The 72,089-nt window shown below is 37.4% G+C and overlaps 3 protein-coding genes across 7 annotated transcripts; 2 read left to right on the forward strand and 1 right to left on the reverse strand.

The window, feature by feature from the left end:
* The first annotated feature begins 25,364 nt into the window (after window positions 1-25,364).
* Window positions 25,365-26,814, forward strand: LOC145044989 (reactive Intermediate Deaminase A, chloroplastic-like). The gene is made up of 6 exons (XM_078993344.1): window positions 25,365-25,678; window positions 25,958-26,073; window positions 26,191-26,235; window positions 26,307-26,380; window positions 26,462-26,511; window positions 26,640-26,814. Exons 1-6 carry the CDS (start codon window positions 25,480-25,482, stop codon window positions 26,732-26,734), a joined length of 579 nt encoding a protein of 192 aa, XP_078849470.1. The 5' UTR covers window positions 25,365-25,479; the 3' UTR covers window positions 26,735-26,814.
* Window positions 26,815-30,236: 3,422 nt separating this feature from the next.
* On the forward strand, window positions 30,237-33,958 carry LOC144997808 (OTU-like cysteine protease family protein). 5 transcript variants are annotated; one of them, XM_078957673.1, is made up of 10 exons: window positions 30,237-30,441; window positions 30,533-30,648; window positions 30,919-31,006; window positions 31,094-31,139; window positions 31,250-31,358; window positions 32,075-32,166; window positions 32,305-32,367; window positions 33,335-33,456; window positions 33,554-33,629; window positions 33,722-33,958. In XM_078957673.1, the coding sequence occupies exons 3-10, from the start codon at window positions 30,942-30,944 to the stop codon at window positions 33,776-33,778; spliced, it is 630 nt and encodes a 209-aa protein (XP_078813799.1). In that variant the 5' UTR covers window positions 30,237-30,441; window positions 30,533-30,648; window positions 30,919-30,941; the 3' UTR covers window positions 33,779-33,958. The 5 variants fall into 5 exon arrangements, with proteins under 5 accessions (XP_078813799.1, XP_078813800.1, XP_078813796.1 ...); XM_078957670.1 differs by having other exon boundaries at window positions 30,238-30,441; window positions 30,891-31,006; XM_078957674.1 differs by lacking the exon at window positions 30,533-30,648.
* Window positions 33,959-62,526: 28,568 nt separating this feature from the next.
* Window positions 62,527-66,074, reverse strand: LOC145047719 (actin cytoskeleton-regulatory complex pan-like protein). The gene is made up of 3 exons (XM_078996057.1): window positions 65,434-66,074; window positions 65,003-65,131; window positions 62,527-64,318 (listed from the first exon to the last, which is right to left on the reverse strand). Exons 1-3 carry the CDS (start codon window positions 65,878-65,880, stop codon window positions 62,828-62,830), a joined length of 2,067 nt encoding a protein of 688 aa, XP_078852183.1. The 5' UTR covers window positions 65,881-66,074; the 3' UTR covers window positions 62,527-62,827.
* Between the last annotated feature and the right edge of the window lie 6,015 nt (window positions 66,075-72,089).

The raw sequence follows: 72,089 nt of genomic DNA on the forward strand, positions 1-72,089 counted from the left end.
CTCGTCGAGTCAAGGTCCCAACTCATCGAGTCCCTAATTAAAAATTTGTGTACGGAAAGGACTTATAGAGCTTCGCGAATCTTCAATCCGACTCGTCGAGTCAGCGGTTGACTCGCTGAGTCATTCTTGTTTTTGGCATTGTTTCTTCTTTGTTTCAACTCCCAAACTTCCAACTGCTTATCCTGCTTCCTTTTGCTTTTGAGCTTCTCTTTTGGCCCGAAAATACAATTCAAACACTATTAAGTACCTTTTGTCCGTAATATGCAAATATTAAGTTAATAAATAAGAAAAATTTACACTAAATATATAGCTAAATATGCACATATCAAAATACCCCACACTTGACCTTTGCTTGCCCCCAAGCAAAACTGAATTTTAGCACACTAATTTTTCATAAGACAATCCTAATCAAACCCAGCCATTATGCCAAGACCGCAACGCATGGATTTGTGTCTAAAAAATTTCCTAAGGGCCCCTCCCCCCTAATTCTAAATACTCACAATCCTCATAAACACTCGCCCACTTCTTTCGAACAATGCTCATTTTATGCATTCCTCCGAATCCATCCGCAGAAGACTTTCTTAACCTGAAGGTATTTTTGGTCAAGTAACCCAAACATACATAATCTAGAAAATTACAATTTTTCGATACCACTATAGAACTATTTTGGAATTCTTAACTTCTTTGATATTCGACTTTGATTTCTTTGAATCACCAACTTTTTTGTTTTTGGTATCTTCGACTTTAAACTTCTTTGGAATTTTGATCTTTTATTCTTCATACTTTAATTGCTCCAAAACTCTTCAAACTTTTCTTTTAATTTTCTCTCTCTCTCTCTCTCTCTCTCTCTCTCTCTCTTTTTAACATGTAACTCACTTTTTTCACTCAGTAACGCCTCATTTCTGGTAAGTAATTTAAATATTTTTTTTTTTCCAGTTTTCAAAGGGAACTCGGCGAGTCAGTAGGCCGACTCGTCGAGTAGAGACGGGATTTCGAGCACGTTTAAGTAGGCAACTCGACGAGTCCACCATTCTGGGTGGAACCCTAATTTCAAGGTTTACACCCTATTTAAACAACTTTTTGGGCCTCAAGTCACCCCCAACACTTCCAGAACACTCCTCTCGAAAACCCTTGCATTCCTTTTGGCTTTTTGAGTGTATTTTGTGATTCTTTGAAGATTTGGAGAGAAGAAGGAGGGTAGATCCAAAGGAGGAGAAGAAGATCCAAGATCTTGAGTCCATTTATGAGCTTTGTGAGGTACAACTTGAACATTTACTGTTTCCATGTTTGAATCTCCATTAAAACCCCAATAAAGTCATTTTTGGGATATTCCTTGGCTTGTTTGTGAATAGAGAGCTTATAAGAGCGAAAGGACATCATAATCTAGGAATGATCAAGCTCTAGAAGCTCAGATCCATTGCCTTTATTGAGTCAAATTCATATGCAAGCCTAGATATACACTTTTAGTCCATTTAGAGCCCTTTAAACTCTTGGATATGCATGCATGCACGTAAAGTTGGAAACTTTACGTGTAAAAACCACCCTAGGAACCCAGATCTATGAGTTGCATGCGTTGGAATCGATCAAAATCGTTTGTATGGTGTTTGCATGCAAGCGACTCGACGAGTTGTTCTTCAACTCGATGAGTTGTTCTTCAGACTCGACGAGTTGTTCATCGGACTCGACGAGTCACAGTATGAACGGGTTCATATGTTGAAATAGGACTCGACGAGTTGTTCATACAACTCGGTGAGTCGGATGAAGTTGGAATTGATGTTAGCATCGAAGAAGAACTCGTCGAGTCTTTGCTAAACTCGACGAGTAGAAGCGGGTAGAGGAATAGATTGGATGATAGGGACTCGGCGAGTTGACGGCCTAACTCGGCGAGTCCAGTCAACTGAAAGTTGATTTTAACCAGGGGTAATTAGTCATTTTACCCTGAGGGTGTTTATCAGTACCCGGCCTAGTGTTTGTGGGATTTGTAGCCGAACAATCCCGGAGCAGCAGCCAGCCAGCGTTAGAGTTATCATCTCAGCAGCCAGTGTTACGAGGTGAGTTTCCTTCTAGTAGGAACGAGTCTACGACCATAATGCCAACCCGTTTAGTTAGCAGTAGTTTCGTACCTCGGTCCGATGCAGTAGTTAGATTGCTTGATGTCTTTGTGATTCAAGCATGTTTTGTGTTATGTGTTACGGACGCTGGTCCGATGCAGTATGCAGTATCTTTATTCATGCTGGTTGATATATTTATGCTATGTTATGATTCAGTCAGTTCCGGAATTCGGTCTGATGCAGTCAGTTTTGGACTTCGGTTCGATGCAATTAGTTCCGGACTTTGGTCTGATGCAGGGGACAAGGTCCCAGTCAGTTCCGGACTTCAGTATGATGCAGCCAGTTTCGGACTTTGGTCCGATGCAGTTTCCAGACTTCAGTCAGATCACAGATGTAGAGGGCAAGGCCCTGGTTAGTTTTCGGACTTTGGTCCGACGTAGTTTTCGGACTTCGGTCCGATGCAGTGGACAAGGCCTAATATGTGCTTTATATGTTATTGTATGGTATGTGGTAGTTTGGGGGGGGGGGGGGGCTCACTAAGCTTCATGCTTACGGTTTTCAGTTTTGGTTTCAGGTACTTCAGCTAGCAAAGGGAAGAGCTCGGGTTGATGGTATCGCACACGCCACAGCTTCAATTTATCTTGGGATGTTTATGCTCTGATAGTTTGAAAATTGTCACGATATTTTGAGATACAATGTCTATGATTTTTATATGATGTTCGATGACTATGGTTTATTATTAAATTAAAACAAAATTTTTAGACCTTATTTTTGGGATGTTTCAAGTTGGTATCAGAGCCTTGGTTTGAGGGATTCAGGCACACTTATGGGTGTGACTGAACTCAAACTAAGGGAATAGTAAAAGATTTTCAAAAGAGAAACATATTCGAAAAGAATTTTGAAAAAGATTAGAAAGAAAAGGAGTTTTCTTAAAAGAAAAGGGTGTGGTGCATGCGATCAGCCGAGCTCAAGTAAGAACTCCCAAATTACCCATATAAGTTTATATTATGATTATCTGTTTCAGTTTCAGTAGAACAGCATGCTAGAATAGGACTAAGGATCTAGGAGGATGCCTTATGTGTCTGCTATATGTGTTTTAGCTTTATGAGAATTGCATGCTAGTATTGAGTAGACAACAGTAGGATAGCCTGATTAGGTTATGTCTGATATTGTGAGCTTAGCATTGTATGCTAGTACAATTTCTTGTTACGAGAATAGAGTTTGTTGATTAGTTCCTATGTCCGAATGATGGTTGCTTTGTGCTTTGTGGGACAACAAGTGATAGGAGTTAGCCATTAGGTGAATACGTCACATCACATGTGACCAGAGTTGGATAATCTCAGAGTGTTGGATTTGGACCTACTGCGCAGCTCTTGTTTGCATCCAACCGTTGTAGGAATGAGTCTTTTACTCGAAAGATTATCTGAGCCTCATCACATGCGGTGGTATTCAGGTGATGACTAATTGGCATTACAAGGAGGCCTTCATCAGCTGAGGACTGGTTTTTGGTTAACTCATAGATTTCCCTAGGGCGAGCCTAGGATGAGAGTAGCTAAGATCAGTAGCAGTATCAATGACTTGTTGGATTCGAGTCAGTTCTTGAGGAAAGTACGGATAGATGTGGAAGGTAGTAGGGGCCCATACTATTAGAAGTAGAGGATTTGTACTCGAATCAAGGAAGGCCAAGGCGAGACCAGGAAACATGTAGTAGTAGCGATCCCTCGAGATATATCAGTGTTTTTGAAGTTTATCATGATGTGTTTGCAGAATGGTGGTTCTACGTCCTAGACCAGTAGGCGGCAGTTCAGGTGCCGAGGAGGGATCAGGATCTGGCTTGGGGGTCAAGCATTTGTATGAGCAGTCTAGGGAGTTTTTCACTTCAAAGGTTACCTGTATCATACTTGAGCAGACTCCTATGTTATTTGGTTCGATCAAGGAGGGTATTTTGGAGTTGATGGAGGAGAAGTTGACCATGTTTCGTGCTGAGGTGGCGATTATGATAGGGTCGCGCACACTAAGCTTCAGGGAGTTGAAAGCTTGTGGAGCTCCAGACTCCCATGGGGCGCGAAACCCTATTGCGAGTACTAGGTGGTTGGCAGATGTTGCTAACATGTTCCGCACCAGCAGATGTCCCGAGGGGGACAAGGTCGGATTAGCATCATATCTTCTGAAGGACAGGGTACGAGATTGGTGGGAGGAGGTTGGGCATGTCATCGGTGATGACGCATCACTTGATGCTATGGCTTGGACTGATTTTACTACCAGGTTCAGAGCCGAGTTTGCACCGGTTATCGAGGTGCAACAATTAGCCAGAGAGTTTCAGGATCTTACTCAAACTACAGAGACAGTGGAGTAGATTACCGCTAAGTTCAGGGAGAGGGCTCTTCTCTTTCCTTTATATGCAACTGATGAGGAAATGAAGAAGGTCCGTTATCATGAGATGTTGCGGAGTGATATCCGCCAGTTTATGAGCCGATCCAGCTGTAAGATGCTGGATGATATGATTGCGAGGGCTCGAGAGAGATAGAGAGATTGATCTCGAGATGGAGAGGAAGAGGAAGCCGGAGATGGATTCGGGTACACGGAGTTCGGGCAAGAAGCCCAAGGTTTCGGATCATGGGTCCAGAGGTCAGAAAAGCCATAGTCAGTGTGGCAAATGTGGAAGATTGCACGATGGGGCGTGCAAGACAGGGAGTTCCGACTGCTACAAGTGCGGTCGGACGGGGAATATGAGCAGAGATTGTACAGCTTCTCCCACTGCCACCACAACATCAGACCTGATTTGCTTCCATTGCAATAAGAGGGGACACAAAAAGTTCCAGTGTCCGAGCTTAGCCGCAGTGCGAAAGGTGTTGGCACCTGCTCCTGCTACATTGAGGATTACAGACGGTCAGCAGGGCCAAACCGAGATGCTAGTGGCGAATAGAGCTTTTCAGATGACAACGGATGACGCAAAGATTGGTGGGAGTTAATTGATGATTCGTTGGGAGCCCCAACCATCGAGGCTATCACTTGGTCAGATTTCGTAACCCGATTTAGGATTGAATTTGCACCAGATGTGGAGCTTCAGCAGCTGGCCAGATAGTTTTCAGATTTGAGACAGACTACGAATATTGTGGCAGAGATCACTGCCAAGTTACGGGAGAGGTCTTTATTGGTACCCCAGTATGCGGGGGATGAGGAGATGCGGAAGGCCCGCTATCATGATATGTTGAGAGCCGATATTCGGGAGCATGTCAGGTATTTGGCCTGCCCGACCCTGGAGTCCATGATTCCCAGGGTGCAGGAGAGAGAGAGAGAGAGAGAGAGAGAGAGAGAGAGAGATTGATTTAGAGCACCTCAGGAAGAAGAAGTCAGAGACTTCGCAGGTTGCAGGGGTTTCAGGGAATAAACCCAAGGGATTTGATGTGAGGTCGAAGGGCCAGCAGGGGCGGGACCGCTGTGGGAAATGCGGTCAGTCACATGAGGGAGTTTGTCGTACTGGGTCGGTTTCGGATGCTATAAGTGCGAAAGACTAGGCATTTTCGTAGGGATTGTACTGCCCCTGCTCCCACAGTAGAATATCAGAACTGATTTGCTTTCATTGCAATCAGAGGGGCCATAAAAAGGCTAACTGCCCTAGATTGACAGCAGCAGCAGCGCCGGTGGTGGCGCCGACTCCGGTGACAGCACGAGTTGCGGATGGCCGAAAGATCAAGGTAGAGGCTCCGGTGGTGTGGAGCCAAGCATTTCAGTTGAGAACCGAGGAGGCACGCACCACACCCGATGTGGTGACGGGGTCGTTCAATGTGAACGGTATCCCAGTTCAGGTATTGTTTGATTCGGGTGCTACCCGATCGTTTGTCTCTCTTGCGCTTAGCAAGATGTTTCCGGAGTCTACTTGCATGTTGGATTGCCCTCTAGAGGCCGAGATTACGGATGACCAGTCAGTACGAGCATTAGAGTTCTACCGAGATTGTGTTTTGAGGCTGTTCGAGGAGCGTTACCTGGTAGACTTGGTTCCCATACCTTTGCGGGGGAACAAGGTTATTATTGGAATGGATTGGGTAAGCCCAATGTGTAGTGATTGATTGCGCGCAACATTTGGTGCGGATCAAGACCCTAAGTGCGGGAGAGCTGGTGATTCAGGGCGAGAGGCCACAACGAGGACCAATTTTTTGTTCGGCAGCGAGGGCTAGGTGCTACCTTCAGCAGGGTTGCGCATAATTTGTCGCATATGTTATGGATACCCGGGAGGCGGGTAACGCGACGGTGGGTGATGTGCTAGTAGTGAGAGAGTTCGCAGATGTATTCCCCGAGGAGCTGCCTAGGATACCTTCGGAGAGGCAGGTAGAGTTTAGGATTGATCTAGTCCTTGGTGCGGCTCCGATAGCCAAGCAACCATAGCGATTGGCTCCTCTTGAGATGCAGGAGTAGTTTACACAGCTACAGGAGTTGTTAGACAAGGGATTCATTAGAACGAGCACTTCACCCTGCAAAGCCCTGATTCTGTTCATGAAAAAGAAGGACGGTCGCATTGGATGTGTATAGACTATAGAGAGCTGAATAAGGTAGCCGTGAAGAACCGTTACCCACTCCCGAGGATTGATGACCTCTTTGAACAACTACAAAGAGCATCTTGGTTCTCTAAGATTGATATGCATTCAGGATATAATCAGATGAGGGTTAGAGAGGAGAATGTGCAGATGACTGCGTTTCAGATGTCTTATGGTCACTATGAGTTTGTGGTGATGCCTTTCGGGCTTACCAATGCTCCTGCCGCATTCATGGATCTCATGAACCGCGTGTGCAGACCAATGTTGGATTGGTTTGTGATAGTTTTCATTGACGACATCTTGGTTTATTCCAAGACACGAGAGCAACACGAGGAGCACTTGCGGGAGGTTCTGGATACATTAAGGAGGGAGAGCTTGTATGATAAGTTCTCCAAGTGTGAGTTCTGGTTGCACGAGGTGCAATTTCTTGGGCATCTTGTCAACCAGAACGACATTTCGGTTGACCCGGCCAAGGTGGAGGTTGTGATGAGATGGGAGGTTCCGAGGTCTCCATCTGAGATTCGGAGCTTTCTAGGACTGGCGGGCTACTATCGAAGATTTATTCAGGATTTCACCAAGATAGCCATGCCACTGACCCGGTTGACGAGGAAAGTCGTGGTCTTTCGCTGGGGGGCTGAGCAGCAGGCCGCATTTGAGACGTTGAGACATAGATTGTGCGAGACACCAATCTTAGCCCTGCCAGAGGGCATGGAGGACTTTTTAGTATATTGTGATGCGTCCATCTTTGGCTTGGGGGCGATATTGATGCAGAGGGGGGCATGTTATTGCTTACGCTTCGAGGCAGCTGAAGCCTCACGAGGCGAATTATTCGACGCATGATTTGGAACTGACGGATGTTGTTTTCGCCCTCCAGATTTAACGCCATTACCTCTATGGGGTTCGTTGTACCATTTACACAGACCACAAGAGCCTGAGGTATTTCATGGATCAACCAAATTTGAATATGAGGCAGTGTTGGTGGCTTGATGTGGTAAAGGATTACGATTGAGAGATCCTCTACAATCCGGGGAAAGCCAATGTCGTTGCCGATGCGCTTAGCCGCAAGGCAGTGTCGATCATGGATATCTGTATGAGTATGATAGTTGTGACTCCGTTGTTGGAGCAGATTCGGGAGGCCCATCAAGAGGCCATGAAGGAGGAACATCGGAAGAATGAGCGAATCGTGGGTCAGGTTTCCTCCTTCAAATATGATAGCGAGGATTGTTGACCCTTCACCGCAGGATATGGGTCCCATATCATGGAGGTGTGCACCAGGTATTGATGGAGGAGGCACACAATCTAGGTTCTTTATCCATCTTGGGGGCGACCTGACGTGTAGGAAAGAGATGTAGCTTGGTTCGTGGAGAGGTTCCTGACCTGTAGGAAGGTCAAGACTGAGCACCAAAGACCTCACGGCAAGGTCTAATTCTTGGATATTCTGTTGTGGAAATGGGAGGATATCACTATGAATTTCATCACGAAGCTTCCTAGGACCGCACGAGGAGTGGATTCGATTTGGGTCATCGTTGATCGATTGAACAAGAGTGCCCATTTTATTCCTATTCAGGAGATCATTTCGGCCGAAAATTTAGCCGACATTTATATCAGGGAGGTAGTGGCGCGGCACGGGGTGCCAGTTTTAGTGATTTCCGACAGGGTGTATGGTTCACTTCCAGGTTTTGGAAGAAGTTCCATGACGAGCTGGGTACTTGTCTGCATTTTAGCACCGCCTTCCACCCACAAACAGATGGTCAAAGCAAGCAGACCGTCTAGACTCTAGAGGATATGCTGTGGGCGTGTTTTTTAGACTTTGGAGGTAGTTGGGATACTTACTTTCCTTTGGCAGAGTTCTCTTACAATAACAACTATCATGAGAGTATCGACTGTCCTCCTTTCGAGATGTTGTATGGGAGGAAGTGCAGGACCCTGATATGTTGGGGTGAGGTGGGTCATAAGATCATAGGGAGTACAGATGTGGTACTCAAGACTACGGAGAGGATCAAACAGGTTCGGAGCAGGCTTTAGACTGCTCAGAGTCGGCAGAAAAGTTATGCCGACATGCATCGATTTAACCTGGATTTTCAGGTCGGGGATATGGTGCTCCTGAAGGTGTCGCCTTGGAAGGGTGTCATTCGATTCAGGAAGCAGGGCAAGCTAAGCCCCAGGTATATTGGAACCTTTAGTCTTACAGCCCGGTTGGGCAAGGTGACATATAGGATGGATTTGCCAGCTGAACTCATTCAGATTCATAGCATTTTTCATGTCTACAAATTGCGGAAGTGTCTGGTGGATGATTCAGCAGTGGTGCCTTTAGAGGATATTCAGGTTGATGACAACCTGAACTACATCGAGCGGCCAGTGGAAATCCTTGACAGAAAGTCAAAAGATCTGAGGAACAAGAGGGTGGAGTTGGTAAAGGTTCAGTGGCAACACCAAAAGGGCTTGGAATGGACTTGGGAGCCGGAGGGCGAAATGAGGGAGCACTACCCCAAGTTTTTTCAGGACCGGGCAGTAGACTTCGAGGATGAAGTCTAAAATAAGTGGGGGAGATTTGTAACACCTGATTCCCAGTATGTATTTAATTCAAGGTTTCTTGTATTTGTTATGGGACTCGACGAGTTGATGGTCCAACTCGTCGAGTAGGGTCGTGACCGCGGGAGAGTTTAAGTGGCCTACTCGACGAGTTGGGAGCCTGACTCAACGAGTAGGTGTTGTTTGAGTGAAACCCTAAATCTGATGGTTTGCACCCTATTTAAACAACTTATCCCATCCTCCTTCATCCCTATCACTTCCATAAGACAGTATATCGAAACCCTAGCCTTGGTTGTGTGCTCTAAGGCCATTTTTGTGTATTTTGGTGGGTTGTGAAGCTTGAGAATAAGAAAGGAGCTTGAGAGTGTAAGTTGGGGCTTAGAGATCTAGGAGATTTGCTCCATTTCCAGTTCATTCAAGGTAAAAATCTCTTGTCTTGGTCTTCTATGTGATTATTCATCTTTGGAGTTGGGATTTTAGGGGCCTTCTAAGCCATTTTCGGATTATGAAGGGATGAATAGAGTTAGACTTTAGATCTGGGCCTTAGGAGGGGTCTCATGGCATAAAGGTGCCAACTTTATGGCCATGAGAGCCCCATGCCTCTTGTAGGTCACTTCTTATGGCTTTTTGAGCCAAAAACCCCTTGCATGTGCATCAAGTTCGGGACTTTACATGTAAAATGGGCATCGGAAGGCCATATCTATGGTTTTGGGGTGTTAAGACCCCTTTAGATTGACTGTATGGTGGTGGTCAACAGTGAACTCGATGAGTCCTTCTTGGGACTCGACGAGTCAGAGCGTAATGACCATTAAATTCTTCTGTTGAAGGACAAAATGAGAGCAAGGAAGGTCCCTTAGTTGTTCAAGCTCATTAGGGGGCATGGGAGTCATGGGACTCAACGAGTGCTTAGAGCAGGCTCAGCGAGTCCAAGGGAATCTCCCAAGGACTCGACGGGTTGTTCATACAAATTAGTGAGTTGTAGCCTGGACATGTTCTTAAGAGGGAGGCGGGCTCGACGAGTTCAAGGTGAACTCGACGAGTCATATGAAGTTGTCACTGAGGGTAAGATCGAAGGAGAATCCGTCGAGTTCTTGCCAGACTCGAAGAGTAGAGATGGGGATTGCATCGAGTTGAACGGTATGGACTCAGCGAGTCAGGTTAACTGGAAGTTGACTTTGACCAATGACTTTGACTAGATTGGTATGACCCCGGTTAGGGTTGCATACTCAAATGAATAACTTTGAAGTGTTGTCGTGTAGGGATCGAGGAGTCGAGAGTAGTCGACTTGTACTCCGAATATAGGTCAGACATTGCACGACATCGAGGTGAGTTACTTTCCAGTAGGGGTGGGTCTAAGGCCACAATGCCAGCCCACCATCAGGGGTATTTGGTGGATAATCGTCTCTGTGATAATTATATCGGTATGTTTATGTGATATGGTCATGAGATGTGCCTGTATGATATGCAATGTGTATGTTGGTGGTAGTAGGAGGGAATAGTTTTTCCCTAACATCAGTCGTTAGGATCGAAGGGTAGGTCAGTATCCCAGATATGCCTGACTGTATGATTATATCTTGATATTTTATGATAGCAGTAGGTGTGAAATAGTCCCTGATTACCGGTTGAAAGATACCGATGGCGGTTACCGGTTGAAAGATACCGATGGCAGTTATCGGTTGAAAGATACCAATGATATGATATTGGATGTGGTATGATCGGGCAACTTACTAAGCTTTGTGCTTACAGTTTTGGTTTTGGTTTCAGGTACGTCTTCGTCGAAGGGGGAGGAGTCGGCGGTGTAGCAACGCATCACACACACACACATGGTTTCAACATTGGGTTTCTGGGATTGTACTCTGATTTTCATTACTTTTGATGTCATGGTTTGGGACACAACATTATGATTTTGTAATGTGTTGCTTTATTGACAATGTTATGGTAAAATGTTTTATAAATTATTAATTCAAAAATGAAATTTTTGGTCTCGAAATTTGGGATGTTACATAACATCCCTTTAATAACAGGTCAATTTTGAATTTATACCTTTAGAAGGAACAAAAAATAGTTTACGGACCTTTTAAAACCAAACAAAAAAACTTTATTGGGCTATTATGACAATAATCCGGTTACTTATTAGCCTAAGTAATCAAAACAAACCTCTAAAGATACAGTGTCATCTCTGACATCACAGTTACCAATAAACCAATATACATAGTCATTTGCTGCATTTTCCATTTCTGGCTATAAATGCAGTAAATATCACTATACTTTCAATTTACAACTTTTTTTTTTTCATTTTCTTTTCAATTTGTTTTGAGTTTTTTACCAAAAAAAACACTAAATACCAATGTTTTTTCACATTTAGGTGGTATATGTACTTAATAGCAATGCATGTTGACCTTACATCTTTTTGTTTTTGTTTATCGCAATTTATTATTTTTTTTTTATCAAAAACCAAAATACATTGTATTTTTTGCATTTTTCATACTTAGCCGGTAAGTGCAATAAACATCAATTCAATTTTACTTTAGACCTTTTTTTCTGTTTTTTTTTTTCAATTTCTTAATTTTGTTTTTTTTAACAAAAACAATGTACTTCGAATTTACACATTTTGTTTGATTTTTTTTTTTACCAAAAACCAAAGCACATTGCTCTTTGTTGCATATTTTCATATTTAGATGGTATATATACTAAATAAAAATGTACTTTGACCTTAAATCTTTTTGTTTATTTTATTTTTGCGATGTATTTAATTTTTTTTACCAAAAACCAAAATACATTGTATTCGTTGCATTTTTTTCATAATTACCTAGTAAATACAATAAATAGCAATGCACTTTTACTTTACATTTTTTTCCTGTTTTTTTCTAATTTCTTTTCATTTCTTTACCAAAAAACTAATTACATTTCCTTTAGGTTCATTTTGCAGTTTTGTTGGAAGCATCTCACACAAACTTCAAGAATGCTTCACCATAAAAGACAATTCTCACAACACTGTCTTCATACAACCATAATACCCGAATTACAAAATCCTAAAAAACATCATTGGAGACATGAAAGCCAAAAACCTCTCCATGGAAGACAACACCCCCTTCATCCTTGACATGATTGCATCAATCCATAAAAGGATTACGTTACATTTATGTTCTACATACGTCTTTTTCCACTAAAACCATGTTCAACTTTTAATGGATTTAATGACCTCCACATCAATGCATAAATTAATAAAATATTTGTATTAACATCCCTTTGCATACACTCGATGGTTTCCAACCCCCACAAAGTGGTGGATTCTTCACTAGTTATATATTATAATTGTCTTTTATCTAATTAATTTGTTTTTGTCAATTGAATTATAACCTTCCGAAGATAAACGTTGAGTAGTCGATTTAAATTACATGTTAATTTATATAACAATAGATTCAAACTTAACAATACAAACCCATCTGATAAGGATCAAAAGATCTACGACCTGTGTATTATTCTCTTCCCAAACGACATATAAAGTTCAACTCAATGATTGTTGCAAGTTGGTTCTTTGGTTCTCTACTTTATTGCATTAAATTCTATAACTAAAAAATATAAAGGACACTACATGCATTGAGGGTAGACAATATATAAAACCAAATAAACAAAACTTTAGAAATATATAGACAATAGTGAGCACATTTAAGAATTCCCTATCATGCATCTTGTCTAACAATGATATCAGAAATTTATACTTTTTGATAGTAGCATTAGTATAATTACATGCCAAGAATCCAACACTATAAACTAAATATTCAAGCCCATGTGCAACCAAAGTACCAAACTTAAGGAACCTATATAATTAACTAGTTGCACACAACTTTTACAATTAAAAGAGGTTGATAGTGACAATACCTATATACACTTAATTAGTATCTAATACTATTTTAATTTAGTCAACAAATTTGTTCTCTTGAAAGTTGAAACTAATCTAAAAGACCCTTAAACTAGTGGAATCTTATCAAAAACTATTCTAAACTCCCCACCATTTTAGTGAAATGGAATAATGGTCACTTTTCACACACCAAATTATTTTCTGTGATAAAAGATATTACTTGGTTTGATTAATTGATTACAATTTTGTTTTTATAACTATTTTAATTGTCATATTTATGATTTATTTAATTTGTTAGATTAATTGTATTTTTTCTTGGTAATGTAAATATTAAACAAGTAGTGTAATGTTATTTCAAAAAGTATAGTCTTGGTCTCACCATTTTTGTAATTTACAAATAGGCAACTTAACCTTAAGGTATTAATGAAAAATATCGTTGGATGTCTTAAAAAAGTAAAATGTAAAAATTAACGGAATGTTGCAATTGCTATAGTATATCCCTATTCTAATAAAAGAATAAGTTTAATCTCCTATTGATAAGTGTCATACAATTAGAACTCCTCATTAATGTTATATATCACCTATCATCCCACTTGTCAATCTATTAATTATCTATTTTAAATTTCAAAATTTAAATTTCCACTCTAAATACATTAAATTAATAATTGATTCCTTATTTTAAATTTCAAAATTTTAATTTTATCACTTAAATTATATTAAATTAATAATATTAGATTGAAAAATAAAATAAAATTAATATAGATTATAAGGTGATATAACTTCACACATTTATTTAAATCATTGATTATAATTCCCTTTATATAAGTAAAAAATATTTCTTAAGTAATAATTTATAATTGATTAATAAATTTGATTTTTTAATATAAAAATTTAATTAGTTTTATAACAGTGGTTCTCACGGGTTATAAACTAGTGATTATACTAAATGAAAACGTTACCCTCGTGTCACATGGAGAAAATTTAAACATAAACACTATTCCATATTATTAAACCGTGCTTAAATTAAGAAGCAAACCAAGGTGCTACTCTTTTGTTTCAAATATATTGTTACTTACTTTGACTTACTATCCCTATTCACTCGGTGTTGATCGATTGCTTTCAAAATAAACTAATCACTTGCAATTTAAAGTTCAATATCAATCATTTTAATGGAAAACAACTACATATTCAACATCTAATAGTAATTAAATTTTGTTGTGTGTTCATTTCAAGGCAATTACTTCACATAGATAGGACATTAGTATATTATGGTCATAAGATATATCTACTCTACTAATAAAACAGTACCAATACAGCCACGTGTAACCTCCTTGCGTCCAACTCCTTTCATTTTCCCGCTCAATAGTGTTAACTGAAATTACCACTTTGCCCTTCCGTTGAAACAATACTGCAAATCCACCAAAAACAACAAATTTGATTTTCAAAATTCTAATTATCAATTATACCATATTAATCTGCAACAAATTAGGAATAAAATATAAGCTAAAGTTTATCTCTATCCCAAATAATGAGTCAATCAAATAACAATCCCAAAAAATCAGGCAAAGTCTTCCTAATTTGAATTTAAATATATGTATATACACAAACACCTACGTTCCTCTTTACGTTCCTCTTTCAGTACGAATAAGTCGATTATTCATCGTCTGGTAAGGGATACTACATTGTTTTGATTTTGTTCTTCATATATCGATCTTATACTCATCGATCTTATACTCATTTGTTTTGTTTTTGTTCTTCATATATCGATCGTATACCAATCGCCTTCTTTTTCTGGACTGCATAATCAACCAGGTTTACCTTTCTTACGTATATTTATTCTGTCTTTCTATGTTATATAATTTCTGCTTCTATATATATTTTACTATTTTACTCTTTCCCTTGCATTCCTGTTTCTCTATAATTATAGTATCAAATACAACAAATAGAATTAGTAAAATACTATTTGGTTTTTTCTGTTTATGTATTCAGAATAATAAAACTTCTGTTATAGTCTATGATATAGGTTTCGATTTTTTTTCTCATTATATTATTTTACTTTCAATGCTTTATACATATGTTATATATAACTATACTTTCTAAACCTCACAACTGTTATACAGATTTTTAAACGATAATTAAACCATAATGTGACCTCATTATCAACTTCGTTTACTATAGAAAATACCATAATGCCCTTAATTTAAAAACAAAAAACTGAATGTATATTGCTATTTATGTATTCTGAATAATAAAATCTGCTACTTATGTATTATGAATAATAAAATGTGCTATATCAATCAATCTATGCCCTTGATTTGAAAACAAATAACTGAATTTATATTGCTATTTCTACTTTTTTTTATTTTTTTTATGTATTCTGAATAAAAAAATTTCTACTATAGTCTATGATATAGTTTTTTATTGCTTATAACTGTCATCTTACTCTTTTTTACTTTTTTTACTTCAAAATGACCATATTGCCCCTAACTTGATAAGTATTTCATATATCGCAATTAACAATTAAGACAAATAAATAAATCAATCAATTTGTATAATAAAAATACTGCTATATATGTAAAGACCATATTGCCCCTAACTTGATAAGTATTTGATATATCGCAGTTAACAATTAAGACAGATAAATCAATCAATCAATTTGTATAATAAAAATTCTACTATATATGTATTCTGAATAATAAAATCTGCTATTTATGTATTCTGAATAATAAATCTGCTATATCAATCAATCTACGCCCTTAATTTCAAAACAAATAACTGAATGTATATTGCTATTTCTACTTTTTTTTTGTTTTTTATGTATTCTGAATAAAAAATTTTCTACTATACTGTATGATATACTTTTTTATTTTTTATAACTGTCATCTTACCCTTTTCCATTTCTTTTACTTCAAAAAGACCATATTACCCTTAACTTGGTAAGTATTTGATATATCGCAGTTAACAATTAAGACAAATAAATCAATCAATCAATTTGTATAATAAAATTCTGCTATTTATGTATTATGAATAATAAAATCTGCTATTTATGTATTCTGAATAATAAAATCTGACCTATAACAATCAATCAATCTATTTGGTTTTTTATGTATTCTGCTATTTATGTATTCTGAATAACAAAAAATTCAATGTGTATTGCTATTTCTACTTTTTTTTTTTTGTTTTTTATGTATTTTGAATAATAAAACTTCTACTATAGTCTATGATATAGTTTTTTATTTTTTATAACTGTCATGTTACCCTTTTCCACTTCGTTTACTCCAAAACGACCATATTACCCCTAAGTTGAAAATGTTTTTATAAACGACCATAATCCTCTATTCTAATAAAATAGTACCTTTTTGCCACGTGGCAATTCCTGAGCCCTCCCAACGAATTTTTCCCGCTCAAATTTTCTATGTGAAGTTCCAAAAATACCCTTTCTGCCTCTTAATACCCATCCGCCTTCATTATAGCTCAGCTTTCCAACTTCTATGCTATAAATCAGCCCTACATTCCAGAAATCTGGGTTTAATCCCATATAGAGATTCGATTTTCCAATTTCAACCCTAAAGGATCGCCTCTCTCTCTCTTTCTCTCTCTCTCTCTCTCTCTCTCTCATTTGACGATTTCTTTAGCCACCAAGTCTCAACCATCTATGTTGTGTAATTCCACCGCTTATGTGCGGAAAGGAAGTTCAAACTGGCGGGATCGATTCTGATGGTTTCCCATCCACACTTTGTTGATCGTAGTTGTTTCTGATAGCACGTTATCCGTTTGGTTTAGAAATCCATGGAGGTTTCATCTGAATCGTTTCAATTCCTTTTTTTTTGTTTTAATTATTTGGCTGGCGAATCAAGTTCCAATTTGGGAATAATCAGTATCCAATATCTCTTTTCCTGATGTGAAGTAGGGATCATGGTTTCTCCATTATGTGTGTTGTGTGTTGTAGACAGATGTCCGGGGCAACTAAGTTGACGGTTACCTCTTCCAAGCTGCTTGCCACCTTCTCCTAATCAAATATAATTTCTTCGTACCCTTCTTTTTTCATAGTATTGAGAACGTCAAGACTTTTGTGTTAATAGATTTTTAATTTTTGAAAATCGTCATCAGCTTCTCAGGAAATTTAAGTTTGATTTGATCTGTACTCATGTTACCGCCATGTTTATGCTCTGATTCAAGCAAGCCTACTTCGGTTTTCCTGTTTACATGGTAACACTTGCTGATATTTCTATATGATTATATATGGTGAGGTTTTTTAATTGCAGTCATTGAGTTCTCTTTTCATTTGGAAAGAAAAGAATTTGTATCTAGCTTCCATCTGTTGCTGTTATTTTCAGAAAAAATAAGACGTCAATAAAGGAGTGTCAAAAATTTAGATATTATCTTTTATAGAAGAAATTTAGATGTATTTTAGCTCTGGTCAGCCTTCTTTGAGGTATATCTTATAAAATGTGGTAACATTAGTACAACACTACATCCCCGATTCAGAAGAAATTCAAAATGACATAAATGTATATTCCTCTTTTATCCTTTGATAATTTTACTTTTCTTTTGCTAGATACTCAAAAAAAATTCAGTCCATTACTTTTTATCTATTTGATTTATTCGTATGCTAAGACCAACAAAATAGCATCTTCATCCAAATAAGGGATTAGAGTGGGCAAAAGGAATTAATTTAGGCTAGGTAAAAGCAACATGATGTTTATCTTTCACTCTAAGAATTTTCAAAGGTGGCTGGTCTTTCAGGCAGACCTTTCCTGTGCCCAATTCCAATGGAAGACATTTTTACCCTTATTTGGGAAATAGGTTTTAGTGGTTACCTAGGTATTACTATTGTATCTTTTAGCAACTACAATAGCTACTACTACTATAATGACTAAGGGCTTATATTGATAGGATCATTTTAGTCATTTTTTTATGGTGGCCATCTAGAACCTATTGGCCATCAATCTGGTTTGGTTTATCATCACAAACCATGTGTTTCCTGTTAAACTGTTTTATTCTATTCATAAACTGTGAGTTTATCATCTAACCTTTATTTCATTCTAACCAAATATAACATTGTACTCCTTTTGTTTTTATTATTTGATTCAAAGAAAAACTAAACCAAATCCTTGGAACACAACTATCGAAGAAAGATCCATAATATAAGGCATGGGAAGAAGATGATTCATAATTTTATGACCATGTATATGGCAGGCAAAGCTATTCGGAATTGGTAAATTTTACTTGGGTTTTTTTTCATTATAATAATACATTTGATTCAATGATTTAACCCTCTTATATTTAATGTCATTTAACAGCAACCGTAAGGAGAAGATATTGCATAAGCCCCACTGGCAGAAGAATAGTTAATGTGCTACTGTTGTGTTGAGGCTAATTGCGTTAGGAGTTTTGATGGAATTAATGTTAAAGTTTGATGTTTTGTTGTGTCGATGCTAATTTGACTCTTTTTTCAATGGGACAATTTTTGTAATTTACTCTTCATTTCTTAAATCTAACAATTTTATTAAATTTTCCAATTTTTAAAAATCTAACTATAGATAAATAACAAAATTGAATGTGGCAGTAATATATAAGAAATATAAGGTTATAGACTTTTAATTTGAAGTGCAAATGATATTTTATTCGTATAAATTGAATTTCCCAATATTATTTTTAGTATTATTTATTAAAAAAATACAATATTACAATTCATAAGTTTTTCTAAATTAATGATATATTATTTTATTACATAATCAATTTTTTTAATTCTATTTAAAATTAACACCCGTGGATTCCACGGGTTTTAACCTAGTTGTGTTAATATGTAAAAGAGAAATATGACTAGATTTGACAACATGATTTTGATAAGAAACCAAACATTTCACTAATCCAAGTGATTTCTCATCGTAATTCATCATCGTCATCAATTGCTTCGAGGCCATTGATTCCATGATTGATTAAAATTCTTTCAACAGTGTTGTGTGTGCAGGGGCGGAGCTTGAATAATTAATTTGGGGGGCCGAAAGTATAATTTTCTTTTTCCAGCAAATAAACACCAAAAAATACCTAGAAGAAGAATTACAAACTTTGAATCAATCTTTTTAGTAATTTCTCTTATCTATTTATATCACAAGACGAAAAAGTCATCCAAACTTCCATTTTCCAATTCTTTTATATTTATTAGAATAATAACATTTTTGCCAACTCAAAAAATTAATCAATTTGTTTATTGGAAGGAGGAAAATAGGAGAGTATTTGGTCACAAACAAATAATGAGACCAGTCAATATGAAGCCAAGAGTATGTTGCATATTGCAACACATAAACACCACAACAGGTCAAAAATTACCGTATCTCACAAGTCACAACTCTCAGTGATTTGAACTGTAGATTATCATCAGGTGGCATATGTTCATTATAAAAGTTCATAGTTAAAGCTAAAACAGTTAGATTGGGGCGGTGCTGGAGAACTTTAAGAGTCGTTGAGAGGTCATTGAGGCTACAATTGGAAAGTGAAAGGTAAGAAAGAGAAGGAAAATTCTTGAAAGTTTGTGGGACTTGGCCTTTGAGTTTGTGATTCCTGGCAAGATGCAAGAGTATCAAGTATTCGAAGCAAATATAAGAACATGAATTCTGGTGGAGTTAACACATAAACCAGATGGAAGTGAATCCCCAAAGGCATTATCATATATGTCTAATACTTGAAGTGCAGACAGATTTATGATAAGTGGTAAAACCCCATTGAATCAATTACCACTTAAATCAACTACTTCCAAAATGAAGGAAAAGAAATTAGGAAACGGGAAGAGGGCCTTTAAGAAAATTGTGTGAAAGATTCAGTGTCTGAAGATGATTTAAATTAGAAAATGAATCGGAGACACTATCCGTCAATATGTGATTCGGGTGTTCTAATCTAACAATCCTACCAGAAGAGGAATTCCAATTGGTACCAGTTGCAACAACTAGAAGATGAAAAAGCTGATGAATTTATAGGCCACCAACCATCAATTGGCAATTTGAATCCATTCATGAACCCCCTTAATCCTCTCTCTGGTCATCAGAATTACATGTCAGATTTTGTGAACTCAAGTTATGGGTTTTGTGTTTCCATTTGAAGCAAGTAATGGAGTATAGCACGAAAAATCAGATATTCATTATGAGGAATTAAAATTAAAAATCAGTTAAACTTAATTTGGGCCGAAGGAATGGGAATGATGATCCGATAGAGAAGAGAGAAGAGATAAATAAAGAGAACATTGAACATACCTTATTGATTCCAGCGCTGAGGTGAGAGGTGGAGCTGTCAGCGGTGATTGCAGATTGTGGATTGGAAGGTGCCGAGTTAGACAGGTGCTCCAGCGAACAACGTTGAAGTGAATGACTTTGGTTCAGAGTTTGGACCATCCGAGAGCAGGGGGGCCGCGCCAAACTTTTTATTTATGGGCCTCAAATTTGTGTAAAATTTATTGGGCTAGACTACTTCTAAGAAAAAAATCAGGGGGGGCACTGCCCCTCCTAGCCCTAAAGATGCTCTGCCCCTCTCTCTCTCTCTCTCTCTCTATATATATATATATATATATATATATATATATATATATATATATATATATATATATATATATATATATACACACACACACACACACACTAGCCGTTTACCCGCGTAAAGCGGCAGGCGACAAATAGTTTGTTTCGACAATTAATTTCTTTTCGATGGAGAATGATTATTTTCAATTCAATCATTAGTTTGTTTTAGGAAACATGTCATATTAAAAATAAAGAAAATTCATGAAATGATCAAATTATAGGGTGTTGAGTATTTATTTGGAAGAGAAGATTAATAGGAGTTTGTTTAAATTTTAATATTATTTTATTAATGATTAGTTGTACAATTAGCTTAATGATTTGGATGTCTTAAAAATATTATTATTTTATTCAATCTATTTTTAGAAATAATGAGATTTGTTTTATAAGATAGTGAAGATATATATATATATATATATATATATATATATATATATATATATATATATATATATATATATATAGAGAGAGAGAGAGAGAGAGAGAGGAGGGTTCAATTGAGAAAAAAAAAGGTTTAGAATTGGGGAATCATTCTCAGCCAATCATTTAATTAGCACCTTAACATAAAATACACGGTGACAAACTTGTAAATATGATATGATATCCTTCAATCATAGATACGTAACTGTGGATAATTTGATAACAATTCAAATTCATTACTACTCGATTGTTTATCATCTAAATTTCTTCTCCAAACTTCAACGATCATCCATATTTCTTCAATTAAATCCTCGATCAACATCATCTAGTGTTAATCAATCATCCATCTTCGTCAAAAACACGTTCATCAACGTCATTCAATAGTAGACAAAAAAATTTTCGTTTTTGGTTCTTTCAATCCAACCTTCAATTTTGCTTGAATACGAGCATATCTTCAACATCTACGATTAATTATACTCACAGTGTCATTAGATCAACATCATCGATAATTAACAACAACTTCACTTCATATCATTCATTCAACATCGATCATCAAACAAAGTTTCGAAATTAAGGTTAGAAAAACGTCAAATCATTTTTTTTTTGAAAAATTTCATATAATTCTCTATCAATCTACTATTTTGTAAGTTTTAAATAGTCAAAGTATCATGTTTTTAGCATTTTTGAAAAAGCTTACTTGTATGCACTCCAACTGTTTGATGAAATGGATAAACTAAATTAACACATTATATTCACATATGAATATGTTTTCGCACATTAATCAGTATATGATTATTAAAACACAAAACAAATATATAATTTTATATGTTATTCATATGTGAATAACATATAAAAATTATATATATTTGTTTATTCATATGTGAATAAACTGTGTAATATTCACATATGAATATATCATCTAATATTCATAAGTGAATATATTATCTAATACTTACAATTGATAATACTATGTAATATTCACAAGTGAATGCATCGTTTAATATTTAAATATGAATATATTATATCATATTCACAAGTGTATATACTATATATTATTCATATGTGAATATACTGTATAATATTCATGAATGAATATACCATGCAATATTTAGATATGACTAGAATGTGTAATATTCACAAGTAAATATACTATATAATATTCACATGTAAATCTACCATATAATATTCATATGTGAATATACTATGTAATATTCATTTGTGAATATACCATGTAATATCACATGTAAATATACAATATAAGCAACATGTATCGTATAATATTCATATATGATTATACATTCATGCGTGAATATATCATGTGATAAATCGCTATTATTATGAACTAAAGGTATATTTTTAGCATTTTTTATGTCTATTCATATGTTTTTCAGGTATCGTTATAACTCAATAAAAGAATAACATTTCAATCAATGGTTTGTTCATATCCTGGTGGTTGACGATTGGTTGACGTAATTGAGAATATATCATTGACGAAGACAATATGTTTTTATATTCACGTGTAAATGTTATACAATTTAATATATTCTTCATTTTGATCGTGTTAAATTCAAATGCAAATGATATTCATTAACCAATACAATGTTGTTTGTCTTAGTATAATGTTGATTTTACATGTAAAATAATACTGTTACAATATACAAAAAAAACTATTCACAAACCAATTCTTATAGTGTATTGTTTATTTTTATATATAAAGGTTGTATTCACAAAATAAATAAATATACATGTATAGTTTATTCACATAAATACAAATAACAGATTACAATGATGTTTTTACTAGTGAGATGGAAGTTAGTAACATCAACAATAAATATGTCGTAATGATTTCTAAACTTTATTCATATATGAATACATAGCATGTCATGATGATGTCCTCACTAGTAGGAATGAAAATTTAGTGACATCATCAAAACAGTTTGCCGCAATGAAGTTTAGTCTCAGAATTGGACGAAATTCGCATATTTGATGTAAAATAGTGCGATTTACAAAACTTACAGCTTTGTCGTGATGTACGGTGTTTTTCGGCCATTCGGGACTGTTTAGGGCCTCAAAATGATGTTTTTCTATTTTTATAATTTTTCGAAAAAAAAGTTATCATTTATTCACAAATGAATATAACATTAATAAAAATATATATGCTTATATAATTATTTTATTAACCTAAAAAGATTAGTTGTATGTGAATAAATATATATTCTTATTAAATAATTTTTTTTATCTTTAACTTTATATATTTTGTAGTCCTCGGTTTTATTGACATATTTATTCATTTGTGAATAATACATATATATTCACATTTGATTATTACATGTATATTCATTTGTGAATATTACATATCTTCACACGCAGATATAATTTTTATATGCTATTCACATATGAATTACAAACTTGCTTAGGACCTCAAAACAATGTTTTTTTTTTTTCGAAAAAAATACATTATCATTTATGAATATTACTTGTATTCATTTGTGAATATTACATGTATTTGCATGTAAAAATAATTTTTATATGTTATTCACATATGAATTACATAGTTACTCTGTATTTTTAAAAGACATACATTGATTCTCGTGTAAAAACATATTCACTTGTGAATATTACGTGATATATTTAGTTTATGCATTTCATCGAACAGTTGGCGTGCAAATAAATTAACTTATATAATTATGGTAAAAAAATTAACAATTGAAGCCAATAATTACAACACAAATCAAATCCTATCAAAATTGATCAACAATCAGTAGGTTTAGATCAAAAATTGTGAAATTTTTTATGAAAAACTTCGTTTTTCAAACCTGAAAATCGATTTAAAAAAAAATCTTCAAATATATGGTTATCTTGATGCACTTTCGATTGCTATCTGTTTTTTGATATTGGTGAAGATTCGATTGATGAAGTTTCGTTGACTGGTGATCGCAAAATGATGTGACATCGATAAATATGGATTATGTTTATCGATTTTGTTTGACATCAATGAAACTGGACATGATTGAATCATGACTTACACTTAATAGTACGAATAAATGTTTTTGATGATGAATCACAACATTTTGATGAAATAATGAAGATATTTGATGAAGAATTGATGTTTTATGAAGTGTCGATGTTTTTTTTATGATGAACAGGTGACGTTGATGTTTTTTTTATGAATAACAGATGACGTTGATGAAGAACAGATGATGTTGATGGAGAAGATATGATGTTGATGAAGAATAGAGAAATGATCCAGATGAATGAATAACAGATGTTGTTGATGAAGAACGAATGAACGATTCAGAAAAACAGCGTGTCTTTAATGACTTAATCTAAATGTGTTTTACATATATAAAATGATTGGCTGAGAATGATTCCTCCATTCTTAACCTTTTATTTTTTCTCAATTGATCTTATATATATATATATATATATATATATATATATATATATATATATATATATATATATATATATATATATATATATATATGTAGGGTTAGGTTCATTTGAGACCACCTATATTTTGTGAGACCGTGAGACGCATTTTTTTATTTTATTTATTTATTTTTTATTTTTTTTAGTTAATTCATGTTCCGAAAATAATATTTAAAAAAAGAATTTTTTGATTTTTCCATTTATTTTGCATTTTAAAATTATTTTTAAAATATGTACAGTGTAATATTATATTTAGAATATTTCACGTATTTTTAAAAAAAAAAAGAATTTTTTTTATTTTTTTTAAAATTTTTTTAGTTAATTCAAGTTCCGAAAATAATATTTAAAAAAAGAATTTTTAGATTTTTCCATTTATTTTGTATTTTAAAATTATTTTTTAGAATATGTCAGTGTAATATTCTATTTAGAATATTTCACGTATTTAAAAAAAAACGGATTTTTTTTTATTTTTTTAATATTTTTTTTAGTTAATTCAAGTTCCGAAAATAATATTTTAAAAAAGAATTTTTGGATTTTTCCATTTATTTTGCATTTTAAAATTATTTTTAGATTTGGTCTCACGGTCTCACAAAATTAGAATGGTCTCAAATGAACCTGAACCTATATATATATATACACACGAAAAAGATAATGTATGTTAACCAAAAAAAAAATTGTATGTCGTCCTTTTGTTAAAACATATGGATAGCAGATATTTTTAGGAAAAAAAAATTATATGTCGTTTTCTTTTAAACTCAACCCTTTCATATACATAAATACCACATCTGTCATGTGGAGCCCTCGTGGTTTTTTTTCATTTATTTGCTCGAAATAAATATGATATGTGGACACCAAACGTAACGTCAATAGCAAATATATATTATCCACATGACAAATTTGTTTTCCAACTATATAAAACAGATTTTTATTCTTTGAAATTTTGTGACATTTTGGGCCAAAATCACCATAAGCCCAAACTACAAGCAGACTGGTTTTTGTAGCTCTTTCGATGTCATTGTTGAGTTGTGAGTGCTGACCATTTAAGACTTTTATCACTGAGCGGCGGCGATAAGAAAAAAATGGCGTCCTCCGTTTCCGCCTTGGCGATTTCATTAAATGATCCGGCGATTGGCATTGGCGGACTCCGCCACCGTATTCCAGTTTCTCCTGGCTTAAGATGCAGCTCATCTGTGGGCTCAACCATTCGGAGATCGTCTATACCGTGTTACTCCCGCCGATCTAAGTCCTTTGCTTGCTTGGCCGTTTCTACTGACGCTAGTGAGTAATGTTTGATATCTGATTGATTGAAATACTCTATTTCTTTTGTTTATCAATGCATTTGAGTCATTGAGAAAAATTTAAGTAGTTTTCCATTTAGAAGTTTAATTACATCCTGCCGAAAAGGAACTACGCTATGATATTGGACTTCATACTGTCACTTTTTCGAGTTCAAGGGTGAATTAAAGTGTTTGTTGAATTAAACTATCACTTTTTCGAGGCAAGGATTGAAGAATGGGTATTGACTATTGAGTAAACACCTTGGATATTTGGATGCAGGTATAAAGGAGGCTGTTAAAACGGACAAGGCTCCAGCAGCTTTGGGTCCCTATTCCCAAGCCATAAAGGCCAACAATACAGTATTTGTATCCGGTGTCCTTGGTCTTATTCCAGAGGTTCACATTCTTTTTCACTATTTGCAATTTGCAAATGCTTTCTTAATCTCTCTCTCTCTCTTTTAACTGTTTAATCCATTCCAGTGTATTCATAATTATGTTTTGGTACTTGTGTAGACTGGAAAGTTTGTCTCAGACACCGTGGAAGAACAAACAGAGCAGGTAATTTATCCATTTGCATAATGCATAGACTGTAGAGATGTAAATATAATTCAGATCAACCCATTTTTTAGGTTCTCAAGAATATGGGAGAGATATTGAAAGCAAGTGGCGCCAACTATTCCTCCGTGGTTAAAACCACAATCATGTAAGTAAACATGCTTTTATCCATCATCATCTTTAAGGGGATGTTTATAAGACTAATTTTTGATGATTACTTTGGTGGCAGGTTGGCAGATCTGAAAGACTTCAAGAAGGTGAACGAGATCTATGCTAAATGTGAGCTCACCATACATACATCTTAACATTAACGATTGTTTATTAATATTATTTTCTAGTGATTAAAACATTATACTTTTTTGACTGTTTTTAATAATAATAAAAATTTGTTATATGGTATTTTTCAGATTTCCCTGCACCAGCACCTGCACGTTCGACTTATCAGGTGGCAGCATTGCCATTAGATGCAAGGATCGAGATTGAATGCATAGCAGTGGTTTAGTTTCTTTCATGAAATCCCTTTAGAATCTATTGAACTTTGTCCAAACAATGGTTTATGTAATAAAATGGATTCAATTAACATGTTCTTTTTGTCCATTTTTAGTTTATACAACTATATATGAGGAGGGGAAAACTACGTAATCAAAATATTTATCGACTTTTTCTTTATAAAAGTTGGCAATTTTTTATTCATATACTTTGGAGTTTACGATGAAGCACAAATGATTGTCCACCTAATAGCAACTCAATGTCAAACACTCCAAGTGAAAGTGAAATTGCTGTAAACGGTTTAAGTACAGAGGTTGAGGATGATGGAAGAGTCCACACTATTCTTATAAAGTGAAATAATCCGGTGTTACTTTCTATACCACTAGATAATGTTAGTAATAATACTAACACTATTAATCGAATGATACCAGCTTTGAATACATTATAGGATGGGTAAAAAATCACGTCATTTGTTTTCATTCTTTCAGTTTGGCAGCTTAAAAATGTATTTTAATAATGAAAACCCGTCTTGTTAATATATTGAAAATTAAATGAGCCATTTTTTTTATAAGGTGGAACATACCTTTAAAAATTGTCGTAGATATGACAGTAAGGTGGAACTTGCTTTATTGAATGTTTGTTACGACAATATGACATTACCTCGGTTGATTGGACTCTTCTTAAAAGGGTTAGATACTGTTTTATGAATATTATTCTAAGCAACGATGATGTTACTACAAACTTATTTTCCCAACATCTAACCTTGTTTTGATTAGTATTTGTAGAATAATTAAATTATTGACGAGTTTTGAATGGTAAGATGACTTCTTCGAAATCAAACCAATTTGTAAATTTTACATGTGTAATCGTGAGCATAACTTTCCACCGATTTATATGATTTCTTCAACATTAAATCAATTTGTAAATTTTAAATGCGTGATCGAGATATTAACTATCATACGTAAAATTTTGGTCAAAACGAAATTAAAATAAAGGTAAATATAGCAAGTTTTGAACATTCGAGAAGAAAGCCATGAATCACAATTCACAACCTTTTATGTCAATTTCACCATGTAATCAAACTAGTTCTTTAAGATCATTTGAGAATTTTATGTGTACTGACACATCATGGTTTAATGAATTTTCTCAATCGAAATGTTCAAGATCCCCGAAACCCGAAAAAGACTTCCTAAAACCATTACAAAACCTAACCGATACCCATTTAGAATCGCCCACCCAATACCAAAATACGATCACATTGTTCATGGTCGATTCGTGATCAAACTAAGAGACTGCTATTACGAGTATCAACACCTCTTGGTTAAATGAATTCTTATTATGAATTGTTATTTCTAGTAAACAACTAAAAGAAAATATCCATCTCAACTAGCTTAGTGCAACTAAAAAAATAACGAGACATCATGAAAGAAATATGCAAACAATAATCATCAAGTTTATAAGCAATAAATAATGAGTAAAACATAGAGAATTACTGCCCTCGAGATTATACGAGTTCTGATTTTTATGTATTGGTAGATAACATGGTGTTAATGGAAAATTTGAAGGTTTTTTTTTGGGAAAAATGCAGAAAAGCTCAACCAATTATATATATATATATATATATATATATATATATATATATATATATATATATATATATATATATATAGAAAAACCCTTATATTATTTTTATGTTCAGAAAAACCTTTATATTATTATTTACATTTCAAATAAAACCAAATTGTAGATTTTGAATAGAAACAATCAGCTAAAAATATGATATGATATACATATCCCTTATACTTCTTCGATTATATGCAAAAACATGTCAAACCGAAATACATTTTGATTACTTTCACTCGATTGTATTCTCTATATGGTTGATTTCATTAACTAATTGTTGTTATCCCTAAAATCAATGTCGTATTGATAAACAAAGATGTAAGCGACATTAGATTTTTAGTTGTCAATTTCTCTTAAAATCCCATATTTTGATCTTTTTCGAATGGTAACTATTAATATAATGATTTATCTGAATATAAAAATAATATAAGAGTTTTTCTGCATATACATATATAATTGGTTGGACTTTTCTGCATTTTTCCATTTTTTTTGGTAGATGTAGATATTTTTGTTTGGTTAATTGGGAGTGTTTGTGAGAAGGGTAATGATATTTGTGTGTATGAAATGTTGAGTGTGTGGTTTGATTTATAGTAGTTGAATTATAGTTGAATATTTTTAATTTTATTAACTAAAAATGTTTTTTTTTATTAATTGAAGAAGTTGGTGAAAATTATAACTAGAATTAATTTCGATGGTCAAAGGCACGTGAAAAATTAATTTCAGTCAAATGCATTTGAATTGCAATCCACTCCAACCCTCTTCACTTGATAAGAAGCCTGCATCTGACATCCCTTTCTCTCTCTTCTCGCCAAGGAATCGACGAGTAGAACATAGCGACCCCCTGGTCGCTAGGGGTGGTGTTCCAACCTGTATAGCAAGGGCAGTGATCCCTCTAACGAGTCTCACTCTTTTCCGGTCTAAAAGTGAAATAATCTCTTGTTTCTTTCTATATCACTAGGCAATTCTAGTAATAAATTGATTGATCAAATAAATATCGATAACATGGTGATGCCTTTATGAACGATTACGTTCTCGTTTTAGTAATAATTTACTTCCCATGTTTCGGTGTTGCTTCCATTAGCGATGATTAGGTTTCGATTTGAGCCTTTACCGTTTGATCAATAAGCGTTACTTGTTTCTCATCGCGTTTGCTCTAATTTTGTTTCCATCTTTGATGATTGCTCCAATTTATTTATTTTCTTTTAAAACTTTCAACAAATGACATTGACCCTCTAAAGCAACTAAAATGATCTAGCTAAGACTAAAAGATATTATATATCACATACACCCATACCATCTCATACACCCACACATACACACATGCAACACGCACACCCACACTCATAGACACATGGTTTGCACTCATCTAATGTTTTACTCCCCATTTTGAAAAATTGTTGTAGTTTGTGTATGGTGTAAGAATAATCTAAAAATAACTAAAATACAAAAAACACAAATGGATAAAAACACAAAATATGAATGCGACAAAACATGGGTAAAGTAGTCATTTTCTCTATAGATATCGGGGGCTATTCACAGTAACAACCAAAGGGACCAACTATGTAGCCAACCCAACCATAGGGAGTAAACGGTAAGTTACTCTATTATTTATAAAAACTTTTAATATTAGGCTTATATTTAATTTATTTATTTGAAATATAAAATAAAAAAGAAAAAGTTGAAAGATTAGTTTCAAAGATGGATAAAACTTAAAAGATCGAAGAGTCGTAGATGAAAAATGAAAGAGTATAAAAAAAAAAAAAAAATTAAAAAAAAAATAAATAAATAAATAAAGAACGGTAACGTATATCGGCGATGCCCTGATGAACTCTGGACACGGAGGCATAAAATCATATTTAAAGACGAAATAAATTTAAAACATTTCTAATTTTACAGTTTCACCGAATCCTTCACTAATCCCAAAAGGATACGATTTAAAATTTTCTTGTATTTCTTGGAAAGAAAATATTGATTTGCTGTATTTTCACTTTAATAACCACTTTTAATATCGCGTCTTGAATTCTAAAGGTGTGATACATCATCAGATTCTTTTCGTGTTGCTCTATTTGTTCGTTTCACTTCTGAAGCAAATTGCAGGTACCCTAATTCCGCAGATCCGAATTCCCTCTTTTTCTATCGTTTTATAGTGTTTCCTCGTCTTTAAATGTCGTATTTTGATGGGTTTTAGTTGATTTTACAATTTTACAATGTTCGCGACGGCATGAACTGATGCTGATTGAAAACCTAAATTGCGTGTGCTGAAGTATATTCTTTCGTAACACGCAATTCATCTATCCCAACAAGGTAAAGAAATTCGGGTTTAGTCCCTTCTAATCGTAGTCAAGAAAGATTAGGGTTAGTATATAAATTGGGTTTTATCATCGTGTTCCCAAATTGTTCAAGGAAAAGTTGTGCACACCATATGTTTGTTTTATTGCCTGAGTTTCTTTCTTGTTTGATGGTTTGTTACTTGAATAAAGTTCTTGAGTTTCTGGAGATTGTGATTTTTGGCTGTTTTATTGATTATCAAAATGTTGAATTATCAGGTACAATTTGAATATTTGATACCTTCAGGTGCATATTACTAACAAGATAAGATGGAAGGTAGCATAGTCAGACGTGTAATTCCCTCAGATAACAGTTGCCTCTTCAACGCTGTTGGGTGAAGCTCAAAAACATACACTTTGTTATTTTTCACTCTTGTTTCTTTATTGATCTTGACTCCATTCTTGATTGTTTGTATGTGTAGGTATGTGATGGACCATGACAAAAAGAAGGCTCCAGAACTGAGACAGGTTAGAATAGATTCAACCCTTTCTTTCATTTGTTTCATATATGATGATAAATCAGAAACATTATTGGTAAATCTGATGAAGAATCTTGTGGTTGGATTGTATTTTTAAAGGTTATAGCTGCTGCAGTATCCAGTGATCCAACAAAATATTCTGAAGCATTTCTTGGGAAACCTAACGAAGAATATTGTTCTTGGATACTTAACCCAGAGAAATGGGGAGGTATGATGGGATGTTTGCTTATATTTATGGAATGTGTAGTTAATTTATTGTCATGTCTGGTTCTGAATAAACAGTTTTCATTACGAATCGAATAATTCAATATACATACCATCTTTCATGCATAAAAATAACATTTTGAGATCTTATTGCAACATGTTAAACCTATGATGGGTTGTAAGTTTCACCATAACTCATGCAAGGTTTCTACAAAAGATGATTCATTATTGGTGAAAGAAAACTTGCTCATGGATCATGACATGTTTTAAGTATAGATTTAATATCTTCAACTTAGACCTAACAATTCAGTTCAGTTTTGCAGTCTTAAAAGTCGATTAAAACGCCGTTTTTGCGTAATTAGAATTTAGATAGATAGACTAAAAACCTAACACAAATGAATAACATACCGAATCCAATTTCTAAAAAACAATCACAACTTTGCAGTCTTAAGTTGATTAAAACGCTGTTTTTCCTTCTAACTTTGCTTGAAATATAACCCTAACTAAATCCATGTGGATTTCATGATATCATTATTTTTTTTGTTAATAATGTGCATTTCCTTCCTTTGTTACAATGCACATAATTTAATGATCATCATAGCTGGTATTCAAACATATATTTGAACATCATTCTTTCCATTATAAGTTAAGAAAAATGGGGAGTTACTTTGGCAGTATTATGGATTTTAATTTGATTTGATTTTTGATATGGTTATGAAGGTGCGATAGAGCTTTCAATATTAGCGGATTTCTATGGACGTGAAATAGCAGCATATGATATACAAACATCAAGATGCGACTTGTATGGACAGGTCAGATTAGCATTACCTTTTTAAATAATCATATATATATATATATATATATATATATATATATATATTTTCTTTATTTTTCATTTTTAAAATCCCTGTAGATGTATCCATCTTTGAAGTATAAGAATTATTTGACAGGAAAAGAAGTATCCTGAAAGAGTTATGTTGATATATGATGGGCTCCACTACGATGCTTTGGCTGTATGTGATCGATTCTCTATTTATCCTGACTTTCTCTCTTTAGTCACCTTCTTTATGCATAACATTTCTTTTTTGACTTGACTTAATCCATTCAGCCACACATTTCCCTACCCTTCATCATCCCTTCTTTTAGATTTTTTTTTTTCTTTCTAACTATGTCTATAATAATAAACAGTTATGTATTTTTAATCCACAAAAGTTACAAACACACGAAATGTCTTAAACACGATTTGCCATGTGTGGCTGAATATACCAAAAATGTCATACAGTTATGATTGAGGATTCGCAAACTCAAAATATAATCTTTTTCATTTAATAGTTTTCTGTTACTTGGTACTTGTTATACCTTGTAAATGGCAGTAAATTAATAAATCTTACTAACTGAGATTGGTTTTGTCTTTATGTTGATTAAAAAAAAAAGATCTATTTTCAGTTTTTACTAAATTGTCTTTTATGACGATTAACTTTCTATTTATTTATTTCGGATTAAAGTAAAATGATTTTCGTGACATAAAGTAGTTGTCTTAAGGGTTCATAATAGTATCATATTTTAATTTTAAATATTAGTATCTTATATGTAAAATTAAAGAATTATAAGTATGTTTTAATTTTCTTCTATTTTATGTGGTGTATTTTTGTTACAGAAAGAACTTAATGAAAAAATATATATATATATATATATATATATATATATTGTATTTAACATTTTAAAGATGTGATTGTTGGTCCCACTTACTGAATGTGGGGAGGGGAGAAATGATGATGGCTGGGACCCACGTAATGAAAAATGATAGAAGCGAATTAAATCCACATATTATTGATACTCCTGGACCCAAAAGAGCAAACGATACATTTGGATCAACTTTCCTTGTTGAAAAAGTAGTGTTTATACTTTATTTATAGTCGTATAAACATTGTATTTTTAGGGAAATGAATATTTTTTATAATATTAATGTTGAATGAATAGATGTCCCCTATGGATGGAGCTCCTGAAGAGTTTGATCAGACGATTTTTAGTGTAAATCCAGATACTAGGACCATTGGATCATACGAATCACTTGCTCTAAATCTTGTAAAAGATCAACAAAGGTACATACATGTGTTGTGGGATTCATTCATAAAACTTCTTTTTGTTTTAGAAAGAGAACAAGAGTTGTTGATGTTTTTTTTTGCATCTACTTTATAGGAAAAGGAGTTATACAGACACTGCCAACTTCACCTTGCGTTGTGGGGTTTGCCAAATTGGTGTCATTGGTCAAAAGGTAAAAACCAACATTTAAACAACAAATGGTTGTGTTAATTAATGAAAACTTTTCTTTACTTTTTGCTCTTCTTGTATTCTAACAATGCACAGGAAGCTGTAGAACATGCACAAGCAACAGGGCATGTAAACTTTCAAGAATATAAATGAAGAAAACAAGTTTTTTTTTTTTTTTTTTTAAATCAATCAACTCTTCAAGTGTCTGGTACCAATAAGTTTGTGTTGTTGATTAAGAAAATGTTGTAAAACTTTGTATCATATGCACTGCAATTGTTGGTTTCTTTGATGATGTTTTTATTTATATACTTAAAACACAGAATTTTTAGTCAACTCTTCAAATCTTTCCTTCTTATTTTGGAGAGAAATTTTATAAAATCGTATAATGATGAAACCGTCCATCTCGACGGTTGATTTATATCTTCCGAGTTTTAACAGTTGTCAAATGTTGCATGGCTAAAAGTGAAGCTTTTTACACATTTCCCTTTGACGGAAATTCTGAGTTTTATTCCTTTTTTTTTTCAAGAGAACCAGATAAGATAATCAAGTTTTGTCATCTTCTTTTTCTTTTTCCTTTTTTGTTAAAAATTATAAGGGGCAAATGTCATATTAGCCCATCAAATTTTTCGTGTTTGTTTTAAAAGGTTACCAAATTATTTTTTTTGCACGTTAAAGGAATATACTTTCATATCTCTGTTTTAAAATACATTATGTTACCTTTAACCGGGTTGAAAGGTAATATACATGTCACGACGGAAAATGTCGGTGACACGATGTCACGACGGAAAATGTCGGTGACACGTCATTTAATGAAATGACCACGTGTGGTACTTTTATATTAATTTGTTATAAATTAAACCGTTTGCGTTATACAATCTCCTCCCCCTCATTGAAGTAACCCCTCCTCATTGAAGAAAACCCTCGTCCCACCATAGTTACTGAAGATCGATGGCTTTATTCCTCTCGATCAAAGTTCATTTCCAAGGTGTGTTCATCATGTGTTCGAGAACATCGATTTTGCTGGTATGTCATATAATGAGTTTGTGGATTTTCTTGAACGATTCACACAAGAGAAGTGTGAGAAACTTTATTATTGTCAACTCGATTTACAAATCCCAGAAGGTTTAACCTTGATTTCGAATGAACTTTAATATCAATAATTTATAGACATTGCTTATCAATGTGGAGTACAAGTTCTTGTTTACATGGACCATTTTGGTACTACTGTACACGTAACTAAGGCAAATGAAAATGAAAATGAGGATAATTGTTCTGTGAAGTCAAACATGTCAATCGAAGGGGAAGAAGGTATTGACCTAACTTGACTTCATGAGCACAACAAAGCAACATGGAAGGAGTAACCTATGAAGGAGTTAGTCAGGAAAATGGAAATAAGGAGGTCACAGAAGGTGATCAAAAAGATGATGAAGATGATAATGTCCCAGATGTGAAAAGAAAACCGATGTTTAATGAAGACATATCTTGGAAGAAGCAGTTGCCAATTCTAGGTATGAGGTTCACCAACCCTAAACAATTAAAATTTATGATTTGTAATTATGCTGTAGCAAATAGGTACCAATTGTACTTTAAAAAAAACGACAGTAAGAGTTTATTGGTTAAGTGTAGTACTGGTCAATGCACATTTAGGCTGTGGGTATCATGGATGAGTAGGGAGCACTCATTCCAAATCAAGTCCCTTATCATTTACCACAATTGTGCAAGAAATTTTAAGTTAGGGTCAATTGTTAACTACTGATGGATTGCTAGTCATTTCACCAGGGAAGTTCTTGAGAATCAGAAATTCAATGTTAAGATGTTAAAGGAGGAAGTGAAGCCTAAATTTTGCATAAAGGTTAGTATGGGACAATGTAGGAGAGCTAAGCAACATGCAATGTCTCTTGTTGAAGGTACCATAATGGAAAATTATGCAAAGTTGTGGTCATATGGTGAAGAGATAAAAAGGTCTAATCCAGGGTCAACAGTCAAGTTGTCTGTGAACTCTATGCCGGATGGGAAAACTTACTTTAGCAGGATATCTATATATGTTTTCATGCACTAAATGAGGGTTGGAGAAGTGGCTGTAGATGGATAATAAAATTAGATGGGTGTTTTCTAAAAGGAATGTGTATTGGTCAGTTATTATGTCCTGTTGGTAGGGATGGTAACAATCATATATACCCAATAACTTGGGCTGTAATTTGTGTTGAAAATAAAGACAACTGGAAATGGTTCTTAGAAAACTTGCAAGAAGATCTGCATCTTGAAGGTGGGTTTGGTTAGGCATTGATGTCAGATCAACATAAGGTATGTTTTTACTTTTTAATGTCATAGCTTTTATTTGTTTCAAATGTGATATACTTTCGAATATTATGATGATGTAAATGCAGGGGATAATTGAAGCAGTGAAAGATTTATTTCCAGAGATGGAACATAGGCAATGTGCCAGGCATGTTCTTTCCAATTTCAAGAAGAAATTCCCTGGGGATTAATATGAGAAATTATTTTGGAAGGCTTGTAAGGCCTTAACTGAACCTCTTTTCAATTCTGCAATGAAAGAGATTCAAATGATTATCCCTGCTGCTTATGTGCATCTTATGGGAAGGAATCCAAACTCATGGTGAAGAGCATTTTTTCAAATAGGAAGGGGGTGTGATGCAGTTGTGAATGGGTTGTCTGAAATCTTTAACAATGTTATATTGGATGCTAGGAAGAAGCCAATTATTACAATGTTAGAGGATATTAGACTGTATGTGATGCAGAGGATGTGCAGTTTGAGGTAGAAAGGAAGTGGATGGGGGACATTTTGATGTATGCTCAAACATAAGGCTTTCCATAACAAAAGTACTTTATTATTCACCATAACTGAATTGAATATCAAACAAAGGTACTTTATTAGCCCTGCTAACTGTTATTATTTATAGGTATTGGCAAGTGCTTCCTAGTGGCCTGAATACATTTGAAACAAGAAACTTAGGAGAGTCTTATGGTGTTGATTTGGAAAAGAAAACATGTACTTGTAGGATTTGGAAAATGAATGGATATGGTTGTGTACACTCAATGGCCGCCATTAGTTATGTAAATAGAGATGTAGAGGCATTTGTTGATCCTTTATATCGTGCTTGCATATATATGAACACCTACAAGTACTCAATAGAATGGATGAATGGGATTGCAATGTGGCCCCCAACAGACTACATACCACCTTTGCCACCATTGAAAAGGAAGATTTCAGGGAGACCCGCTATTAAGAGAAAGAGGGACAATACTGAGGATAGTGGATCACATAGAGTATCCAAGGCATGGAAAAAGATCATCTGTGGTGTTTGTAAGAAATCATGCCACAATAAGTTAACATGTGATGCAGTGTCAAAGGCCTAAAAAAGTCAGGTTAAAAAGAGGAAGGTTGAAGGTGAAGGTGAAACCAGTGCATTGAAGAAAAGGAATGGTCAAGGGCAAAGGGGAAATGGTGTAAAAAGGAAAGGGAAAGGGTGAAGGTGATATTGGAAGTGGATTTGGTTTTAAAAAGGGAGAATGTGAATGTGGGTCAACAAGTGGTGTAACTAAGAAGAATGGTAAAAAAGTAGGTACATTGAAATTAAGAAAAAAGTCAGAGAGGATACTAAAGAAAAAGTTGGCAGAAAAGGTTGCAGGCAAAAACGATGAAGGTGATACATCAAGCAAACCAATGGACTTGGATTAAATGTGTTGTGTTTTTGGAGTATGTTATTAAAGGTGTCTTGTTGTACTTCCAAGGTAATTCGACATGAATGTTAGTTTCTTTAGTTTAAAACATAACATGAATGTTTTTTTTATAATTGTACTTCCAAGGTAATTCGACATAGTAAAGTACTTTCATATAACAATGTACTTCCACGTAACAATGTGGTAACACATAAAAAAATCAATAAACCATTAACATAACCATAGGTGTATTTCATTACAATTGATCACATCATACGTAAAGCAAAGGGAAAAACAAAGGTAATAGGAACTACATTTCATTTAATTCATCCATTACAACTGAGGTTATTATGTTACGAAAACCCCCCCAAAAAAGATGGTTCTAAAAACCATAACATCGAAAATGGGCACCACTGATCAAAACAACCACCAACAGATAACCTAATACATATATATAATACTAGCAGATGAAGAAATTAGAAAAAAACGAACATCCTTCGACAACCCTAATAACCCAAAAAACACTAATTGCCATCGTGGTAGCTACGAACTAAACTACACCCACCAAATCCCCATCCAGTGCATTCGAAGCAAACACGAACCTTGATCAACGACATCACTGCAACTCCAACAACACCCATCATGGTCACTTTCCTTTTCAAGTAGCGTATTTCCTCCCTAAACTCGGCAAGCTGTTGTTGCATGTCATCTTTCATTTCCTCAATCTGCACTTGGGTTTCCACGGCGTGAAGTTCGTAATCAGTTGGTATCTCTAGGCCCGAAACTCTGAAACCACCATAGGAGAAGCTTTGTTCTGATGCCATCTTCTTGATTTATAGCTGGGAAAAAAGTGAATTCGGTGGTATTATGTGAAGGTTATGAATTAGGGTAACAAAATGGTGGGGTAAGACGGATTTATAATGGGGACCATTAACGATGACTTGGCAATTATTGGGGGACCAAGATTACAACAGTAATAGTCCACGGTGGAGCCACATGTCACAGAAATATGGGGTAAACCTTCTACAATCGGTAAAATGATGTAATTAAACGGTCATATGAAAATATATTCCTTTAATGTGCAAAAAAAAATAGTTTGGTGACCTTTTAAAACAAACACGAAAAGTTTGATGGGTAATATGACATTTGCCCAAATTATAAGTAACTGTTAAAAACTTTAGATATGTATTGATTCAAACTAATCATCTCTAAATATTTAATAGAGAAAATTGTAATATGGTTTTCAATTTTCCATGATTTTCGTCTAAACTTCTAACATTAGAAAATAAAAAAAAAACTTTTTGACATAAAAAAAGGTTAATAATATAAAGACCTTATATATTATGTTTGTTTTTTTAGATTAAATCTTGATTTTTTCCCTTAAAAAGCACTTTGCATTTTTTTTTATTCAATTGTAGGTGCTACAAGACCACATCCTACGGAATAGTGGCATATGTGGTATGGATTTAGATTATGTTTGTGCTTTGGCCTGTTTTTATGATACGATTCCGAACTTTGACTTCAGCGGTTTCACTAATAAGGACACCGCCCCTCCAAAAGCTCAACATTCATTGGCGGGTGCACTTTTTAGTAAAATTGTCCAAGACATGGAAGTTCACTTCAACATAACGATTAGGCAACAATCAATTTTTGAGTGTCTAAGGGCTCCACATGCTCAGGATTTTCTTATGACTTCCTATTGATGGTCTTGGCCAGCATATGTCGCCAGTGGAGTATCGTGTTCTTCTCAAGTATCGTCTTATGATCCCTTTATTTCCAACTGACGAGACTTGCCATGTTTGTCGCAAGGCATGCTTGGACTCATTTGGGGAGCATGCAATTCATTGTAAAGAGCTCTCGGGTTTTAAGTACTGACACAATTTGGTTAGGGATGTTCTTTCCGACATATTTAGGCGCCCTATGATTTCTGCCAAGAAAAAGGCCCCTATGAACTTTCTGACTGACCCATTGGAAGGAAGATTAACACTTAGACCGGCTGATGTTTTAGTACTTGGATGGGATGGAGGAAAACATGCATGCGTGGATCTAACATGGGTTTCCCCTCTTGTGGGCTTGGGAATGGAGATTTTACTGTGGGGCAAATTGCCTTAAAAGCTGCATCAAGCAAAGTGGAAAAACATGAGAAAACGTGCATGGAAAATCAACACACGTTTATTGAAACGACCCAAAAACACGACCCAAAAATTTTCGTTTTTCCATGTAATCAAAACCATAATATAAGTATCATAACATAAAACATACGCGATGTATCCCCAAAACATAATAAAATATTGTGCGGAAAACTGTATCATACTACATCAATCCAAAACATCAAGAGACATCCCCAGGATAAAGGCTATGCTGTGGTGTGTGCGATGCTGTCACCTCGAGCTCTTCCCTTTGCTTGTGGAAGTACCTGAAACCAAAACTGAAACTGTAAGCACGAAGCTTAGTGAGCTCCCCCAAACTACCACATACCATATAATAACATATAAACACATATTGGGCCTTGCCCACTGCATCGGGCCGAAGCCCGGAAACTGCATCGGACCGAAGTCCGGAACTGACTGGGACCTTGTCCCCTGCATCGGACCGAAGTCCGGAACTAACTGCATCGAACCGAAGTCCGGAACTAACTGGGACCTTGTCCCCTGCATCGGACCGAAGTCCGGAACTAACTGCATCGGACCGAAGTCCGGAACTGTCTGACTGAACATGGTATAGCATAACACATAGACGACATGCTACATCGGGCCGTGGCCCGGAACACATAATACTTAACACATAAAACATAGCACACAAATCCTGTTCGAACCACGAAGGCATCGAACATACCAACTACTGCATCGGACCTAAATCCGGAAACTGCTGCTAACTGAACGGGCCGGCATTGTGGCCTTAGACCCGTTCCTACTGGAAGGAAACTCACCTCGTAAGCTGGCTGCTGAGTGTGTGGCTCGAAAAGCTAACGGCGGCTGCTCCTGAATCTCCTCGGCTACAAGTCCATAAACACACTCAATCAAATACTAAACACTGCGCTTGGGGTAAAATGACTCTTTTACCCTTGGTCAAAGTCAACTCTCCTTTGGGCTGACTCGCCGAGTTGGGCCACCCAACTCGCCGAGTCCTACTCTCACTTTTCCTTTTTACTCACTGCTACTCGTTGAGTCTGGCATTGACTCGACGAGTACCCTCTTGATCCAAGAACTCAGACAATCTTCATCCGACTCGCCGACTCGTATGAACAGACTCGACGAGTTGTTCTTGATCCCAAGAAGATTGCCTTGGACTCGCCGAGTTGATGAACAACTCGCCGAGTCCCTCCATCACTGAGTTCACCCTCAACTCGCTGAGTCCACTCTCTAACTCACCTCGTCCACTCGACACTGATAAAACTGAAGAACTCGGGACTCGCGACCCAACTCGTCGAGTCGTTCTTCCGACTCGCCGAGTTGCCGCCATGCAACAGATTTTTACTCGATTTTATTTGAATCCAATGCATACAATTGATAGATCTGAGTCCAATAAGCTGATTTACCACGTAAAGTTTCCAACTTTACGTGCACAACCTCATGAATAAGAGAAATAAGGCTAAAAGATGCATAAAATGGGTAGATCTATGGTTATCATGCAATATAACTCCAAAAAGACAGTAGATCTGGGCTCTACAACACCCCAACATTCAGATCCATAGATATATCGACTTAATAAGACGTTCATGCAAGTGTAAGGCTTGGAACAAGCATCAACTAGCTCTTAGGAGAGCTCTAATGGAAGTTTAAAGCATATAACAAGATGGAACTCCGAAAATACCTCAATTAACTCTGATTTGGCCTTGGATCTTTGCACTACAACACTTCTCCTTGCTTCTTCCTTCTTCTCCTTCTTCACACCTTCACAAAATGGCACCAAAACACATATAAGCTCTTCAAGGGAGGTTTAAGGCTCTATCACTGCGTTCTCAGGGTGAGGGAGGCGAGAATGGGGGCTATAAGGTGGTATAAATAGTGGGCAATCCGGGGATTTTAGGGTTTCACCCAGACAGATGGACTCGCCGAGTCAGGGATATGGACTCGTCGAGTCCCCGGCTCACGCGTGCCCTCAGGCGCGACCCTACTCGGCGAGTCAGGCTAGAACTCGCCGAGTCCCTCTTGAAAAACTCACTATAATTACCAATAAATCAACATACCGGGAACGGGTCGTTACAATTCGGGGTCCCTATAACTCGCTGACCGACCTCGCCCCAACAAATCGGGGTCCTGCACTTCCTGCCATATAACATCTCAAAAGGAGGTCGATCAATACTCGCATGATAACTGTTGTTATACGAGAATTCTGCTAACGGAAGATACGTATCCCAACTGCCCCCAAAATCTAGAACACATGCCCTAAGCATGTCCTCGAGAGTCTGAATCATCCTCTCGCTCTGCCCGTCAGTCTGAGGATGAAAAGCGGTGCTGAAATGGAGACGAGTACCCATCTCGTCGTGGAACCGCTTCCAGAATCTGGACGTGAAACGAACATCTCGGTCCGACACCACCGATACCGGCACTCCATGACGTGCCACAATCTCTCGCACATAGATATCGGCTAACTTTTCCGCCGATATACTCTCCTGAATCGGAATAAAATGGGCACTCTTCGTCAACCGATCCACTACTACCCATATCGAGTCCACCCCGCGTGCGGTCCTGGGGAGTTTGGTGACAAAATCCATGGTGATGTCCTCCCATTTCCACACGGGAATGTCTAACGGCTGCATCTTGCCGTGAGGTCTCTGGTGCTCCGCCTTGACCTTCCGACAGGTCAAACATCTCTCCACATACCAAGCGACATCTCGCTTCATGCAGGGCCACCAATAATCAGATCGAAGATCTCGATACATCTTCGTCGCTCCTGGGTGGATAGAAAATCGAGACTTATGAGCCTCGTCCATCAATACTTGCCGTACCCCACCCCAGTACGGTACCCATATCCTACCATGAAGCGTCAACAAATCCCGACTGTCGTAACCAAATGAAGCTACTCGGCCCACTATCATCTCACACTTCTGCCTCTCCTCCTTGAGGCCCTCCATCTGAGCCTCCTTGATCCGCTCCAACAATGGAGTGATCACTGTCATCCTCATACACAGATCTCTGATAGGGGCCGTCGACACCTTGCGGCTCAGGGCGTCGGCCACCACATTGGCCTTCCCTAGATGATAAAGGATCTCACAGTCATAGTCCTTCAGCACGTCTAACCATCTCCTCTGTCTCATGTTCAAACTCGGCTGATTCATAAGATATCGCAAACTCTTGTGATCCGTGTAAATTGTACAGCGGACCCCATAAGGGTAATGTCTCCAAATCTTGAGGGCAAACACAACTGCCCCCAGCTCCAAATCGTGGGTAGGATAATTAGCCTCGTGAGGCTTCAACTGTCTCGAGGCATAAGCTACTACATGGCCTCGCTGCATCAATACTGCTCCCATACCTGTGATCGATGCATCACAATAGACTATGAAATCCTCTACTCCTTCTGGCAAGGTAAGGATGGGAGCCTCGCACAATCTCTGCCTGAGAGTCTCGAACGCCGCCTGCTGCTCAGGCCCCCAACGAAAAACCACCGACTTCTTGGTTAGCCGGGTGAGCGGCACTGCTATTTTGGAGAAGTCCTGAATAAATCTCCGATAATACCCTGCCAACCCCAGGAAGCTCCGAATCTCAGATGGAGACCTCGGGACCTCCCACTGCATCACGGCCTCAATCTTGGCCGGATCTACCAAAATACCCTTCTGGTTGACGAGATGACCAAGAAACTGCACCTCGCACAACCAGAACTCACACTTGGAGAACTTTGCGAAAAGTCTCTCCCTCCTCAAAGTCTCCAACACCTCCTGCAGGTGCTCCTCGTGCTGCCCCTGTGTCTTGGAATACACCAAGATGTCATCTATAAACACTATCACCGACCGATCCAGCATCGGTCTGCACACGCGGTTCATGAGATCCATGAACGCGGCTGGGGCATTGGTGAGCCCAAATGGCATCACCACGAACTCATAATGACCATACCGGGTCCTGAAAGCAGTCTTCTGTACATCCTCATCTCTAACCCTCATCTGATGATAACCGGAGCGTAGATCGATCTTGGAGAACCAAGACGCTCCCTGAAGCTGATCAAACAAGTCATCTATCCTCGGAAGTGGGTAACGGTTCTTCACCGTTACTTTGTTCAACTCCCGATAATCAATGCACATACGATGCGACCCATCCTTCTTCCTCACAAATAAGATCGGCGCTCCCCAAGGCGAACTGCTCGGCCGAATGAAACCCTTGTCTAACAGCTCCTGAAGCTGTGTAGACAACTCCTGCATCTCAGGGGGAGCAAGTCGATACGGTGCTTTGGCTATCGGAGCCGCACCATGAACTAGGTCGATCCTGAACTCAACCTGCCTCTCTGGAGGTATCCCCGGCAAATCCTCGGGAAACACATCCGGGTAGTCACGAACAATGGGAACATCATCAATCGTCGTCTTGCCCTTCTCCCGGGCATCCAAGACGTAAGCTACAAAACTGGTGCAACCCTGCTGAACATAGCGCCTCACCCTTGCGGCGGAACAAAAGATCGGTCCTCACTGGGGCCTTTCGCCCTGAATCACTATCTCTCCCCCACTGGGAGTGCGAACCCTCACTAGCTGTAGCTCACAATCAATCACCGCCCTATTGGGGCTCAGCCAATCCATGCCCACAATAACTTTATTCCCACGCAGGGGAATAGGAACCAGGTCCACTGAAAACTGCTCATCAAATATCTGAAGGGAACACCCTTTATGTACTCTGCCGACCCTCACAGTCCTATCATCTGCTATCTCAACCTTTAGTGGACAATCCAGCTCCCCGGGAGCTCTGCTAAATCTCTTGCTAAGCGCAAGCGATACAAATGATCGGGTAGCCCCCGAATCGAACAATACCAAAGCAGGGATGCCGTTCACCGAGAACGACCCTAAATAAAACATATCATCAAGTAATATTCAAACGATATAATAACAATTAAAGATGAAGGAAAGATTCATACCCGTCACCACATCAGGAGTCGCTCGCGCCTCCTCTACTGTCATCTGAAATGCCCTGCTCTTCGCCACCGGCGCATCAGCTCGGCCCTGCCGGCCATCCGTAATCCTCAGGGTGGCAGGGGCAGGTGCAACCACCTTCCCTGCTGCAGCTAAACTGGGACACTGGGACCTTTTATGTCCCCTCTGATTGCACTGAAAGCAAATCAGATCTGATGCTGTAACCGTAGTAGCAGGGGCCGTACAATCCCTACTCAAATGCCCAGTCCGACCGCACTTGTAGCAGCCGGAACTCCCTGCCTTGCACGCCCCCTCGTGCAATCTCCCACACTTGCCACACCGACCGTGGCTCTGCTGACCCCTAGACCTGTGATCTGAAACCTTGGGCTTTTTTCCCACACTGCCTGAACCCGAAAACGCCTCCGGTTTCCTCTTCTTCTCCATCTCGAGATCAATCTCCCTCTCTCTAGCTCTGCAATCATGTCGTCCAGCGTTTTACAACTGGACCGGCTCACAAACATGCGAATGTCACTCCGCAACATCTCATGATAACGGGCCTTCTTCATCTCCTCATCGGCTGCATACTGAGGAACAAGAAGGACCCTCTCCCTGAACTTGGCGGTGATCTCCGCCACTGTCTCTGTAGTCTGGGTAAGGTCCTGAAACTCCCTAGCTAACTGCTGCACCTCAATGACTGGTGCAAACTCCGCCCTGAACCTGGTAGAGAAATCAGCCCAGGTCATGGCATCCAATGCCGCATCATCCCCGATGGCATGTCCGACCTCCTTCCACCAATCCCGTGCCCTGTACTTCAGAAGACAGGACGCCAATCTGACCTTGTCCCCCTCGGGACACCTGCTAGTGCGGAAAGCGTTGGCCACATCCGCCAACCATCTGGTACTCGCTATGGGGTCCCGCGCCCCATGATAGTCTGGAGCCCCGCATGCCCTGAACTCCCTGAACGTAAGTGTGCGCGACCCCATCACGGCCGCCATCTCAGCACGGAAAGTACTCAATCTCTCATCCATCAGCTCTAAAATACCCTCCTTGATCGAACCGAAGATCACAGGAGTCTGCTCTAGTATGATGCGGGTAACCTCAGAAGAAAGGAACTCCCTAGTCTGCTCATCCATCTGCCCAGCCTCCGGGCCTGATCCCGATCCTGATCCCCCTCCGGCATCTGAACTGCCGGCTGCTGGCCTCGGACGCAAAACTACCATTCTGAAACATATCATAACAACATCAGAACACTGAAATATCTCAAGGGATCATGATACTACTACTAGCTTCCTGGTCTTGTCTTGGCCTTCCTTGATTCGAGTACGGATCCTCTGCTTTCAGTAGTATGGGCCCCTACTACCTTCCACATCTATCCGTACTTTCCTCAAGAACTGCCTTGACTCCACCAAGTCACTTCTACTACTGCCATTCTCTGCTACTCTCATCCTAGGCTTGCCCTAGAGAAACCTCAAGCTCAACACGACTGGTCCTCAGCTGCTGTAGGTCTCCTCATAATGCCAGCTAGCCACCACCTAAACACCATCACATGTGATGAGGATCAGATAATCCTTCAAGTAAAAGATCCGTCCCTACAACGGTTGGACTCAAACAAGAGCTGCGCAATAGGGCCAGTTCCAGCACTCTGGGATTATTCAAACCTGATTACATATGGTGTGACGTGTTCACCTAATGGCTAACTCCCAGTACTCCGAGCCCCACCAAGCACGAAGCAAGCAGCATTCGGACAAGGGAAACAGACTCAGGCAAAACTATTCTTATAACAAGAAACTGCACTAGCATAGGATGCTAAGCTCATACTATCAGGCATAACCTAAACAGGCTATCCTACTGCTGTCTACTCAATTCTAGCATGCAATACTCATAAAGCTGTAACACATAAGCAGGCACATAAGGCATTCTCCTAGATCCTTAGCCCTATACTAGCATGCTGTTCTACTGAAACTGAAACTGAACAAATAACTTGTATGGGTAATTTGGGAGTACTTACTTGAGCTCGGCTGACCGCATGCACACACCCCTATCTTGTTAAAAACAATTCTTTCTTTCTAAGTGCTTTCAAAATTCTTTTTTTTTTGTAAAACATTTTTATTTTACTAAAATCTTTTATTTCCCTTAGTTTGAGTTCAGATACACCCGGAAGTGTATCCGAATTCCTCAAACCAGGGCTCTGATACCAACTTGAAACGACCCCAAAAACACGACCCAAAAATTTTCGTTTTTCAATATAATCAAACCATAATATAAGTATCATAACATAAAACATACGCGATGTATCCCCAGACGTAATAAAATATTGTGCGGAAAACTGTATCATACTACATCAATCCAAAACATCAAAAGACATCCCCAGGATAAAAGCTATGATGTGGTGTGTGCGATGCCGTCACCCCGAGCTCTTCCCTTTGCTTGCGGAAGTACCTAAAACCAAAACTGAAACTGTAAGCACGAAGCTTAGTGAGCTCCCCCAAACTACCACATACCATACAATAACATATAAACACATATTGGGCCTTGCCCACTGCATCGGGCCGAAGCCCGGAAACTGCATCGGACCGAAGTCCGGAACTGACTGGGACCTTGTCCCCTGCATCGGACCGAAGTCCGGAACTAACTGGGACCTTGTCCCCTGCATCAGACCAAAGTCCGGAACTAACTGCATCGGACCGAAGTCCGGAACTGTCTGACTGAACATGGTATAGCAGAACACATAGACGACATGCTACATCGGTCCGTGGCCCGGAACACATAATACTTAACACATAAAACATAGCACACAAATCCTGTTCGAACCACGAAGGCATCGAACATACCAACTACTGCATCGGACCTAAATCCGGAAACTGCTGCTAACTGAACGGGCCGGCATTGTGGCCTTAGACCCGTTCCTACTGGAAGGAAACTCACCTCGTAAGCTGGCTGCTGAGTGTGTGGCTCGGAAAGCTAACGGAGGCTGCTCCTGAATCTCCTCGGCTACAAGTCCATAAACACACTCAATCAAATACTAAACACTGCGCTTGGGGTAACATGACTCTTTTACCCTTGGTCAAAGTCAACTCTCCTTTGGGCTGACTCGCCGAGTTGGGCCACCCAACTCGCCGAGTCCTACTCTCACTTTTCCCTTTTACTCACTGCTACTTGTTGAGTCTGGCATTAACTCGACGAGTACCCTCTTGATCCAAGAACTCAGACAATCTTCATCCGACTCGCCGAGTCGTATGAACAGACTCGACGAGTTGTTCTTGATCCCAAGAAGATTGCCTTGGACTCGCCGAGTTGATGAACAACTCGCCGAGTCCCTCCATCACTGAGTTCACCCTCAACTCGCTGAGTCCACTCTCTAACTCACCTCGTCCACTCGACACTGATAAAACTGAAGAACTCGGGACTCGCGACCCAACTCGTCGAGTCGTTCTTCCGACTCGCTGAGTTGCCGCCATGCAACAGATTTTTACTCGATTTTATTTGAATCCAATGCATACAATTGATAGATCTGAGTCCAATAAGCTGATTTACCACGTAAAGTTTCCAACTTTACGTGCACAACCTCATGAATAAGAGAAATAAGGCTAAAAGATGCATAAAATGGGTAGATCTATGGTTATCATGCAATATAACTCCAAAAAGACAGTAGATATGGGCTCTACAACACCCCAACATTCAGATCCATAGATATATCGACTTAATAAGACGTTCATGCAAGTGTAAGGCTTGGAACAAGCATCAACTAGCTCTTAGGAGAGCTCTAATGGAAGTTTAAAGCATATAACAAGATGGAACTCCGAAAATACCTCAATTAACTCTGATTTGGCCTTGGATCTTTGCACTACAACACTTCTCCTTGCTTCTTCCTTCTTCTCCTTCTTCACACCTTCACAAAATGGCACCAAAACACATATAAGCTCTTCAAGGGAGGTTTAAGGCTCTATCACTGCGTTCTCAGGGTGAGGGAGGCGAGAATGGGGGCTATAAGGTGGTATAAATAGTGGGCAATCCGGGGATTTTAGGGTTTCACCCAGACAGATGGACTCGCCGAGTCAGGGATATGGACTCGTCGAGTCCCCGGCTCACGCGTGCCCTCAGGCGCGACCCTACTCGGCGATTCAGGCTAGAACTCGCCGAGTCCCTCTTGAAAAACTCACTATAATTACCAATAAATAAACATACCGGGAACGGGTCGTTACATTTATACCCTTTCCATTTAATACTTTCGGTTTCCTTGTGCCAGAAGTTGTGGAGCTACTTAATAAAGTACAACGATTCATGCATAATAATGTTAGATCTATAGATGTTTTTAAAAGAATTAGTTTTGTCATTCAAAAAGGGGTTGCGACACAGCTTGTTGCTTGTTTAACCGCAACGTCTATGTAAATCTTTCTTGTGAATGAAAAATCTTTCATTTGGCTCTTTTAGCAAGTATACAACAATTCTGGTTTGAGACAAAAAATATTCTGAAAATATAACCTTATCTTTTTTTTTTCCCTCTTAAAAAGATTGTTAACATTTGACATTTTTTTTCCTTTTGCACTAATTTTTTTGTTTTGGCTCATAATTCACATATTTTTTTGTTGCTGCTATTTATAGTGTTTTTGATAGTCTGTAACATTAAAATCTAACAAAAAAATTTCTAATAAAAAAACTCTATCTTTTTTTCCAAAAAAAAAGTCTGTAACAACGTTTATGTTAACTTGACATTTTAGATTGTTTTAACATGCTAAAATCTTTAAGCATCCTATAAATAGATTTTGATTTGACATTTTGCCAACAAGAAATTAGACATATTTTTTTCTTTGTTTTTTAAAAAAAATCATGTTTCTTCAGATTTTAATGTTAAAAACTATCAAAAACGCACTAACATGTGATCTATGAGTAAAAACGAAAAAGTTGGTTCAAAAGAAACAAATTTCTAGATGTGAGTTTTTTCAGAAGGGATAATGACTTAAAAGGATAATATATTTTTCGATTTGTACACATTTTGTCACTGGGTTTTTTTTTCCTTCTACATTTACCCCTTTAACTTGTTAAACTGTACACATCCAGTTGTAACACCCCGTTCTTAAAGTGTTTAATTATGAGTCCCGGAGATTTAAGAGGAAGGGTATTTCTGGTCCTTTTCGGGAAATAGAGTTCATCCGAAAAGGTTTCGGGCTGGTGTATGTTGTTAGAAGCATTGGGCTTCTCGTCACCCTCGTATGAATGATAAGTTATTTGGGAGTGGGTTTAGATTAGAGGAGTTGCAGTGTTTAGAAGTTGATCATTATTATAGCTCTTTGTGAAATAAGTGGGAAAGATCCCATGCATGCATGGCATGAATGCATGCAATTATTTTTGAAGTCTGGCTGGGTACGCCCAGCGTAATGGCGTGAAATGTACGGGTGGCCGGATGAGTACGCCCAACGTACCAGGGAGGTACGCCCAGCATACTCTCAGAAACCCCAAACCCTAATTTAGGGTCAGCCATTATATAAGGAACATGTTGGTTCACCCCTTAGCCTCCTTATGCTCATCCTCAACCTCAGAGAAACCCTAGATCTCATATTCTCTCCATTATTGGGTGTGTTTGACCTTGGAAAGCTCTTTTTGGAAAAAGAAAGGCTTGAAGGAGAAAAGATAAGTTGTCAAAGAAGAAGAAGAACGATTGGAGCTTGTAGATCTGAAGAGATACCATCCTTTGGAGCTTGTTTGAGGTATAAAGCTTCTTGCTTGACCTTCATATTGTGTAGATCTATGTATTTTGAATCATTGTCACCATTTTTGTCCCAAAACTCCTCACCTTGTTGCATGTATCGAATTAGTCAAGATTATCTGTCCTTTCAGACCTTTGGAGAGGTCTTGAGTGAGAAAAATGAGGTCCCAAGGGCTGTAGTTGTTCCATGTGTGAGATATATAGGTCTTAATGGATTAAGAGTTTATGGACATCCCAAGTGATAAAGTTTGAGACTTTATGGATTCTAATCATATTTGGCCTAGGGATCTGAAGTTTGGGCTTAAGAGTTTAAGCCATTAAGAGGTTAGATGGACTTAATGAGTATCGCAGTTACGCCCCGCGTAACCCTTGATTACGCCCCACGTAGCGGGCCAAAGCCCCGATCCTCAGCTACGTTTCAGTGAGTATGCCCCGCGTACTAAGGTGGGTACGCCCAGCGTACTCCCCCTGTGTGGACTTTAATTTTGGACCTTTTGAGTTTGGGCCGTTTGTGGGTTGTTGGTGTTTAGGCCAAGTCTGGAAATTATGGATAGAGTATTTTGGGCCCAATTATTGTTATGGACATTGGATCTAGGCCCATTTGGTGAGGTGGGCCCAATTTGGTAAATTGGGCCAATATTGGACTTTGTATGAGATTTGGACTTTGGTCTTGGCTGGATAAGAGAATGTATGATTGGCCTAATGTTTATTTTGTTATGATGGTTAGTTCGGGATTTCCGGTGAGTTGGTGATTCGAGAGTCTGCTTCTTCAGTTCAGAGTATCGGCATTCGCGAGGTGAGTTATCCTCACTATATCGACGGGGTCTAAGGCACCAAGGCCGGCCCTTTATCGGATTGAGATTCGGATATTTGTTGTTGCTTGATATGTCTGCATCCTGGTAGCTAGGATGGTATATGCTACAGACCTGGTTAAGGTCGGTTTCCCGATATGTAGAGTGATGCTATGCTAGTGACCGGTTAGGTCGGTATCCTGGTTAGGGTAATGATATGTTATGTGATCTGCTTGATCGGCTTGTTGACTATGAACTGTTATATGATTGTATGTTATGTACACATGGTTGTTTGGACTGGATTCGGGTTGAGGCGGGTCCTGCTTTGTGCTGTTGGCCAAGATACCCTGGGCGGACTGGTTGTTCCGAAGGCCCAGCGAGAGGTCCGGATAGGCTGTAGGCCCCACGAGGGCGGACCAGACGTGCTAAGGCTCGGAGAGTGGACCAGGCCGACTGAAGGCCCGATGCGGGCGGACCAGTCATACTGTAGACTCAGATAGTGGACCAGGTGGGTTGAAGGCCCGGTGCGGGCGGACCAACCACACTGCAGACTCGAAGGACATGACTAGACACGGAGGGTGGACTGAAGGCCGATAAGGTGGACCAGTTACACAGTAGACCCGATATGCATGGCTTTTCTATGTTCTGTTATGTTATGTATGTTATTTATGTTATGGGCCGGAAGACAATATGTGACATCCCCAAAATCACGGCCAGAAAAGACCGGTTTTGTTTATACTTTATTTCAAAATCAGAGTTATCTTTTAATAAAAGGGTTGCGCAATTTGTCCCAAAACAATAATATGATAAAGATTTATCAAAAGCATTTCCATAGAAATGTATTTCATTAAAAGACTCGAAATGTCATGTTCGTACAGATCAAAAGTATAAACAGTACAATATAAGCCTTACTACATTATTTCATATCTACAGGCCTATATCCGTAATCCCTCGTCCAAAACATCACACCTATGCTCATGCGCCACTACCTGTAATGCATAAAACTGAGTGGGTCAGGCTTGGGAGCCTGGTGAGCACATAGGGTTTTCAACCCACAATAAATAAGTTTATTAATTTCATCAATCAACAATAACCCGATTACCCGTTCCCGTTATCCTCACTTTACGTCCCTAAACACCTATCATAAGGGACCTAGCCTAAGGATCATCATCGGGACGAACACTACTGCTAAGGGGATTCCTCAGCAATAAATGTCCTAATAGGCAACCATGTGGGGGATGGAGTACACCGGTGAACACATCGTTCACAACACCTACAGGTTGCGAGCCTGCTAGTGTTCCATTGGACTGTCTAGAAGAGTCCGTGGTCGTCATCTATACTCCGCTAGATGACTGGATCAACAACAAAAACATCGAGGCCTCTCATCATTTTATCACACATCACCTATTACATCTACCCATGTTTTACCCCAACATTTTCGTAGATATAAAATACATATACAGTTTAAATCATTGAAAACATGTATAACAACGTTCATCTAACGTAGATAGCAAGTATTCAGATAATATGCACACATAACACGTAATTTATATAAAATACTTCATATCTATGTGTAAGCTGAAAGTAACTATGCACTCACCGGAAAAGGTGGTGATTCCGAACTCAGACAGCGCTTCGCTTCTTAAAAAGAATTTTTTTCTTCGACGAAACCTAGTATTATTACCACTAGAGTTTAGTTTATTATTCGTCGAGACTAATTAATAGTCTAGCTATTATTATTATTATTATATAAGCGTCAAAAATACTTATATAACCCATAATAATAGCCCAAGTATTTATTATAAGTTCCTAATAACGTTACTATAATTAAATAAAAGTTATATTAAAAATAGCGTAGGCGTAGCTCACTTACAGCGGGTTTTATAGAAAACCGAGCTTTGCTTGGAGCAGCGTTCCCGAGCCGAAAAGCTCTTCTTCTCAGAGCCTTTGAGCACTCCGGGGCTTCCGCCTCGTGCTAGGGAGGTTCCCTAGGCTTTTCGGGGGATTTCGGGGCTAGAGAGAGGTTCTTGAGAGAGAGAGAGAGTAAAGAGAAGAAAGAATGGGAAAGGTGTGAAGAAAATGAGGGTGGGAGAGGTGGTATTTATAGGGTGAAATGTGGCTGAACTTGGTGCCACATGTCACCATCTGGTGGCAAGCCTTGGGGAGAAAGCAATGGCCAAGATTGTGCCACATCACCCATTTTCGTACAGCACACTTCCGACTTCTAAAATCCGTAACTTTCACATACGACCTCCGTTTTTGACGTTCTTTATATCCACGAGTAGGTAATAATAAGATCTACAACTTTCATTTTGACACCGTCAGCTAATTCTCGACCGATCTTAAATTTAACAGTACAAGGAGATTATATTGTTAAACGTCTGCGTAAAATTAATAACTTCTACATACGGACTCTGTTTTTGTCTGTCTTTTTACCGTTGATTTCCTATTAATGAGATCTTCAACTCTCATTTACGTTGCGTAAGCCAAAAACCGCTCGAACTAAAATTCGAGTTTCAGGTCGTGCACTGCTAAGCCGAATCTTAGAAAAATCATAACTTCTTCATACGAAGTCAGATTTGGGCGTTCTTTTTATCGATGTTCTTAGTTTAACATATTCTACGACTTTTGTTTAGATTGCTAAGGCTAAAAAATCTTCTATCGTAAATTCACTATTTACGTCTCCCGGTGTCGTGCCGGTTTTGCCGTAAAACTTCGGCGGACCATAACTTCTTTGTTATAGCTCGGATTTCGGTATTCTTTATATGTACGGAAACCTTGAGACATATTCTACAACTTTATGTAGAGATATCAGGATTATCTCACACTTTAATTTTGACGCTCATTTTTATTCTTTATTAATTATACATTTATAATTAAATAATAAACACATAAACACACATAATTCACATAATACTCAAATATTTCATATTTATTACTTCAAAAAGAGCTACAATAGTTGACCTAGACTATTACATTGACAAAAATGCTTAGCCCTGAAAACCCGGGCGTTACAATTCTCACCCCCTTAGGATGATTCCGTCCCGGAATCATGCATCAGCAAACAGATGTGGATAGCGACTCATCATGTCATCCTCTGTTTCCCAAGTGAGATTCGGCCCATTCGAATGTTTCCATCGGACTAGCACCAAGTCGACCATCTTGCGTTGTAACTTCTTAGTCTTACGGTCAATAATTGCCTTAGGCTCTTCGATCAGCCTTTTATTCTCATCCATCCTTAATTCCAAGATTGGAATTATGTCGGGAACATCTCCCATGAATTTCCTCAAATAACACACATGGAAGGTGTTATGAATACCATTGAGTTCTTCGGGCAATTCCAGCTTGTAAGCTTGGTTCCCAATCCTCTGAAGAACTTTGAATGGTCCAATAAACCTTGGACTCAACTTTCCTCGTTTCCCAAATCGTATAAGTCCCTTCCACGGTGAGACTTTAAGTAAAACGGAATCTCCAACTTCGAAGGTTATCGGTCGTCTTTTCTTGTCGGCATAGCTCTTCTGACGATCCTGAGCTGCTAACATTCTTTCCCTAATCATCTTCAATTTCTCAGCAGTCTCATGGACTATCTCGGGGCCCATAAACTGCTTCTCTCCGGCTTCAAGCCAACAAGACGGCGTACGACACTTCTGCCCATACAAGGCTTGATAAGGAGCCATCTTGATGCTCGAGTGAAAACTATTGTTGTAGGAAAATTCTACCAGAGGTAAGTGCTCGTCCCAATTCCCTTGGAATTCGAGGGTACATGCTCTCAGCATATCTTCCAACGTCTGAATCGTTCTTTCACTCTGACCATCAGTTTGCGGATGGTAAGCAGTACTCAAACACAACTTTGTACCCAACTCCTCTTGTAGACTCCTCCAAAACCTCGATGTGAAACGACTATCACGATCTGAAACAATAGTAAGAGGGACACCGTGAAGTCTTACAATTTCCTTCACGTAAGAATTTGCGAGCTTATCCATAGACCACTTCTCGTTGGCTGCTATGAAGTGTGCACTCTTGGTGAAACGATCCACGACTACCCAAATCATGTCGTGACCATTCTTCGTTCTGGGCAGTTTAGTCACAAAATCCATGGTGATGTCTTCCCATTTTCCCATGGGTACAGGTAAGGGTTCTAAACTCCCATACGGTTTTTGATGTTGTGCCTTAACCCTCGCACATGTTACGCACTCAGCCACATACTTCGCAACATCGAGCTTCATCGTCGGCCACCAGTAGTAGGGTTTTAGGTCCCTATACATTTTAGTGCTACCGGGATGAATCGAGTACATGGTCTTGTGTGCTTCTTCCATTAGAAGATCTCTTATTCCTCCCATCTTAGGTACCCAAATTCGATCTTGGAATACCTTCAGTCCTCGACTGTTCGTACCGAACACTAACGTTTTTCCCAAACGTTCTTCCTTTCGGTCATTCTTTTCTAAGGCTTCTTCTTGAGCTTTCCTGATACTTTCCACAATCATCGAGACGACTTCAATTCTTAACGCTCTTGGCCTTTTTCTTTCAAGATTGACTTTCCGACTGAGAGCATCAGCAATAATATTTGCTTTACCTAGGTGGTAAAGTATCTCACAGTCGTAGTCCTTGAGAAGTTCTAGCCAGCGTCGTTGCCTCATGTTCAACTCCTTCTGATTAAAGAGATATTGGAGGCTCTTATGATCAGTGAAGAGCTTGCAATTCGTGCCGTAGAGGTAATGCCTCCATATCTTTAAGGCAAATACTACCACTGCCAACTCCAGATCATGAGTGGGGTAGTTCTTTTCGTGCTCTTTCAATTGTCGAGATGCGTATGCTATCACCTTTTCTCTTTGGGTCAGAACACAACCCAACCCGACTCCAGATGCATCACTATAAACTGTGAAATCTTCGACTCCATCGGGTAGAGAAAGTATCGGTGCTTCACATAACTTCTTTTTTAGCTTCTCGAACGCCTCATCGTGTTTCTCACTCCATGTATACGTAGCTCCTTTATGGGTCAAAGCTGTTAATGGAGCAGCTATCGAAGAAAAGCCTTGGATAAATCGTCGGTAATATCCGACTAATCCTAGAAAGCTTCGAATCTCCGTGGGACTCTCCGGACGTTCCCACTTCATTACAGCCTCGATCTTGGCGGGGTCAACCATTATTCCCTCCTGGTTAACAACATGACCCAAGAATTGGACTTCCCGTATCCAAAAGTCGCATTTGGAGAACTTTGCAAAAAGCTTCTCCTTCTTTAACACCTCCAACACTTCTCGTAGATGCTTGCCATGCTCCTCCTGGCTTTTCGAGTAAATGAGAATGTAGTCGATGAACACTATCACAGATTTATCGAGGAATGGTTTACAAACCCTATTCATCAAATCCATGAATGTTGCGGGAGCATTGGTTAGTCCGAATGACATAACCAAGAACTCGTAGTGTCCATATCTTGTTCTGAATGCAGTCTTCTCAATATCCTGCTCTCTCACCTTCAACTGATGATATCCTGACCTAAGATCGATCTTTGAGAAGTAGCTCGAACCTTGCAGCTGATCGAATAGATCATCAATCCTCGGCAATGGATACTTGTTCTTCACTGTTGCCTTATTCAACTCTCGGTAGTCTATGCACATCCTCATGCTTCCGTCCTTCTTCTTCACGAATAACACTGGAGCTCCCCAGGGTGATGAACTAGGTCGAATGAAACCGCTGTCCAACAGCTCCTGAAGTTGCGTCATGAGCTCCTTCATCTCCGTCGGTGCTAATCGGTAAGGTGCCTTTGCTATCGGTGTTGTTCCTGGTAATAAGTCTATACGAAATTCTACTTGCCTATCAGGTGGTAATCCAGGAAGATCTTCGGGAAAGACTTCTGGATAATCGCACACAACTGGTATATTCTGCACCTCTTTCTTTTCTTTCTTAGCATCGATTACGAATGCCAAGTACGATGCACATCCCTTGGACAAACATTTCTTGGCTTTCATCAAGGAGATGATTCCAGAACTCACTCTGCGTTTGTCCCCGTACACCATAAATGATTCCTTTCCGGGTGGGTTTATCCTAACTATCTTCTTTCGGCATAATATCTCGGCATCGTTGGCGCTAAGCCAATCCATACCCAAAACGATGTCGAAACCGTTTAACTCTATGGGTAATAGTTCCTCCTGGAATTCATTTCCGTTTAGGTCAATGACGATGTTCCTAATACGATTACTAACAGGTACGAATTTGCCACTGGCAACTTCTACAATTAGGGCGTTATCAAGTTTTTCTACAGGTAATGCTAATTTCGCACTAAATTTATGCGACACAAAGGAGTAGTTGGCTCCAGAATCAAACAGTATATTTGCAGGCAAACCATTTACAAGAAAGGTACCTGAAGCGACGTCTGCTGCCTCCTTTGCAGCCTCGAGCGTCATCTGGAAGGCTCTCGCCTTCGGCTTTGGTGGTATGTTGGGTCTTCCTGCCTCCTTCTTCTTCGGGCAGTCCTTCAAAATGTGCCCTTCTTCATTACACCCATAACAGGCCTTCTGGTTAAGGGTGCATTCATTGGCATAGTGCCCAGGCTTTCCGCATTTGTAACAAGTGACCCCTCCATCACACTTCCCAAAGTGCTTCTTCTTGCACTTGTCACACCACTTTGCTTCTGATCCTCCTCCTCTCGAACCAGGTTTCGAGAATCTACTCTTCTTGTTGGACTTCGAGGATCCATCGAACTTCCGTTTCTCACCGACCTCAGCCCTTTCCAGACCTCTTTCCTTTTGTTGGGTCTCCACATTCTTAGCTGCTCGAACAGCTGATTTCAGAGTGGTTGCCATCTTGACTGTTGGGCCAAAGTCAGCCGGCAATCCGTTTGCGAATTTCTCAATTTTAGAAAGTTCGGTTGGCACTAGGTATGGAAACAACTTCATCTTTTCCGTAAATGCAGCAGCATAGTCATCGATGCTCATTCTCCCCTTCTTCAAATTTTGGAACTCATTGTTCAGATCAATCAGGTCTATCTCTGAACAGTACTGCGCCTTTAGTTGTTCCAAGAACTCATCCCATGACATTTTCAGGGCTTTTCCTCGTGGCATCGTATCTGCCAATAGCTTCCACCAACTCAAGACTCCAGTTTTCAATTGTCTCACAGCGAAGATAGTCTTCTGCTTTTCGTTGCAGTCGCAGCTCTCAAACACCATCTCCATCTCGGAGATCCAGTCCATAATCTCAACAGGCTTTGGGCTTCCTGAGAGACTTGGTGGTTTTGCACCCAAGAAATTTTTGTACATCCGCCCATCCTTGTTGTTTCTTCCTTCTGGGTCATCCCTTTGTTCACCTTGAGTCCCTATTTGACTCACTTGACGGCTATAGTTCCCTTCCTCAGATGGCTCGGGAACTGGCTCCGTCGGTTCAACATGTATGGTAGGTTCGTCTCTATTCTCGCGGAGCATCCGTCTCATTTCTTCCCTTTGTTCAGCTAGCATAGCCTGAATCATGGCTTGAACTCCAGCCATGGTAACTGGCTCAGGTGCAACTTCTTCAACAATAGGTATTTGCTGAACTACTGGGGGTTGGTTCCTACCTCCATTTGCGTTCACGTTTCCGCTACGGGTCCTTGCCATCATGATCTATACACCGAATAAGGTGAATTCAGATCTTTATTTAGGAGAGACATTTTAAATCGTCCTTATCACTCCGAAACGTTTACATGCTAGTTCTAATATCGTAGTCGTACATTTAGAATCCTAAACACATAAGGTTTCCAGATCCAGTCGGCAACAGACCATAGATCCGAACAAAATAACGGCATATCATGCATAAAGCATTTAGCACATAAAAGCATTTTAGGCACATTCCTAAAATAAGCTAGTACTCACACCTCACAATCATCGCTTAGCATTCTAAGTTTAAGTCTAGAAATCCTACAAATTCCTAGTTCGCTTAAACTAATGCTCTGATACCAACTGTGACATCCCCAAAATCACGGCCAGAAAAGACCGGTTTTGTTTATACTTTATTTCAAAATCAGAGTTATCTTTTAATAAAAGGGTTGCGGAATTTGTCCCAAAACAATAATATGATAAAGATTTATCAAAAGCATTTCCATAGAAATGTATTTCATTAAAAGACTCGGGATGTCATGTTCGTACAGATCAAAAGTATAAACTGTACAATATAAGCCTTACTACATTATTTCATATCTACAGGCCTATATCCGTAATCCCTCGTCCAAAACATCACACCTATGCTCATGCGCCACTACCTGTAATGCATAAAACTGAGTAGGTCAGGCTTGGGAGCCTGGTGAGTACATAGGGTTTTCAACCCACAATAAATAAGTTTATTAATTTCATCAATCAACAATAACCCGATTACCCGTTCCCGTTATCCTCACTTTATGTCGCTAAACACCTATCATAAGGGACCTAGCCTAAGGATCATCATCGGGACAAACACTACTGCTAAGGGGATTCCTCAGCAATAAATGTCCTAATAGGCAACCATGTGGGGGATGGAGTACACCGGTGAACACATCGTTCACAACACCTACAGGTTGCGAGCCTGCTAGTGTTCCATTGGACTGTCTAGAAGAGTCCGTGGTCGTCATCTATACTCCGCTAGATGACTGGATCAACAACAAAAACATCGAGGCCTCTCATCATTTTATCACACATCACCTATTACATCTACCCATGTTTTACCCCAACATTTTCGTAGATATAAAATACATATACAGTTTAAATCATTGAAAACATGTATAACAACGTTCATCTAACGTAGATAGCAAGTATTCAGATAATATGCACACATAACACGTAATTTATATAAAATACTTCATATCTATGTGTAAGCTGAAAGTAACTATGCACTCACCGGAAAAGGTGGTGATTCCGAACTCAGACAGCGCTTCGCTTCTTAAAAAGAATTTTTTTCTTCGACGAAACCTAGTATTATTACCACTAGAGTTTAGTTTATTATTCGTCGAGACTAATTAATAGTCTAGCTATTATTATTATTATTATATAAGCGTCAAAAATACTTATATAACCCATAATAATAGCCCAAGTATTTATTATAAGTTCCTAATAACGTTACTATAATTAAATAAAAGTTATATTAAAAATAGCGTAGGCGTAGCTCACTTACAGCGGGTTTTATAGAAAGCCGTGCACTGCTAAGCCGAATCTTAGAAAAATCATAACTTCTTCATACGAAGTCAGATTTGGGCGTTCTTTTTATCGATGTTCTTAGTTTAACATATTCTACGACTTTTGTTTAGATTTCTAAGGCTAAAAAGTCTTCTGTCGTAAATTCACTATTTACGTTTCCCGGTGTCGTGCCGGTTTTGCCGTAAAACTTCGGCGGGCCATAACTTCTTCGTTATAGCTCGGATTTCGGCATTCTTTATATGTACGGAAACCTTGAGACATATTCTATAACTTTATGTAGAGATATCGGGATTATCTCACACTTTAATTTTGACATTCATTTTTATTCTTTATTAATTATACATTTATAATTAAATAATAAACACATAAACACACATAATTCACATAATACTCAAATATTTCATATTTATTACTTCAAAAAGAGTTACAATAGTTGACCTAGACTATTACATTGACAAAAATGCTTAGCCCTGAAAACCCGGGCGTTACACAATATGTTTTGGACCGGAAGGTCGTAGTCCGGAAGGGCGTATATGTGGTTGGTATTTTAGGGGTATCTCACTAAGCTTTCGAGCTTACAGTTGTGGTTTAAATATTTTTCAGGTTCTTCAGGAGACCGTGGCAAGGCGAAGGCGTGATCGTACCGCTCCTCGTGTTTATGTTTATAACATGGTTATGGGAATACTCTGATAATAAATGTATTGAAAACCTTTTTGTAATAACATTATTAAAATGGGTTGTTTTTTAAAAGTTTAAATTGTATTGAAATTTTTGGTCGTTACACCAGTCCTTATGACCGGTTACTTTAGGTTAGCCGGGAAAATGACTTATTAGGGTAATATATTTCTCATTTTGTACACATTTAGTCATTATTTTTTTTTTTTTCAAAATAAGTCATTTTTTGTTTTTTTACCAATTTAGTATTTATGAATGATTTATTTAAAGTTTTTCTCACGACATCTAACATGGGACAATCATTGATGACAGGGATGGTTCTCTTTGGGTGCCCGCAGTGGCACCGACAACCCTACTTTTTTGTACGCAGTGTAAATTCTTCGATATTTTTTTTTATTTTTTTTTCTTTTTTCTACTTACCGGCAACACCTACTACGGACCGATAACACCTACTACCAAATCCTACGTCCATCCCTGATTAATGAGGTGTTTGGGGTTGTTGATGTTTATGTTCATCGCGGACTCAACTGCTTGGTTACATAGGTCTTGTGGTTTGACCTAGGTTTTGTATTCCGAATGTCATAACTTCTTCATACGATATCTAATTTTAACGATATTTATGTCTACGTGTTCGTTTTTTAAGTCTGCTATAACTTTCGTTAAGATTACTCCCGTTAAAATATAATATGTTTTTACTTACGATTTTATAAAAAAACATCCATAAATGCATTCATAAAAAATTTATGAATATAAAGATCGTAATTAAAAAATATATTACTTTTTAACGACAATAATCTAAACGAAAGTTGTAGTAGACTAAAATAAAAACACATAGATATAAAGATCGTTAAATTCCGAGATAGTATGAAAAAATTATGATGTTCAAAACACATGACCTAAGCAACCAAATAGTTGAGATCGCGATGGACATAAACATCAAAAGTCTAAAACACCTCGTTAATGATTGTTCCATGTAAGATGTTGTGAGAAAAACTTAATGAAAACATTCATAAGTATTGAATGAGTACAGGAAAAAAAAATTGTAACAAAAAAAAATTAAGGACTAAATGTGTACAAAATGAGAAATATATTATCCTATTAAAACATTTTTACCGGTTAGCCTGAAATAACTGATCATAAGGACTGAATGTGTACAGTTTAACAAGTTAACGGAGTAAATGTGAACAAAAAATAAACTCAGTGACCAAATGTTAAAAATCAAATGAATATATTACCTTTTAAGTCATTATCCCTTTTCACAATTCAGAAAGAAAAAAAAATAAATAAAGGATCCCTTCTAAGAAAAAGAAAAGTAAGGTTGTACCAGAAAAGCTCAATATTTTAGATTATTTAACTTTTTTACTTTATACACAATATTTTTTGAAACAAAAGGTGAGATATCGTGAAATGATACATAGTTTTTCATCCAAATTCTTTTCATCCTTTCTAAGTTCTTTGTTGTAGAAACCATTTCATAACACAAAATTAGTAATTATCTTGTATAAAAACCCAAAACGAAAAAGAGCTATCTTCTCACATGTCACCTGATTTTTGTGAATCTCTTTGAAAAAAAAATATATATATATAATATATAGGAAGTAGGAAGTATGAACGGTAGTAAGCCCGTACACATCATGTGTTGATGTGGTCCTTGGTAGCCTTTTGTACACCTATGACATGTCAAATCTTTAAGTGGTTCTAGCCTTTTCCCCCAAAGGCCCTAACTGTCAACTGTTTTTTACTTTTTTTTTTTTTTGGGTCGGATTCATTCTAGATACGGACCACCTCAACCATTTTTCAATTTCATCATCAAACCACTCTTCATTTATTCTAAACAAAGACAATACATGAAAGGGGCGGATCTATTAAGGCCATAAAAAGAGTCCAAAAACATGGTCCCATTTTCATTTCATATGTCACATTCATTATAATCCATCCTACAACATAAAAAAAAACACATTAATATTGCAATTGCACCTTCCTTTCTCAACATCAATTAACAAAACGGTCGATAATTGTACTCTCAAATCACCTCCCTCCTGCAAACAACAAGAAAGGACCTAAAACTCATTCCAAACCACGTTTGTTAATCCAGTCCTCCATCAGAGTTGTAACCCACCCCACCCACGACCACATGAAAAGTCTTATCCATTTTTATTCACTTTTTCATATCTTCTGCTTCAATACCTGTCTCAACTGTACCTTTTGACTCTCCATTCTGGCCTCCAAAAGCTTTGCTTTCAAACTGTTCTTCTGCATAACCCCACGTGGCCATTCAATGCACCCTCCCTTCATCCCACCTTTCGTCATGTGACCGTTTGACCCCGGTGAGCTCCACTCAGACAGACTCACCCCCGAGCTGCGGTCCGGTGAAAGCCCCGCCCCCACACCGCTCGACAGGTGGGTCCCGTTTGATAACCGCCCATCAATCGGTATCATCTTACAATTATCACCACCGTTACTCGAGTACGATGATCTCCAAAGCCTCGAGATTGATGAGGGCTTTTTCGGGTTTTTACTCGGTACAGGACACACCTCCGTGATTTCGGTAATTGTTGTCTCGTCATTTTCTTCCCATTCTCTATTGTTGTTATTGTTGTTGGTGACAGATGGATCGCTCCTATTGGGTGAATAATTCGACCCCTGATCTTCCAAATGGCTTACAGTCTCCCACCCGCTTTCATCATCATCTTCACCATCATCATCATCATCTTCATCATCATCATCTTCATCTTCTTTAAGACCATTTTGGTCAAAATAACCAGAAGAATGTCTATGTTCGATCTCGTTTCCATTCATTTCCCCGAAACTTACCTCTTCAAAAACCGAATATATGTCATCCGGGTTCGGTTTTTCATACTTAAACTCACTGATTTCTTGAATATTAACCGAATCCGCTGTTTCTATAAGGATTTCGGCTCGTTTTACTTCTTCTTCATCAAGATTCTTCGAACTCAAGAAATCTTCAAGATCCGAAACTAACTTCTTCATTTGAGAATATTTGTCCTCGAGTGCTACTTTAGCATCAATAAGCTTCATTTGAACACGCTCTTCCCGCCAAACTTCTGCCATTTGCAACATCTTTCTCTCATCGTCAACTTCTTCCCTCATTTTCATGGATTCCCTTTTCAAAGCTTCAACCTCCGCTTTATCTTCTCCAATTTCTTTAGCAAGTTCATCGCATACTTCCTCTATCAACTCTCTTGCTTTCCTTTCCTTCTCATAATCTTGCATGTATCTTTTAGCAGACAATTTCACATCTGCTAACTCGTTTACCAATTTTGAATTCACAATCTCCATTCGTTGTCTGTTTTTTCTCTCTCTATTCAATTCGCCTTTTATATCTTCAATCACTGCACGGATCTTCTCATGTTCTCTGCTCCTCCATGTCGCACGTTCTTCATTTAGTTTTTTTAAGAACTGTTCGAGTTTTTTCTTTGATGATCTTCGTTCGTTTTCGAGATCGTGAATACGGGATCGAGATTGTTCGAGTTCTGATTGAAGTGTGGATACCATTGACACAACGCCTACTTGTTCTTCTAGATGCTTTGATTCACTGAAGATTCGTCTTACGTCTTCTGATGCCTTCCATGAAGCTGGGTCCCACTTTGTTGCACCCTCCATAGCAGAGTTTGAAAAGTGGAAAGTTGGTTCAAGCTATAAAGATCATGAAAGTAGAGCCCAGATTATCAATTTATACAAAAGTAAACCGAATTTAGAGAAACCGTTTAGAGTCAAAATAACCAAGATTTCAACAAGCACATAAGAAGATGTTGCAAGAAAACCAAGTATAGCATCATACTTTCATTTTCTCTACTGAAACATTGTATTTTCATTTTTTTTTCTTACTATGACTACTTACTTTGAAAATCCACCCAATTGTGGCATTTTACTTCCATTTATTTTAATTGGAAATTGTATTTGGAAACTTATACCCAATCATACCAATGAAAATTGTTTTGGAATTGGATGACATTGTTGTAATTGGACAGATTTTTCGAAATACAATGTTGTAATAGGATTAAATGAAAGTAGGATGCAGTATGCTATAACTAATAGATATTATATGATAAAATGTTGATATATCTTGCATTTAACCCATGTAAAATTACCTACCTGACCTTAGTTTTAAATTTAATCATCTGATTATCTTGTTCTAAGTCTTCATGTTGAGATAATTACTTTTAAAAAAGCACATTCAAACACCACGCACACTTGGAATGTTGATGAAATATAACATTCTAGATCTATTGGTTGATATCATTTACAAAGCACACATCCAATCACTTTTATATTACTACTACCAAGTACCACCTTCAAGCAAGTTTCATGAGTGATTACCTTGTGAAGAAACTTATTTCTGGATCCAGTAACAGAATTAGGGCTCTGTGGTACTTCTTTCATTTGAGAATCGAATGATTTCCTCATATGACGAGCAGGAGAATGGATTCCAGAATGATCAATTGCAGGCTGCATATGAAAGAACGAAAAGTGAAGAATTTATCAAGAAGAAAACGTAATTTATGGTCAGATTTTATTCATCATTTAAAGACCTCAAAAAAAAATCCCCAAACGGCATTGAATTTGGGGAAAATTTGAATAAAAAGGCTAAAAGCATTTGAATGTTCACATAAACAGGGATTGATTCAGTGTTTGACGTATGAAATAACCCTTATTGCAGAAATATTTGATTAGGGTTTGTAAATAGATCAAGAACTGATAAATTGATTCACACTGCAAAACCCTAGAAATTTGGAAAATGATTTATTTACCTGAAACACAACCCCATTACTCTTAGGAACGTTACATAACTCGCCGCCGTGGTTAACACGAACATCCGGCAGTTGCAACCGCCACAGTCCGGCGGCTAACTTCCTCGCCGACACGGTTGTCACATCTTTCCCTCTCCTCGCTTTCAGACCATTTTTTCGACCAGAATCAGGCAGCTTTTCGCTTTCAACCTCAGCATCCTTATCCTCCTCCTCTTGTTTAGCCTCATTAAACTTCCATCGGAGCAACGGTGTCTCCGGTCTAGAACCCCTTTTCCCGGATGCCGGAAGTCCATCCCTCTTCAACCGCACCCCACCACCGGGGTTCCGCGATTTTCGACTTACTTGTTTCCTCGAAATAGGTTTATGTAAAAGATCCGAATCTGGGGTGAAGTTTAGAGCTTTTGACGATAGAATAGCCGGTAGATCCGTTTTTCCGGTGATCTTCATCTTTTCCGGCAATATTCAGCCATCAGCAAAGCTTTTAAAACTATCACTACGTGAAAGAATGTTGCAAAGAACCGGTGGCCGTGAGAATGGAGCTCCGAACACAGAGAAAACAAGATTAAGCAAAAAAAAAGAATCTGAGAGAGATTTCTTGGGAAAGTGATTCTTTTTTCTCTCTCTCACACTCACTGAAGACACTATTAGTACAATATTAGTATGTGTATTATACGCATAATTGTACGGTCAACGCTTGAGAGAGAAATATGTGGGATGTAATTTGTATGAAAACTTCAAGTATGAGGGGTTTAACGTAAATTTTTAAAACTGAGTAAATAGCGCATTACAATAATGGTGCCTGGATATTCAATTATCCACAATTTTGTTATTTCGACTATTACACTTTTAGTAATTGAAGAGTTATTTGTTGGTATCGGTGATCGAGTTGCTATTTAAAAATGTTTTAAATCTTGATTATTATGGTTCCAGAGATTTAATGTTTATCTTTACAACGGATGAAAATGTAGTTTGTGAGTAGATATCTTTGTCGGCTTTTGGTTTTTACTATTAAATTTTTAGTCCTTAAAGAATCATTTATTACGTTTGATTGGTTAAATAGATTGATGTGTTTCAAATCTATTTATTATGATTCGGAATGTTAGAAAGAAAAAGATGGAGGGTGGTAATGTGTATTGTCACTTCTCTCACTTGAAGCTCTAGAGATTTGATGATATGCTTGAAAAATGATGAAGATGTAGTTTATGTCGGGGATTTTATTGATGTTTATTTAAATGTAATGGATTAATTTGTTGATCAAATACAATCTTAATAAACATTTAACAAGTAAGTGAGATATGGAGTGCATTCGTGTTTAAATTTGATCAATATTCAAAGTACACTGTCAATTATGGATGAATCCCTTGAACGAACGAGGGTTCGGGAGCAGCGTCCTGCTGCTCCTCGTAGCAGGGTCCAAGGGGCAATTCCCCTGGTCGCAGTCGAGCTTGGAAATTTTTTATTTGGGTTGTATTACTTTATTAAAAATGCATCATAAATTTGTTTTTTCTAAAGTTAATCCGGTTGTGACTTTTATGTCGCCCCTTGTCTAAAACTCATTTTATGTGACAGTTTAAAGATAGTTTGGAAATTGCCTTGTAGCAGTTTCATGATAGTTTTCAGACATAGATTGTATAACCGTTTTTTGGTCATTTTTATGGTAAACACGAAAATCATAACAATTTCACTCTCTGATCTTACATCTCTTCTACAGTTGTTGACTTCAAGAATACCACTGAAATACTTCAATTTGAAAATGATTACACAACTCTTAGAATTCTAAGCTATCTCTTAAACCCTGAATTTCTAACAGTTTATGAGTATATTTAGGGGCTCTCCAAACTAGATATATATTTTGCTTTTTTGTATGTCAGTTTTATAATGTATAGTGAGATTTTTTAATGGTTCTTACATTTGTTTAGACCCTAACAACAAGAAGATGTGTTAAAATGGTTTTCATCCATATATATTCTATGATTTAAAAAAATGTTTTACTTAATAAATGTTATATAAGTATATATTTAACGGTTTTTAAATTTGTGATTTATAATCTCTAAATCCCTAACTTATTGAAAAGAGTAGCTACTTCTCGATGATAATAGTTTTTATAAAAGATAAGACACGTACATTTTCACATAAGTTGATGTTAAAAAAAATCTTTGATTTATCGATTTTTTTTCATCTAGAAAACTTTTGTCATTCTAGTTATTCTTGGCAGGTGTTGCATAATACGTGGGTGTGTGTATATATATTAATTAAAAACTAAAAATAATATAAAAAACTATCTACATAGAGTTGGTCAATCACATGGGAAGAGACATGGCGGGGCATCATCCCTTTACCCTTTCCCCGCATTGCCTAAACCGCACTCCCGGTTTAGTATAGCAGGGTGCGGTTACGACTCCCCTTACCCTTTCCCGCACCGCACCCTCTCAGGAGTCACTAATAAATACATATTTAAACATCATTCCATTTATTTATATGTAATAAGCTCGTTGCAAATGATGTCCGACCTGAATGAGTTAATGCATTCGGTTTTATACCCATGTGAGACGTGAGATTGTGAGCTTGATTCTCTTAAACTATCTCTTGTGGTGTCACATGTGGAGAATTTTGCCCTGAAAATCTCTATGGGGGCTGGATTTGCCCTGTAAAAGAGCTCGAACCTACGGTGCTCGTTGAAATATTACAAATAGGCTTCCATTTAATTTGTTTGTCGTTTCTAAAAAAATAAGCTCGTTAGTTTAGATAGATTATATTTAAAAATTATTTAAGAAAATAACAATAAATGTTATTTTATAAATAAAGATAAATTATTAAAATGTTAAAACTTAATAAAATTATTGAATAAAATCATAGCCATATGTACATTACCATACTAACTCATGTTTCAAATAAATTCATCCCAATTTAGAGTTAAATAAACACAGACTAAAAAAAAGTAATTTAATTTGCATAAAACTAAGAAAACAAAGAAAAAGAAGACAAATTAACGTCGGTACATGCACAGATACATGGGGCAGCAGCACAAGCCCCACGAGAATACTGCCACGTGTACATCTGGAACATGCAACCATGTTGTGCTCCCCTTGGATACTCTTTCAATAATTAAATAATAATAATTTTATTTTTTTATTATTTTTTTAAGTTTTGATGAATCCTATGCACTTTTCTGTTCTCACATTCCAATTTAGGCATAGGGTTCGGGTATGGATTCCATCTAAACTTGTGTTATCGTTTCGATTTCGATTCACCGCACATTCAATCTCGAGTAATTCGAACAATAACCAGCAAAACTAGATTGGTTTAAAGAAAATAATCAAGGAAAAATATATTTTGTAAAATGATTAAATGATTCGTAGAGTACCATCTGCGGATCAATTAAATGCTCTGCGGAATTACAGTTTTTTGATTTTTTTAATTTTTTTCCGTTTCTTCATTCATTTTCGATTATTAATATTAATTTTTTTTAATACATTAATACCTTATTTGATTATGTAAATAATTTGGAAAAAATTTTAAAAATAATGAACTTATGTTTGATATCAATCCACATAATTGTTTGAGAATTCACAAAATTGTTATCAGCGGATCAGTGTACACCTCTCCGGATCAGTGTATACCTAATACCTCTACGGATCAGTGTATAAATTATCATACCGGTTAAATATTGTATCAACTCACCACAATATTGAAAAATATAGAAATGGCATCCAATGCACCAACTTCTACGAATGCAACATTGTCTTCCGATACTCAACGTCTATGGACGACAAGAAAGGTGATGGTTATAATACGATGTTGGTTGAACATTTTTGAATGTGAAACAACAATGGTTACCCACGATTACCTTGGAGGTGATGAATGGACCTGCATAATAGGTATGTTCAACCTCTCATTTGGACAAGGAGAATAGCGGGTATAAGTAGATATTCTTAGTAAGTGGATGGAGTTAAAGAACGAAATCACATGGTTCAATCGATGGTATCATCATCTTAAAAATACTTGTAATTATTATTACTCAAACGAGGAAGCTCTTGTAGAAATGATTTTAGATCATTGCATTTTCGAGCATGAGGGAAAAGACTTTGAGTATGTGGACGCTTGGAATCTAGTTAAGAACCACCAATATTTCATGTAGAAGGGTTTTTTATGTGAAATGTTTTATGTAATATGTTTGCTACTGATGTATGTTTTCAATGTATTTGTACTGTTTTGTATTTTATGTTCTATGGAATAAAGTAGAAGTTAAGTCAACTGGTTTCTTAAATAACCTAATACAAACAAAATACATATAATTAACATAATACAAACTGGTGCATATAAATAGCCTAGTAAAAACAAACTACATTAAAATATCCTTCTACAAAGGCAATACAAATTAAAAATACGGGAGTTCTTTTAATAGATTCCAAGGGCCTTCAAACTCCAAGGGCCTCATGTTCATTCGGACGTGCATCATCAATTTTGGTATAAAGATTGTTGAAAACCAAGACTTATGTTTTTTATTCATACAATTTTTGTTGTGATGTCAACGGTGTTGCGATAGTTTTCTGGTGCAATTTGAGGGTTAGCGTTGAAGGCATAAGTTAAACGCATCCAATAACTTGGATCATTCACCCTGGTTGTCTCGTGGATATTAATGTATGCACGAGTTAGACGGAGGTTATCCTCAGTGCTCCATGGTGTGGAAGCCATTATGGCGGAAAATATAAGGGTTAATTTAAAAAAAAATGAAATCAAGAAGAAATGGTACAGAATCGATGAAAAGATAGGCATGGTAAAGGGATTTTATATTACTTATTCCACAGAGTTGTTTGGTAATCCGCAGAGGTATACAATGCTCCTTAGAGGTGTGCACTGATACGCAGAGGTGTGCACTGATCTGCAGAGGTGTGCAATGATCCGTAGAAAACAGTTCTTAAGTGATGTGTCAAAAACCCCAATTTGGACCTCATTCATTTCTTTCTTACCACTTTGATTCTTCAACACAATGTCTATGAGTTTGTCCAATGCAAGAAACCGCCTCCAAGTTGCTCGTGTGTTTGTTAAAGGCAATGTTAACAATTGTGATTGCGATGTTCCAGCTAAGGAACGAATATGTTGGAAACTCACTAACCCTGGCAGACGTTTTTGGAACCGCAACAACAGCTTGGTAAGCTTCGTTTCTAAAAATACATGTACAATTGCGATTGTTTAAAATACATCTTGGATGATTAGTCATTGTGTTTTAATCTTTTATTCATGTAGGTTTGATACAGACAAGACTGAGGAAATGTGATTACTTTGAATGGAAAGATGTTGCACTTGAAGATGGTTATTGCAAAAACCTCATCTATTCCGTGGAGCAATAGTTGGATTCCAAAGAGGATCTTGGTGTCATAAAAAACTTGAGGACTAAGAATGTTGAGTTGGAGTTTCTCCTGAGTAAGGATAAGAGTCTAGTGGCAAACATGGAGAAAAGGATGTGTGATTCCAAAAAGAGCATACGTATGTACAAGTTGTTCGTAGTTGTTCTAATTATTGGGTATCTAATGTTTGTTTTGTTTTAATAGGTGTAATTGTATGTAAATAACACAATCAAAAGCTAGTATTCCAAATAACACAATCAAAATCTAGTATTCCAAATATACTATCTCCCAACATTTTGAAACAACCATCATCCGCAAATTTTTTGAAGAAACCACACCATTCAGATGAATCATATATGGTCACTTTCCATGTAAGGAGATCCAAATCAGCAAAATACCAATGCAGTTACGGTATGTTAATTGGAATTAAAACCTTCAAAAAAAATTATAAGTTATTAGATATATACAAATTTTAATGTGTGTATGTGTGTGTGTGTGTGTGTGTGTATATATATATATATATATATATATATACTTACCCGATCAATATCCTTCCAATGTGGTCCATCAACCATCCCGGTTGCTATACGCCTCAAATAATGTTGTTTCCCTGATGAGAATTGTTATCGAGATTTAGAATGCAATCATGATTGTATGAATGAAAAGTAAGAACACAGGAAGTAAATATTAATCAGATCTTATATTGATGAAGAACTGATTACAATAAGCAGAGAGAAATTGCGAATGAGTAATGAATCACTCGTGCATTCGATATATCTACTTCTAAACTCAGTCCCTATTTATAGGAAACCTGAGTGTACAAAAAATATACTAAGTCCTGAACTATAAGCTTCGCACAAATGAAGACTTAGTAAAATAACTAACATGCGAAACTAAAGAAACAAACATTTCAACTTTTACAACATCTAGTCTCTACAAATCTCCCCCTTTGTAAACAGTCGAAACTATTCAGTTTGTGAGATGCTGAATAGCTGAGTTCATTGTTCTTCTAATTTATGAATACCAAGTAATTATCTTTTTAAGCTCCTTCCTGTCTCCTTCATTATTCTTCGAACAATTATTCATACGAACTATGAAATTCGTATATTGCAAAGCGGTGTATCTTTCAATCTCTGAGACTTTGAACAAAAACTTTTTAGGCTTCCCCTTTGTATATTTTCCTGCGAAAACCATGCCAAAAGGTTTAAGGCATATCTCCTTATCTGAATATTTCTTCAATTCTGTTTGAGACAGAGTAGACTCCCAAGGAACTGTTACTTGTTTTCCACGAACTGATGCAAGTTCTTC

This window comes from Lactuca saligna, chromosome 5, assembly GCF_052625555.1.
Source record: "Lactuca saligna cultivar CGN05327 chromosome 5, ASM5262555v1, whole genome shotgun sequence".
NCBI classification, from domain to species: Eukaryota; Viridiplantae; Streptophyta; class Magnoliopsida; order Asterales; family Asteraceae; genus Lactuca; species Lactuca saligna.

What these genes read in the sequence shown, in the direction of transcription:
- LOC144997808 (XM_078957673.1), top strand. Translation starts at nt 30,942, where the DNA reads ATGGAAGGTAGCATAGTCAGACGTGTAATTCCCTCAGATAACAGTTGC. An exon ending in AGGCTCCAGAACTGAGACAG is followed by an intron (nt 31,140 to 31,249) that starts GTTAGAATAGAT and finishes GTATTTTTAAAG; the next exon opens with GTTATAGCTGCTGCAGTATC. An exon ending in CTTGTAAAAGATCAACAAAG is followed by an intron (nt 33,457 to 33,553) that starts GTACATACATGT and finishes TCTACTTTATAG; the next exon opens with GAAAAGGAGTTATACAGACA.
- LOC145044989 (XM_078993344.1), top strand. Translation starts at nt 25,480, where the DNA reads ATGGCGTCCTCCGTTTCCGCCTTGGCGATTTCATTAAATGATCCGGCG. An exon ending in TCCTTGGTCTTATTCCAGAG is followed by an intron (nt 26,074 to 26,190) that starts GTTCACATTCTT and finishes GTACTTGTGTAG; the next exon opens with ACTGGAAAGTTTGTCTCAGA. An exon ending in GAACGAGATCTATGCTAAAT is followed by an intron (nt 26,512 to 26,639) that starts GTGAGCTCACCA and finishes GGTATTTTTCAG; the next exon opens with ATTTCCCTGCACCAGCACCT.
- LOC145047719 (XM_078996057.1), bottom strand. Translation starts at nt 65,880, where the DNA reads ATGAAGATCACCGGAAAAACGGATCTACCGGCTATTCTATCGTCAAAA. An exon ending in GTAATGGGGTTGTGTTTCAG is followed by an intron (nt 65,132 to 65,433) that starts GTAAATAAATCA and finishes TTTCATATGCAG; the next exon opens with CCTGCAATTGATCATTCTGG. An exon ending in GAAATAAGTTTCTTCACAAG is followed by an intron (nt 64,319 to 65,002) that starts GTAATCACTCAT and finishes TGATCTTTATAG; the next exon opens with CTTGAACCAACTTTCCACTT.